Source organism: Strix aluco, chromosome 2, assembly GCF_031877795.1.
Source record: "Strix aluco isolate bStrAlu1 chromosome 2, bStrAlu1.hap1, whole genome shotgun sequence".
NCBI classification, from domain to species: Eukaryota; Metazoa; Chordata; class Aves; order Strigiformes; family Strigidae; genus Strix; species Strix aluco.
Window position 1 is genome coordinate 42,556,787 of NC_133932.1, and position 71,515 is coordinate 42,628,301.

General features: G+C 40.4%; 2 protein-coding genes across 3 annotated transcripts in view; one reads left to right on the forward strand and one right to left on the reverse strand.

Moving 5' to 3' along the window:
* Positions 1–1,876: 1,876 nt before the first annotated feature.
* MED14 (mediator complex subunit 14) lies at positions 1,877–39,906 on the forward strand. 2 transcript variants are annotated; one of them, XM_074814548.1, is made up of 31 exons: positions 1,877–2,261; positions 4,162–4,188; positions 9,867–9,972; positions 10,631–10,804; positions 11,577–11,706; positions 13,268–13,393; positions 13,766–13,873; positions 15,095–15,227; positions 15,775–15,925; positions 18,517–18,628; positions 19,271–19,396; positions 20,234–20,312; positions 21,872–22,031; positions 22,425–22,619; positions 23,207–23,341; positions 23,758–23,834; positions 25,730–25,890; positions 26,169–26,315; positions 26,407–26,498; positions 27,591–27,743; positions 27,964–28,233; positions 29,466–29,621; positions 30,207–30,318; positions 30,960–31,091; positions 32,137–32,319; positions 33,000–33,235; positions 33,938–34,117; positions 34,317–34,424; positions 34,848–34,973; positions 35,575–35,764; positions 39,307–39,906. In XM_074814548.1, the coding sequence occupies exons 1-31, from the start codon at positions 2,080–2,082 to the stop codon at positions 39,378–39,380; spliced, it is 4,341 nt and encodes a 1,446-aa protein (XP_074670649.1). In that variant the 5' UTR covers positions 1,877–2,079; the 3' UTR covers positions 39,381–39,906. The 2 variants fall into 2 exon arrangements, with proteins under 2 accessions (XP_074670649.1, XP_074670648.1); XM_074814547.1 differs by having other exon boundaries at positions 1,878–2,261; positions 13,268–13,396.
* Positions 39,907–59,327: 19,421 nt separating this feature from the next.
* Positions 59,328–71,515, reverse strand: part of ATP6AP2 (ATPase H+ transporting accessory protein 2) — a 13,318-nt gene continuing 1,130 nt past the window's right edge. Inside the window, exons 2-9 of the mRNA XM_074814549.1 lie at positions 69,633–69,763; positions 67,224–67,352; positions 64,692–64,787; positions 64,356–64,493; positions 63,981–64,034; positions 62,458–62,607; positions 61,277–61,393; positions 59,328–60,413 (exon numbers count right to left, since the gene is read on the reverse strand). Coding sequence (XP_074670650.1) covers positions 60,219–60,413; positions 61,277–61,393; positions 62,458–62,607; positions 63,981–64,034; positions 64,356–64,493; positions 64,692–64,787; positions 67,224–67,352; positions 69,633–69,763 — 1,010 coding nt within the window. The 3' untranslated portion in view covers positions 59,328–60,218. The remainder of the gene's footprint in view (positions 60,414–61,276; positions 61,394–62,457; positions 62,608–63,980; positions 64,035–64,355; positions 64,494–64,691; positions 64,788–67,223; positions 67,353–69,632; positions 69,764–71,515) is intronic.

Sequence of the window (71,515 nt, forward strand, 5' to 3'; positions counted from 1 at the left end):
AAAAATTTCATATGTCTGGGAAAACCCATCTTTGCAATGGGGAGGCAAGTACTTACAATACATTAAGTGGATAACTTATTTGTATCACAATTATGATCCAGACATTATTTGTCATTCTATCCGTTATAATTTTTATAAAGAGCACAAAGTAGGTATTTCTTTCACCTGCATTGGAAAAAACCCTCCATTAACCTAAAAAAAAAATAAAAATTCAAAACTTAGGTCTAAACGCATTTTAGTGAGTTTAGGAGTAACAAAATTCCCACCCACCCCCCGCCCTAAGGCTCACAGGTTCAGCTCGCTGTCGCTGAAGCAGCCTGGGCTGGGTGGCTCACAGTGCTGCAATCCTGTCCCTTCCCACCCAGGGGCTCAGGCCCTGCACTCCCACTGCAGGTGGTGGCTCTTCTCCCCTTGGAGCTGAGGCATCGCCTGGCAGCCCGGACAGCGGCGCGAGAGCTGGCCTGCCAGCGCGGAGCTAACACTCAGGCTTGCTTAATACACTGTTTCATGCTCTTTTATGCTCCACAGAGGCTGTGGGAGAGCTTGCCTGCCAGCAAAGCTGCTCCTTGTCAGTTGGCAACCATCTCGTAACCTGCAGCAAGAAACACGCTCCCTGTAGGAACATAACTGACTATTCTTGTCGCTGGCATAGGTACCTGTTATTATTATTATTAATCTGTTGATTACACACTTCCGAGGCTGAAAAATGTTTCCTTTTACTTTTTACTTTCCCCTCGGGAAAGACATGAGTTAAGAGGGTTTTAGAAGTCTACATTTAATACAAAACAAGTAGGACCCTTTCTTCTTTTTATTAAACTTTGGAGAAGTTTGGATATTGTCTACGATGTGCCTATTTCAGGGATTTCTTTGTAATCATAAGGCAAGAATTTATGATTTAACACTTGAGTGAATCATGACACAAACCACTCAGGATTTATACTGTTCCTTTCCTTAAGAGTCCACTTTGGTAACCAGCACACAAAAAATCCATCTTCAGTTGTTTACTGACCTTCCCTCTCCTCTCCCTTCAGAAGTGTCAGTTAATCTGGAAGACATAAATATGGAAGTTTCCGTGGTTTTGTGGTTATCACCAGATGCCACCGACCACTGTGCTGCTCACTGCTCCTTTTCCTAGCTGTAACAGTGACTTTAAAGGAGGGCGTGTAGCTACCTCTAGTCTCGATCGCCGCATCGCTCCGCACCCTTCCCAAACGCTTCGCATTTCCCAAGTCATTAGGAAGGGATTAGCCAACCCAGCGCCTAACGCTGGCCGTTCTTTCCTTGACTGCCTGAAGAACCGCATCAAGGGCTCTTTGAGACGCTAAATCTGTCCTCTGATTCTCCTTCACCCCTTGTTTCATTAACGCGGCCAGACACAATGGGAGAGGCACCCCTGTCCCGTCCCCGCCACCCCCCCGCCGTTATCTTCTACGGATGTGTCAATGGGGCGCTGCCGGGAAGCACTTCAGGGCAGGCAGCCGCCTCCGGCCCTTGTCCCCAGCGCTCCCTCCCGAGCACGCCGCCATTTCCCCTCCCGACGGCGCCTGCCCCACGACGAGGCAGCCAGGGTCGGCCCCTCCAGCCTCCCGCCCGCCGCCACCGCCGCTACCACAGCGGCGCAGGGCCCGCCGCCGCCGGCCGCCCTCCCCCGACACCCCCCAGCGGCCTCAGGCCCGGCGGCCCGGGCCACGCGCCATCCCGCCGCCCGGCCCTGCGCGCTGCCCCTCTGGCGGTGGCGACGCCCCGCCCCGACGGCTCTCGCGGCCGGCGCGCGCGCCCCCCGCCGGCCCCCCCGTTAGGTTTTCCCAGACAGGTTCTCTTTCCGGTCCGCCACAGCTGTTCGCTTCCGGTTCCGTGCCCCCAACATGGCGGCGGCCCCTGCGCCAAGCAGGCTCTGAGCGCTGCGGAGCCCTCTCGGTGCCGCCGCCCGCCCCAGCGCCGGGGCCCGCGCCCGCCCCCGGCCTCCCCGCTGCCTCCGTGCGGGGTGAGTCGGGCCGGGTGCCGGTGCCGCCGGGAGCGCCGGCCGCCCCGGGCCGCTGAGCGGTTCCTGCCCGGGGTTGAGGCGCTGCCGCCGCCGCCATGGCGCCGGTGCAGCTGGAGAGCAACCAGCTGGTGCCGGCCGGCGGGGGCCCCGCGTCAGCCCCGGCCCCGCCGGCCCCCGGAGCCGTGACAGCCGCCGCCAGCCCCGGCTACCGGCTCAGCACCCTCATCGACTTCCTCCTGCACCGGACCTACGCCGAGCTCACCGTGCTGGCCGACCTGTGAGTGCCCCAAATTCTCCCCGGCCCGCTGCGCTCCGCGCCCGCCCCTGCCCGGCCGCCTGGGCTCGCAGCGGTGCCGCCTCCCAGCAGCCCGGGAGGACGAGGAGGCCTGGCCGGGGATCTGTCTCGGAGCCCGGCCGGGGCTGGAGTGGGGGGAGGTGGTTGCTCCTTCTCCCACCCCAGGGAAATGCCCTGTTCGTGCAGGTTTGTCTCTGCATTGGGGTGTATTCAGAGGCCTAGCAAAAGCTGCTGAGTGGTGTGTCTTAAAGAGGGAAAATGATTGTGGGGAATGCAGGGCAGCTGAATGCGCGTGGTCTGGTGAAGTGTGAAGTTCGCTTCCAAGTTACTGTCAGAAAACCCAACTGTAGTGGTGTACTGTTAGCAAAATACATGAAGCTGAAATGTGAGAAACTGAGACATTTTCAGATGCTGCAACTCCTTGAGTTACCTGTGTACTTTTTAAAATACCATTTGATTATTTTGGGGAAATAAGTTATTTACATTTACTTTATGATCTGCTGAGCTGGTGGTGTTGTGTTTGAAGTGGCAAAACAAAGGAATGTTTTTGGGCCAAGAAACACTTTCCTGAAAGCATTTGGATTCTGAACAAACCAGTTTTCCTTTTTCTTTGTTTAACCTTAGAGGTTCTTGTGGGGAACCTGTATGTTTTAAGAAGTGACATACAGAACAAATGGAAAAAAATAGGTAGAGTTCTTATAAAATACCATATCTGTTAAAGATGCAAACAGACCTTTGCTTGACTTGGGGTTAAAAGTGTTCAAACTCTGGGAAGGATGAGGAGTTTTAGAATATTAGTTTGCTTTGGAAGAATTTACAAAATATCAGTCAAGAAGTCTTTCCTGTATGTTTGTGGTATGTGTAGACAGTACTTAATACTGTATGCGTTCTTGTAGGAGCATGTGCCTGTGACGTCTTTTATTCTTGTTTTAAGGTGTAGAACAGGTCCTTTTAGCTTAAGTACATAATTAAGGTACAAAATAAAATGGGTGGTGCGCACAACACATAGGAAATGCTTTGGGCACTTTGATTCACCAGGTAGCTTATAAGCTATGTGATGTCCCCTCCAAAAGCAGAGTGAGATAGATTTTTCCACTGTATTTCCCCATAAAGTATGGATCTGGCTAGTAGAAAGCCTGACTGGAAAGTATTCTCCACCTTCCCTCCAAGAACATGATTTCTCATTCTTTTACCAGGACCAGCCTAGTCCCAGAATAAAAAAAATAACTTTTTAATGACACGCCTGCGATACGTGTAGAACACTACAGAAATACAGTCCTCTCTCTGGAGTAGTATCTATCACACAGGTTGTTGATAAAGTTCTGAACTATGGCATTTCTCCACTTGTAGATTGATTAAAAAGGGAAGAGAAGCTTATTTCAGGCAAGTCAGGAAACAGTGAATTTTAACACCTGCTGCACATGTTCTAGGATTGCTATGGTGAATTCATTAACTCTAGTCATGGATGCTAGAGTTATCAATTACAAAGCACAGGCAGGTATACTATGTGGCTCACTAGATGAGCAGAAATCTTGGGATTTTGGCAACCTTCGTTAAGCTTTTAAATTAATTTGACCAGTTCCAGCTTACCTGGTACAGACCAGTGGCAGGTGCCCTGTGGTGCTATTAGACACCTGATTTTATCTTTTTTTACCCCCTTAACTAGGCTACTTTCTAGAGCTGTCAAGCTACTTCCTTTATCAAATAGATAATTTCATTGTATTTAGGAAACATTTACAATCATAGAAATTTTGAAATGCTCTTTATAGGTATGTAGAAGTTGTTCTTGTCCTCACTTGAAGGTGACTAACAAAATTTCTAGTAGTCTGAAATGTAATAGAAAAATATATAACACACTTTTCTTTTTTTTTTTTTAATATAGATTACCAAGAAAGACTGATATGGAAAGGTGAGTTACAATAAGACAATCTGTAAGTTATGTTAAAATATAGAACTTTGTTTAGGATGTTAAGGTTAATACAGAACTGATTAAATAAAACATTTTCCTCCTAAATTTAGATTTTATGCAAGAAGATAAGCCTTGTCTGTCTTGCTGTCACTATAGTTTCAAGATTTTTCTCAGCATCAATGGCAATAATAGTTTTGGTTTTGTTGTTGTTTGGGCTTTTTTCTTTTTTGAAAATACTGAAACAATATACTGTTGCTGTTATAATAGGTGGACTGTGTTAAGGGCATTTTTCTCTTCATAAGTCTTGAAGCAATGAAGTGACAGTAAAGCTGATGTGACAGGGAACTGGAGAACCTAAATAGATTCTAGTTAGTATGATAAAGAAACTTTTTGTTCAGAAGAAGCAGTTCAACAATGAAAACAATGTAAAAACCTCTTCTGCTTTTTTGCATGTTACCTGCTCTATCTTGTCATGAGAACTGTTTTCTGCTTCTGTTCTATGTGTTTTTGAAGTGCAAAGATTATTAGAGAACAAATGTAAGAGACCAGAACAGGTCTTCTCCCCCACTGCCAACTCCCACCCCACTCCCCGAGATGAAAGAACTTGATTTACTTTTTTGTTTCTTTGAATAAATTTTATGGAATCTGTCAGAAAATTGTTTCCTTTATTTGTGTTGACATGCTAATTAACCTAGTTTTCTTTGGAGACATATAGCAGCCATGATATTCCTAAAAATGTTAATAAAGAATTCTGTGTACCAGTTTGATCATTAATTCAGTTATCAAATCTTCTAAAATTCTCATAACAAGTTGTGGAATTAATCCCATTTTCAGGGAATTGTAACCTGGGATGATTTCTTGTGGCCCTTTCCCTTATGCATAATATTTTATGAAGAGAAACAATCTGGTTTTTGTTGGTATGGGGTGTTGTTGTTTTTTAATTATCACTCTATTTGCTGTGGAAATTACACTCAACTTTGGTCCACAGCTCCCTCATACTGGTGGGAGGCTTCTCCCACCTAGATGTCTAGCATTTCTTGGAATCTGCTTTGTGGGGCACACATGTCTGGAGCAACAATTTATGCCCTAAGAGTTTACAGATAAAAGAAAATAAGACAACCTTCAACAGTTACAAAGAATGTCCTGCAGTTGAAATGGTCTTGAAATTAAATGTTCACATCCTTGTTAACTTTGACTTACAACTCTTCTTGGTGAAATGGGTTGCCAGCTCTTGGAGGAAATGTGTGGGGAATGTAGTATTATTATCCAGATTATTCTATTTTTCCTAACTTTGAGAGCTGTAATGACAGCAGTAGTTGGGCTTCAAGCTCTGTTTCTTGAAGCTAGCCTGGTGACATGGCATACATCCTTTGGTGAAGATGTGAGGGTATTATCCTCTAAAAAAGTTCACATAAAATCTGAAGTTCATTACTACGGTGCCTAGCTAAAAAATGCTGTGATAAGAAAAACTGATAGGAAATTATGCTTCGCAGTATAAGATGGCTCTTCTTTGTAAAGGGTCATTTATTAGCTATCAATGATAGGAATAAATAACTTTTGCAACAAGAAAGAAATGGTTGGATAAAAAAAACCATTAGTACTGTGGTGTAAAATTAATAGTGCTAAGTTCTGGGAGAAATCCAGGGGCTTGCTTCTTAATAATGGAGACCTTTTTTTGCTCAGTATTCTTTATCTTTTCCTTTTTATCCTCCAATACAGCATAATATGTGGGAAACTTTTATCTAAATACAGTAATGGCTGTGTAAGATTTAACTGGAACTTGGATTATAATGACTTTACAAGGCCCTATCTTCTGTTGTGGGGAAATGGAAAGTAAAACCTTACACCCGCGTTCCTGAATAAACAGTTCCCGCTGAGAAGTATTTAAAAGAGAATTATTGTTAAAATACTTCCAAGAACTATATAAACATACTGTTTTCCTAAAAACAGGCAGTTTTCCTACTGGTTTTGCGGTAGTTGGTGAACAAGACTGTTACTTCTCAAACTTACAACAAAGACTCTATCATCTACACAAGATTAAAAAAAAAGGATTCAGGACTGTTGTAAAAACATGTTATTCATGACTTGAACAATAGTGCAATTACACACCTAATTTTTGTGAAACATTGAGTTCCATTCTTTTCTAATGACAAAATGGTTTTTTACTCCTTTCATAGACATGGATAATAATTTTGGTTAGAATGGTACTTTGGAGATACCTCATCCAACCCTCTGCTTGAAGTAAGAGACAGTTTGAAAGTTGGTTCAGGTTGCTTAGGATCATGTCCAGTTAAGTTTTAAATACCTTCAGGGATGGAAATCCTGCAACCTTTCTGGGCAATCTACTTCAGTCTTTGACCGCCTCACTGTGTGCTTCTTTGTTTTCCTAATGTCTAACTAGTTTTTCACTGTTTTAGTTTGTGGCTGTTGTCCCTCAGCCTTTTGCACTTTTGAGAAGAGCCTGGTTTCATCTTCTCTATACCACCCCTTTAGATATTTGAAGATGGCAGTAGGATCTCACCACAGCTTTCTCTTCTTAAACAGAAGCAAACACAGCTTCCTCAGCCCCTCCTTGTACGTCATGTGTTCCAGCCCCTAGCCCACTTTTGTACAGCAGTATCTTTCTTGGCGAGGGACCATAAAATTACATGTAGTGCTTCAGATGTAGTCTCACAAATGCTGACTCGAGGTGAATAAAGACATTCCTTGACCTAGGCTGCACTAGTGCTAATACACCTGTTGTTGTTGGAAGGGCACATTGCTGATACCTGTTCACCTGTCCACCAGGACCCCCAGGTCCACTTCTGCAGCGCTGCTCCCCAGCTGCTGCTTAGTACCCAGCCTGTGCTTTACATGAGATTGTTTGGTTCCAGTTGCAGGACTTTGCAGGTGGTTTTGCTGAACTTCTTGAGGTTCCTGTCAGCCAGTTCCTCCAGCCAGCTGAGGTCCCTCTGCTCTCACCAGCTTGGCATCACCTACAAACTTCCGAAGAGTTCATGCCTTCACATCATGGAGGTGTTAAATTGTACTGATCCTTAAGGAACACCACTAGTAATCAACATTAAAGAAATCCAGCTGGTGGCCAGTCACAGACTATTATTCCTGACAGTCCAGCCAGTTGTTCACCTACCTGTAGTCCACCCTCCCATGTCATATCTCACAGCTTGGCTACAAGGATACTGTGGGAGGTCTTGCCAAAAGCTGTGCAAAAGTCATTGTAAATGCATCTTCTGTTCTCCCCTTGATCACAGAGCTGTTCATCCTGTAGAAGGCAGTTGAGTTGATCAGGGATGGTTTGCCCTTGGCAAATCTGTGCTGACTGTTCCCAGGCTGTTTTCATGTTCATTATTTATCTGGATGTAGCTTTTAGAATGATTTGTTCCTTTATTTTTCTTCTTAACTGAGTTTAAGCCAACTGGCCTATAGGTCCCTAGATCTTTCTTGGCCTTCTTGAAGAAAGGCATGATGTTTCCCTTTTTCCAGTCAACAAGACCTTTGATCACTGTGGCCTTTTGAAAATTATAGCAACTTTACAGTGGCATGGGTCAGTTCACTCAGCATCTTTGGATGCATGTCAAGCTTGCTTAAGTGGTCTTTAACTTGATACTCTTCTACTGTAGCTAATTCTTTACTCCCCCAGCCTCAGCCACTAGTCTGAAGGATCTGAAATCCCTGAGATCGGAACTTACTAGGAAAGGCCAAGGTAAAGAAAGCACAGAGTACCAGGTCATTAGAAAGCTTTTTTATGTGCGTTGCTTTTATAGGCCTTGTAAATGTACTCTTTTCTTAAGTTTTGTCTTGCTTGAATAAAAATTTTTGTGCAGCCCAACATAAGGTCCTGTATCTATAATGAAGGACAAAGGGACCAGCAAAACTGAAAGACTTTGGGCTCTTAGTAGAGAAGTAGATGGATGTGAATTCCCAATGCAATTGTCATTCAGGGATGGTGGTGGTGGTTCTGAAAGCAGAATTCTGTCAAGCAGAAGTAACAAGTCTTCTGTAACTTCACACATGTGGTATTAATGGTACAGTTACTGGAACACTGTGTCTAGTTTTATCAATCACTTTATTAAATTGCTTTTATCTTTTTTGGGAGGCAGCGGGTGTCTACCTTTGACTTCTGGTCACAGAACATCAGTTTCAACTTTTCTTGCTATCGTGCTGTTTTCACCACAGAAGTTTGATTGACATAACTACTAGATTTTAGGATCTTCTATATGGAGTTTGTCTGAGAGATTACTGACTTTCTGAAATTTCACTGCAGACATCTTTCAAATCCCATAAAATTTTTCTGTATCTTTCAGAATTCTCAACACCTTGTTTTCATGGTGTGGTTACTATTAGAGCATTATGTATTTATATTGTCCACCATTTGAAATGTTAGCATCAGGCTGAATGCCATTCTAAAACATATGCTCTAGAATGCAGAGAAGTTATTGGCTTAATGCCCAAGCTCTTGGATGGGGTTTGTAGTATATAATGCAAGAAACTGGACCAGATGGTATTAGTTGTGCTTCTGGCCTAAATGTTCATCTGCCACAAGCAGATTATGCTTTACTTATTGCACAAAAGAGTTAACCTCATTACCCCAACACTTTCAGCAGAAACAAGCTTTATCTATATTATGTGTTTTACAGATTAGGATCAGAAGGAGGCGCAATTTCTGTTTAGTAGAGACCAGTATCTGTTGCACTGATTAATGTTCTTTTTGTCCACGTGCTTTTGTTACTTTAGAAAACCGTATCAGGAACACATCTTGGGTTTGTTTTTTTTTCAAAGTAACTAGAAAACCATGGTGAAATTAGTGAACTGAACGTGTAGAAAGGGAGGAAAACCTCTATAAACAGTAGGTGAAATGGTATTTCAGAGTGTATGGTATTACAGATCTACATTGTAGATCTGCGTGTGTTGTCTAATGCATCTACAATGTAGATGTGTAATGAAGGGGGAAAATCTGGGTATGCCCCTATTATGTTCTTTTACAAAAAATAACTTGTGAGACATGCAGACATACACTGCCTCATTTTGACTATTTCGTACAAAGCACAGTGGAAGGAATATTGACTATCAGTAATTTCTCCTTATCCCAGTTTCTTTGCAAGGCAGGAATGGAGAGGAAAGTAAAAGGGTGGGGGGCTTTTGTAGTCTTTCCCACCACCACCCTGTTTCCTGGCAAAATGGTAGCATATAACATACTGCGTAAAGACATCTTAAAATTACTAGAGTGATACTTTGTTTAGTGTCTGATTCATATTTTTTAGTGAATGTCAGTTTAATGTTACTGCCAGGTCCTGTAACCCTTAGGTATATTGCCTTGTCTATTTTAAAATTAATCATAAACCCTGGGGAAATCCCATAAAAGGTATAAAAATAATTCAGTTGAGTTCACTATGGAATCGTTTCTCTGAAAATCAGTGATTAATTCATGTGAGTACGCTTTTTTGTTTCTCCAGACAGTCTTGGTTGGTTAGAATCCATGTAAGTTGTTAGCATTTAGGTATTTAGAACAGGGAGCTCTTTTTTTCCCATGTTCTAATCAGACAAGCCATATATTTGTGATGCCTCTATTAACACAATTAGAAGTTATCATTACAGCTTTTTTTTTATTGGCACAGAGTTAAATTGCAGCTTTATTGTGTATCTGAGCACTAGCTTAACATACATCTGTTTTTTTCCAGAAAAATAGAAATAGTGCAGTTTGCAAGTCGCACTCGTCAACTGTTTGTTCGTTTGTTAGCCTTAGTCAAATGGGCTAATAATGCTGGAAAGGTGGAAAAATGTGCGGTAAGTTAGCAACAGAGTTTGGTATGAAATAATCTCTAAGTAATTTTCCCTTACTATAGAAATTGGAAAAAAAAAAGCCTAGTTCATAGGCAAATGAATATTAAGTTATAACAAATTTCTTCCTATTTAGAAATTGTATAATCTTGTCTTTTCACAGTTCATGTTCCTAAAAACTCATCAGTGGAAAAAACATGAAAGGCTTGTCTGCATATAGTTTCAGGAGTGCTTTGGGATTAGGTGATAGGACAGGGAAGATGGTGATCTCAGTGTGTTAGTTCTTATTATCACTTTCATCCTGCTCTTGGTTAAATAAGAATAAAGTCCAGAATGTTGCAAAAAACAAGCCCCGAGTGATTACAAACAAGTATGGTTGCATTCCAGTAGCAATCATCAGATAAAGGGCTGTGAGGCTTTACAGATCCTCCACAGCATCAGAAGTGTGGCATGCACATTTAAAGTGTACTTGCATATGAATGTAAGAAATGGCCAGAATGTTCATTCTTTCTTTGCTTTATAGATGTGATCACTTTAATTGGAGGTGACAGATAAAATCACCTCAGCCTTGTGCACTAGGTGAACTGAATAAAAAGGGGCATTGATTTGTGCAGGTTTTGGACACACCTTCTTTTTTTTTTTTTTTTTTTCTTGTCCGCTACAGATGATATCAAGTTTTTTAGATCAGCAAGCCATTCTGTTTGTGGACACTGCTGATCGTCTGGCATCGCTAGCTAGAGATGCTTTGGTTCATGCTCGTCTGCCGAGTTTTGCTATCCCGTATGCTATTGATGTTCTGACAACTGGATCATACCCACGGCTGCCTACCTGCATTAGGGTAAATAATGCTACCATGTGTCGAGCGTCGGGGGGAAATCCCCTGCACGGTATCAAATGCATGTTAATGAAACTGATAGTCTATGAGCAAATGGAACTGTAGTTTAATACACGCCTAGTGCCAAGTGTTTGTAGTGTCTCTTTCTCATGCAGAGCGCTTCCGATTTGAACAAGTTAAGCTTTCTCAGTAACACGTTCTCTCCATTTAGACTAGTTCTGCTCTAGGATGAGTATAGTAGCAACTGTTCTTCCTTGGTTCCTTAAGTATTTGCAGGTGATAAGCCGCCATCCTAGAAAAATGAAGTGTGAAAAGGAGATGCTGACATCTGTTGTTCTCAGAGGTTTTGCCTGTGTTTGAAAATGTACTGAAATACTTAACAGCTCTCCTTAAGGCTGCTGCCTTTTCTTGCTGTTAAAATATAGAATAACTGGATTTGGTGAAATAATATAAACAGTAGTACCTGTGACAGATCTATAGCTACAGATAAGGAATGGCTTTCAAATCTTAGTATTTAAAAACAAGTTTAGTCTGATGTAAGGCCCTGAATTTATTTAATTGATCCAAGTTGAGCAGTTCTGTTTGGTGGTTAGTCTCAGGTAAAATGTGATCAAGTAGAAAACAAATCTGAGTGTAAGATACAAAATTTCACTCTGTGTAATGGCCAGTAGCATTTATATTTTCAGACTTCTAGTCTGGTTTGTTTCACCGTTGCTACAGTCAATGTATTATACATGTCTGAGATATGTAGACTTGGTTGTGTTTATTTTAACAGGATAAAATAATCCCTCCTGACCCAATAACAAAGAGTGAGAAGCAAACCACACTTCATCAACTAAATCAGATTCTTCGACATCGACTAGTTACTACAGATCTCCCTCCACAGCTGGCAAATCTTACAGTTGGTAAGAATTACTTTTTGAAGAATACATTATTGCAGGCTGATTTTAAATTGTTGCTTTAGTGCTAAAGCAAAGCTAAAAGGTAGCTTAAGTGAGACCGTTAGGCATATATTAAGGCTGAGATCCTGTTTCTGTATAGTATCAAAATACATGTTTTCCCCTTTTGAAAAATGAGGGCACTGATAGTATTGCTGAAATATTATTTACTTTCAAGAAGAAATCCTGTGCAAGTAATGGCAAAAGGTTGTAGACGTTGTCTTGCTCTTTTTTGCAAATGTGTTATGAAAGAGCCTTAGGCGTAACAATGTAACTGCTTTATCTTAAGTTAATGTTAACATGCAATTTAATTAAGTGTTAGGTCTTTCTGTAGAAGCTCTTTGAACTTTATCTTAAGTCAATCTAATGTTGCTTTTTTAATCTGTTTTGATATTCATCTTCATGCATAAAATTTGTTCGTATTTATGCATGCCTTTTGTTCTGTGGCTCGCTGCAGTGCCAGATCTCTCAATCTGTTTTCAGATATCTGTTGTCATTTAGACATTAAGATGACTTTTCTTACAGGAACTGGACTAGCCATGTGTAAACCATACCCCCACAGACCTAGATCAAAGATGTTTCTGTAAAATCTTGGTAGTAGTTTTCACTGGTTCCTATTGCAAGTGTTCGCATATCAGTATTAGAGCCATTTTTGTCTAATGGAAATGTAAATGGATATATGTCTGAGCACTGCAGATTTTTCAGTTAACTAAATATTTCAATGACTGTCAGTTTCTGGTTTGGGTTTTGGTTTGTTTTAAGAACATGTTTGGCATACTTTTGAAAATGAAACTTTGTGAGTTAAAATGGTTAAAATTTCTGTAGGAATATTTCTCTGTATAAAATTGTAAAGGCATATGGCATATTTTGTTAAGTGATTAAGAAGGTTGACCTGCAGGTTTTAGTAAGTACTAAACTGATTGCTCTGCCACTCATTCTCTTTATGACCTTGCTTACATAATTTTGACAGTCTTTGTTCCCAGTTGTTGAAACTGATAGCAGTGTTCGCAAAGGTGTGAGGATATATATGTCAATTAGATAACTAGTGTACATAATCTTTGCTTGTGTGCATATTATAAATTATGCAAAATATTATCTTCCTTGCATGAAAACAGAGTTATAATACTTTAATGTTAAATAAATGGTTTGCAGTGAGATGTGTTTCCAGAGCTGGGCTGAGATCGTGTTCTGAACCTCTTTTGAATATTGCTTAAAGTATTCATTGTTGATACAGCAATGAATTGGAAAAACTAAGCCAGACCTTTTGTTTGTCTAATTTGTCAGGGTAGTAGTCAGCTTAGTGTTACTCTGTTATATAGTAGCACAAGTGTTAGCAAGTTACTGTGGCTAAAGTACTGCTGTTCAGGACAATTTGGTATGTCTGTCTGTGCTGCTTATTTACACTGGTTCTGATGCAGAAACCATAGGGAAGTAATCCATTGTGAGTGCCAGGAGCTAACTACTACACTGATATTTTGAGGCGTCTTAGGAGACTGAGTGGAAAAAAAACTTTTTTTTTTTTCCTTAGCCAATGGTCGTGTGAAGTTCCGAGTTGAGGGTGAGTTTGAGGCCACCTTGACAGTGATGGGTGATGACCCTGACATCCCCTGGCGCCTTCTCAAACTGGAAATTTTGGTTGAAGACAAGGAAACTGGTGGTAAAAAAAAAAAATCAAAGCTTTACACTTTCTTTTTTTTAACATGATATTCATCTCTGGTGTTGATAAGTTTTGTTTATACTGGGTCTCTTGCGTATCACAGCCTAAGATAATGAAGCTGTATATACTTGTCCTGTTTTCACCTTACTCTATATGCTTTTAATACCTTAACAATGGTAGACTGTGACAGTGTAGCAGACTGACTGAAATTTCCAGAGTAAACGAAGGATTTTGTTGTTTTGTTAGAAATTCTGGTATGGAAATTGCTCAGACAGTTGTATCCTAATTTTTCTTATTAATTATTTATTTATTTATTTCAAATTCCTAGTCTCCTGATGTCTAACGTAAGTTATTTTTAATTCATGAAAGATGGTCGAGCCTTGGTTCACAGCATGCAGATCAACTTCATCCATCAGTTGGTCCAGTCGCGGCTGTTTGCTGATGAAAAGCCACTTCAGGATATGTACAGCTGTCTGCGTATCCTTGTGAAAGTTGCTTCTGAATAAGCTGTTTAATGTGGCCTTGCTCTTCCTAGTAGCTGGAGGTCAAGAAAGATGGACTTCCTGTTGAGCTACGGGGAAATGTCTGTACGTGGAGTAAAAATTATGGCCTTGGAAACAGTTATTCTCAGGTGCCAGCATGTAAAATTTGATGGTACACATTTAATCAGCAAAGGTAGAAGTGAGGTACTGTCCTGGTTTTGGTTGAGATAGAGCTAATTTTTCTTCTTAGTAGCTAGAATAGTGCTGTGTTTTGTATTCAGTATGGGATTTGTTATAAGAATGTTGGTAAGACACTGATGTTTTTATTTTTTGCTAAGAAATCAAGGACTTTTCAGCTTCCCGTGTCCTGCTAATGTGCAGGTGCACAAGAAGTTGGGCTGGGAGAGAGCAGAGCCAGAGCAGCGGACCCAAACTGGCCAATGGAATATTCAATGTCATAGAACATCATGCTCGGTATATAAACTGGGGGGAGTTGACTGGGAGAGGTAGATCACTGCTTGGGCATCCATCGGGTGGTGAGCAATTGCACTGTGCATTACTTGTCTTTTCTTGGGTTTCATTTCTCTCTCTTTTTGTTATATTTTTTCGTTACTATTATTATATTTTATCACTACTATTGTTACTATTTTAGTTTAGTTATTAAACTGTTCTTATCTCAACCCCTGAGTTTTACTTTTTTTTGATTGTCCTCCCCATCCCACTGGGAAGGGGGAGAAGTGAGTGAGTAGAATATTAAAAGGAGATATAGCATGTGCAGGAAGTAGCGCAGTGATTTTCTATATGCTAAGGGCAAATTGCTTGACAGTGTGAAATGGTTTTCAGTGAAACAGTTTCTGCAGAAACAGACAGAATCATGTTATTTTAGGGTGACCATGGGGCATGGGGTTAGTGGTACCTATAGGGTGAATTGAATTTCTTTTTTAGTAACCTTCTCCCTAAAAGATGATCAGAGTTAATAATCTATAAAACAAAGCTATTGTGTCACTCTTGTCTAAGGCCCTGCTCTAAATAAGAGGTTTTTTTAAAAAAAAATAAAGAAAAGAGAAATATTTGATGCTGTTTGTATGTCTTTATCTCTGGATTAGTACATTAGTGTGTTTTCAGACAGCATTTTGTCTGATGTTTGTGACAAATGGATTTATGTAGTGTACGTACTTTTTGGAGGTCTTATAATTTTCTTAACTCAGTTCATTAGACTCCTTCTGCTTAGCACTTCAGTTGGAAGTCTTGCATTCACAAACACTAATGCTGATTCGAGAGCGCTGGGGTGACCTTGTGCAAGTGGAGCGATATCATGCAGGGAAATGTCTCTCGCTCTCTGTTTGGAAGTAAGTTAATTTTAAAAGGGTGGTTAACAAACAATAAATGAAATAATAGGAGGGTTTTCATTTACTAAGCTTGAGCCAGAATTTTCAGAATTGTACTTTCTTTTTGATGTGAGACTTCTAAATTCTTGTAAAGTACCTAAACATGTTGCTTAAATTGTAGACAAGTGAGGGAAGTACGTTAATGTACAGGGGAACAGTGGATACAGTTATAAATCAGCTTGTATTTGTGTGAGTATCTAAATAAATTAATTAGTTCCTTGTCAATCTTTTACTATATTTACTGCTTGACTTGCACTAGATATAATTCAAAAAAGCAATCCACATGCTCTTCTGGTTGTGTTGAATTTGCAGCTGTCTAAAACTTCTTTATGTAGTTACAGTTTACCGACAGTTCTGCATTAAAATGTAAACTAAAATAAATGCTTTTTTCAGTTCAGCTGACATAATCTTATTTTTAACCAGAGCTCTCAGAGTCAAGGATTAGCTACTGAAAATCATATTTTCTGCTATTCCAGTTACATGGTTTAATTATTCTCTTTATTTTAAGTCAACAGGTGCTTGGCAGGAAAACAGGGACTGCATCTGTTCATAAGGTCACTATTAAGATTGATGAGACTGATGTCTCAAAACCCTTACAAATATCTCATGAGCCTCCACTGCCAGCCTGTGATTCCAAACTGATGGAAAGAGCTATGAAGGTAAAGGTTTGCTTTGCAGTAGGCATCTGGTTTTATAAATCAAAAACTTAAAAATACTTTTCATTGTAAGCTTGTTTCACTTTTTTTTCTATTTAAAGAGCTGTTTCTAAGATTTCTAGTAAGCAGTTACTCCAGACTCTGTTGTGTTTATGTTGGGACCTAAAATTGTTGTTACAAATTACTGGCCTTGCCTTCAACTTAAAAATTACACCTACTTCACAGTGCGTTATATACCACTTACAAGAGAATGCTGAGGCTGAGGGGAAAAACAACAGCAAAGTTTCAGTTAGGGTTAGTGTTTGGCTTGAAATGGTTTAGAGAGAGCCAGTTCTTCACCTTCCTGTCTTGGAGATGCTGTGTAAACTTCCTCTGCTTCCCCATGTCGCTTGAATTGGCTACCCAGCAGTGCTATTCACCTTAGAAAATCTTACATTATGATTTGGAAATCTTGTCCAAAAGACCTAATGTGGTTTGCTTGTTACAAGTGTTAGGTAACACTTGGGTTTAGTTTATCACTAACCAGATTGTGTCATGTGGCGTATTTGAATGTGCCTTTCTATTCAAATTCCTATATATTAAAGGTGTGATTGTTCAAATGATCCAAAACGAGTAACTGCAGTCAACTTCCTACTTGGATAAGGCTTCACTGGTGATAATTCTAGATCTTGGTTAATGATATCTAAGAGAAACTGCATTCTAGGTTTTATAATAAGTCTTCTGTAAGTTCCTCAGCAAGTCTGGCTGTGATATATCAGGATGTAAGTTTGTCACTATTTCTTACAGTGTTTGGGTTTTTTAAGAGAGTTTATTAACTGGAGTGAATGGTATAGTTTTCAAACTTTCAGTACAGTTTTTCCACAGGGAAAAACTCACCAGCTCAGATTCTTCACCTGTCTTTACAGAACTTTCTACTGATGACAGCCTTCACCTACTGTACATACTTTGTATTTGAGCCTCTTGGCCCATCTTGTTTACCAAGTTTGACAGACAAGTCTCTGTATGTTGAATGTCAAGAACTTCATATGTTAGGGCTATAGAGGAATGTGGGAAACTTAGTGGAGCATAGTAGCCTTCCACTCTACTGCTAGAGTATAAATTCTACTATTAGTATAGTAAATATATACCAAATTTACTTACTTAATAGCCTGAATTAGCATATTTAGGCCACTAAATATACAGTTAATTTGGCGAAGATACTGTATTTATGCATAAATCCAGGAAAATATGCTTTATTTAGACCATATGCTGAAGTTCTACTGGAGCTGACACAATCCTAAACTCATTGAACCAGGTCTACAGACTGTAGATTAAGCTATGAGGCCACTGTAAATTTGAGATTTATCAAAGTCAGTGCTGAGTCCCTTTATAATTACTTGCTCTAAGCTTAAAAATTTTATCAGCTATGTATACGCTGCTGTTCTAGTGTTTGAATAATGATCTCAGCTGTAATGACGTAGACAGCACACTGTTTCTGTTTATTTAAGATACTATATAAAACAGTGGCACGAACAAATATGTTTGTCTAAGCAGGTTATTATACATTAACCTACTGAAAATTGGCTGTAGCTGTAGAACCTGTAACCACTTGTTTGTGAGGAAGATTTAACCCATAGCAGCTGTTGAGTTGAAATGCTCTTGTGGGTGGATAAACACTTGATTTTTAAGGCCTTGGCTTGGAAAGCTTGTCTCCGGGGGAAGGTCATTCTGGTATATATGAAGGCATGTACTGAAATTCTGTATAATTCTGTTCCAGTATAAACCTCTTCTGCATTTATCTCTTATGCTAGAATAAAATTTGAGTTTAATTCGCCTTGAACGGTTTTCAAACCAATGTGAGGTTAACTAGAAAAAAGTTCTGAAGTAATCTGTAGCTTTGCTTATGCAAAATATGTAAATAATATGACTGCATTGTGAATGGCTATAAATGCAAATTCTTTAATTTAGGTTGCACAAGTAAACTACAGTGAATATAAGTAGTGGCATAAGCTTCAGCACTGGCAGTGCACAGCCTCTAGATATTCTAGATGCAGGGCTCTAGATACTCCTGAGTTCAGTAAGGTTGCTCATATTCAGTGTCTGCCACTGCATTTTCACTGCATTGTTACCTCATCAGCAGGACTAAAACTAGTGTGTTGTATTTCAATGTACAGCTACATATGTGTCTGTGTAGAGGCAACTGTATTCTAATAGAGCGTTGGTTTGCAGGGTTTTGTGGGTCTTCTTTTCGTTAGCTTAAACTAGCTATGAACGGATGCATGCTAAGCTGCAAAATACCCCAGCCTTGATCCAGAATGAGTAGGTCTGCACAGAGAGTGGTAACAGCATAGTTTGTGAAACTTCTTTTCTTTTACATTTTCTTCTAGTCTTTTCTCAAAAACCCTCCCACTGCCTGCTGCACAGACCGAATCTGATGTTAGTTTGCTGTATTTTATAGTGATCCAAATACTCAAGTTAATAGTTCATTTGCTTCACCACAGTTCTAAGCAAATTCTTTCTGAAGTGATTGTTTCAAGTAGCTTTGTTCCAGCGTGCTAATGCATAAAGTCTACACAGAAAATTTGAATTTGCTCAAGTATGTTCCTTTTTTACAGATTGACCACCTATCAATAGAAAAACTCCTAATAGACAGCGTCCATGCAAGATCTCATCAAAAACTCCAGGAGCTAAAAGCCATTCTTAAGAGCTACAACGTTAATGACAATTGTATGTGTTTTCTACTGAAGTTTGTTTCAAGTTAATTTCCATTTGTGCCTAGGAATGGTTTCCTTTTTTCTTGGTGTTTCTTGTTTTCATTAATTTAAATAAAAAATATGAAAAAGTAAAGGGAGATGTGTTCAGAATTAAAAAGACTTAGCTTTAAATTATTCTTCATTGACAATTGTAAAATACTCATACCAGTAAATACAATATAATAGATGAAGCTGGTAGAGCATTGTAGTCTGGGCTGAAGGTTTAAAAATGGTCTACTGTAGAACTTGTACATGTTCAGAATTGAAAGCAAATCTTGCACTGTCTTGAGCTAGCTTTGGATCAGACTTTGCTTAAACTGTTGCTGAAACTACTAGAATTTGAATTGAGCTTATAATCGTGAAGCAGTGAATTAAAAGATGCTTAAGGATTAATAATTTTCTTCAAATTTGATCTCTTTTCTCAGTGGTTTGTTACTAGCACTGTTTTCACAGAGAAATTCTTATATTTGGTTCACTCTTTACGTTAACAGTGTAATAATGTGCAAGTGAAGATTGCTTCTATAAATACAAACAGGTTTTTTGATTATAATGGGCTAAGTTTTAATATGATGAATTTGAATTTTGTGTCAAATTATTAACATCAATTTTTGTTTAGCATTCATCGAGACGGCTCTTCCAACTCTTGTAATTCCAATTTTGGAACCATGTGGTCGATCAGAGTGCCTGCATGTGTTTGTTGATCTCCACTCTGGAATGTTTCAACTGATGCTGTATGGTGTTGGTAAGTAGGTGCAAAACCAGGTTCTATTTAATATCTTGCAAGAATCCTGCATTCTGAGGTAATTTTGTATGAACAGTTCTGTCAGATCTGTGAAATTCTGTAAGTAAATAAGGGTAATGCAAATGAATTTGGGTCATCACCTAGGTATCTGAGTTTGAGGAACAGAGAAGTATATCTTTGTGCTTAAGAGTCACAGTTCAGTTAGGCATGTTTTAAGGGGACAACAGACTAAATATTGTTAGGCCTCATTGCAGTGCATATTCTTTGACTGGGTTGTGCTATTAATGGATGCAGTCATTTTGTGTGGACCCGATTGACAATTGTGTTATGTGACCTTCTACAGCTTGAGTTACTGTCCAAGTCTTAACTTCAGGTTTCAGATTACCTAAGAAAAGAAGGAAAGTGATTTCTTTCAGTTTATTTGCCTAATAACATACTACTGTGGTTTTACAAGCATTATGAATCATTTGTTGTGTATCTTAATCTCTTCACAATGAACCAGTGTGGAGAAGACAAGGGACAGCAACTACAAGTTGCACCAGGAGAGGTTTCATCTCAATATAAGAAAGAAATTTTTTACAGTGAAAACAATCAATCACTGAAGCAGCCCCCTCAGGGATGGTTTTCAAGATGCGATTGGACAGTGTATTAGATAATCTTATCTAGTCTCCCTTTCCTGTGCAAGGTTAGACCAGTTGATCTTTCAAGGTCCCTTCCAACCTGGGCTGTTCTATGATTCTGTGATTGTTAAATTAGATGAGACACTTTCATTAAAAGGTCAAAATTTTCTTTGAAGAGGAGATCTTAAGACCATTCACTCACCTAATGTTCTTGCAGATCAACTGACACTCGATGACATAGAGAAGTCTGTTAATGATGATATGAAGCGTATCATTCCTTGGCTTCAGCAGCTCAAGTAAGTGACTTGAGTGATTCACTTAGTTTGCATAGAATGAATTACCATATTTGTATTTTGGTCAATCACACTTGCATGGCTTTCTGTTTTACCACAGTAGGAGATATACTTTCTCGCTGTTCTAAGCAACCTTGAGTATTTGCCATCTCCTCTAAATGGGTGGAGGAAATTCTGCTTTTGCTTGGAGTTGATTCCCTAGTCCTCCTTTAGTCTGTCCCCTTACACGGTAGCCTAATGCATTGCTATGCACACACTCTGCATGAAGTCTTTTCACTTTAATTCAGTAGCAGACCACTTGCTTCCTGAGGATCTCATTTTGTGTTCCTGTTCATTTTCTATCTCCTTTATTCCACTCTGTTTCTACAGCTGAACTGTGCTTGTTTCTCAGCAACAGCAATCTCCCTTCTCACAATACAGAGGAAAAACCAGGAAGTGGCCTAGGATGATTTAAATAATATCTATTCTAACACTTCAGCCCTTGCTGATTTAAACTTCTAATCTTTCTTCCATAAAACCCTGAGATTTAAGCACAAGATATATTTGACTCCCATAAGAGGTTGTAGGAAATAATACAAATACAGTTTGCATCTGCATGAAAACTAAGTTCCACCTGCTCTGTCATTTTGGAAATTCCCAGTACTCCAAGCTGATTGCAGGGTGAAACCTCTATTTGAGGCATTTTGCTTCTAAAAGAAGCATGATGACGCATGAAGCTCTGGCACCCTGGAGAAAACTAATCAACCTCCCTTTGTTATAAATAATGTACTCGAGATAATGGCTTGGGTAGTGCTGCAGTTTTTGAGGAAGCTAGGCAGTCCCACGAAATGTCTTTTAGGACAGCTATATGTAACATGCATCTACGAGAATAAATGTGTGTCGTGATGGAGAGATGCTGAGCACCCACACTTTTCCATTGCTGTTTTCAGTAGAAGTTTGACTGAAAAAACCAAGCCACACATTTCTGAGCTCCTTTCAAGCCTAGCTAGGCTTTCTGGCCTTGCCACTATAGCCAGAATCCACTGGAGTAGGACAAAGATTAATTCCAAACAATAGAATAAATTTGGTGTCTTGCATGTGGTTCTCCATGTCCAAACTTACTTGGGTGGTTGAGTTGTTTATAACATAACTCGGAGTGGTGCCCAGCTTTGGTGACTTTTTTTACTGTATTGCTTACCAGCATATGGGAGCAAAGATTTTCTTTTCTATAGCAAAAAATAATCAAAGATTCCAAATCGTAAAATAACTGTAATCTGCATGGGTTTTAATTTATCCCTTCTTTTTTATACTGTAATTTCATATTGTGGTGTATAAAAATTTATTTATTTATTCCTTTAGGGAATAATTTCAGGGCTTTTCTTCTTAAATTAACAGCTGTCTGTTACTCAAGCTGAAGACAATATGTAAAGATAGTAATAAGAATAGAAAAACTCATGAAATTTTCTGTGTGATTTTCTGTATATAACTTGTGGAGCAGTGATAGATGTTGAATTAGAATGTGACTGGCTTAATTTGACACTAACAGCAGTCTCAGGGTACTAATACCTTTGTTTCAATGTAAGGTTCTGGCTTGGACAGCAACGTTGCAAACAGTCTATAAAGCATCTGCCTACAGTGAGCAGTGAAACTCTTCAACTAGCTAATTATACTAGCCATCCAGTGGGAAACCTTTCCAAACACAAATTGTTTATCAAACTCACTCGCCTTCCACAGTACTACATTGTAAGTAACTGAAAAATGCTTCTGTCTTTTGCTCCCAGTCATGGATGTCCCAGACAGTTTGTTGTGCTGTTAACTCTAGCATTAGGAACCAAGTAATTGATGTAATCCTTGACTCTCCCCTCTCCCTCCCTTCTTTCATTCAGCAGGTTTGTTAAGCAGTCAGGCTTATAGAGAGGAGGGGACATATAGGTTTATTATTCAGCAACCTTCCCATTCTCTTTATGTTTCCTGAAAGTTTAGTCTTCCTTCTCTTCTTGAATCCCTTTCCTAGCCACAGTATTAGTATCTTGAAAAAGACTAATGTCTTTTCTTTGAGGGGGAGAGGATAGGAACTGGTATAGACGTATTCTTAGCTTGAGGGTCTTCTCAATTTGTTGTTTTGTCTAAATATAGGTTGTAGAGATGTTTGATGTTCCTGGCAACCCTACAGAACTAGAGTACAAGTACCATTTTCTCTCTGTGAGCTATGCTGAAGGGGATGACAGCCCTGCTACTGCACTTTTACTACAGCAGTTCAAACCAAACATTGAAGAGTTGGTACTAGACACAAAAAGTGGGAAACAAATGAAAAGTGGTGTCAAGCGCAAGGTATGTGCTTCAAGAGCCATTGGGCTAACTATAAAGCGTGAAAGCTAAACACATGTTCTGAGCATCAATACCAGCTTCAGTAGTGTTGTTTGGAAGTTTGTATGGCTGACATCTTGTATTGTGGCTTGGTTCTCTGGACTGCTTCCCTAAGGAGATGTTGGGAAACTATTTTACAACAGTTGTCTTTTCATTCATGTCAGGCCTTCTCAGCTGCTCTGAAGAGCCATGGCAGAGCACTGTGCTGAGGTGGCTAGAGTAGCTTGTATATGGAGCACTGGTATCTGCAGTGATATGCTTTGTGCCATGTAGGTGTAGTCTTTGAAAGACTTGCAGGGGCTGGTAAGAGTTGCTTCTTGGGGTCAGGCTGACACGGCTTAGTGATACTTAAATAATATTTTAAGGAAGGATGTAATTATAAAATTAATTTAACTGAATTGCTTCAGTCCTTAAGTGGACCAGACCGTTTTGGGAGTTTGTGCTCAGGGTGTGATTCATTTGAAACTTGGATGAATGAGATTATTCTCTGACATGTTTTCAAAACATTTACTCCAAATGTGCAAGTACATTTGTCTTTATTTTAATTCTAGTTATCTGGTGATCCATGTTCCATAGAACCTAAGAAACCAAAACGGTCGGGAGAAATGTGTGCCTTCAATAAAGTGCTAGCTCATATTGTAGCCATGTGTGATACAAACATGCCATTTATAGGGCTTCGTATGGAGGTATGTATTTAAAAATATTTTGTTTCCTTCTTCCCTTCTACTACTCCTGATTCTCTTGTCTAGATGCAGCTATTTGGCAAACTTGTGGTCGTGTGTTTGCTTTGGAGTTCCGCCACCAGATGAGCCTGGGTGACTTGATGCCCTACACTGGGTTGCTCTAGTCTTGTTAGAGCTCGGTCTATAATACCAGGCACTGCAAAAAGCTTAGGGAAAAGGGAAAATGAGAGTATGAAAGACACGCTTATGGGAGCGGGTGGGAGACTGCTTTATACCAGATTGGACAGACTGGTTTTTGGCTTTCCAGTGCTTGAGTATGTGAAACATCTGTCACCCTTCAAGAAAAAAAAATCCTTGAAAAAGTTAGTTATTTTGCTTGACTTTTTGCTTGGGATAACATTTTTCTTCTTCATCCCTAGTTATCTAATATGGACATTCCTCACCAAGGAGTACAAGTAGAAGGAGATGGCTTCAGCCATGCAATACGTTTATTGAAGTAAGAGGATATGGTCCTGTATTTCATTTATTACTGTACTTACATTTGAGAGAAAAAAAGGATTGTCTGGAGATTAACACAAAAAATATTGGGATGGGGGGAGATTTTTAGTTTGGGGTTTTTTGGTTGTTTTTTTTAAATTATTGTGTGTCTTGCACTCTCATGTGAAGCAGTGCTGGTGAAAGAGGAAAATAAGAGTAGACATAGAGCCAGCTATAACTTGTTTTCTTCATTAGCCTACACTGGGGAGCTCTGAAAGCAGTCTGACAGTACTCAATCCTAAAATCCAGGCAACTGCAATTTTAGATCAGATCAGAGGCCTGCATATACTCCATATGTTATTTGACAAATACCAGTATGTGATACTGCAGAGGAAAACACAAAGAATCCCAGAAAAGATGATTGCATGGTAAAAAAACTTGTAGAGGAAACATCTGAGAATGTACAGTAATTTAAGAGTGAAAGGGACCTGTGGAGGTCATCTGGTCCAACCTTTTGCTCAGAGCAGGGCTGATCAGCGGCATTTTCCAATCTCTAAGAACTTTTGTGCCCTCCCTGGCCAGAGCAATCTCAAATTCTGGCTAGAGGGGAGTAGTCACTTGATTGCCTGGCTAATACAGCCTGGGATGCAATGTTCTGTCATTGCTGCAAGGGCACACTGCTGACTCCTGTTCAGTCTGTCTCCCAGGCCCCCAAGTTATTTTTCTGCAGAGCTGCTGCCCAGCCAGTCAGTCCCCACTGTGTGCTGTTGCTTGAGGTTATTCAGGCCTAAGTGCAGGAGTTTGCATTTGTTTTCACTGAAGTTTGTGAGGTTCCTGTTAACTCATTCCTCCAGCCATTTGTGGTCTCTCTGAACGGCAACCCCGTCCTCCAGCAAGTTACGTGCTCCCTTCGGTTTGGTGTCATCTGCAAACTTGCTATTCCTTTGCATTGTGTAGGTTATTGAAATTGTTAAATAGTATTGGCCTCTCTGTTAACCCTGAGGAATGTTGGCCACAACCAGCCACTAATTGGACCTGCAACTATTGACCATGGTGCTTTCTACTTGGCAGTCCACTTCACACTTCTTGGAGCCTACTTCAAGCCTCACCTGTTAAACTTCAGATTGTGTTATGAAGCAGAACAGATTATATCAGTTTCAAATGTAAAAAAGCCAAACCCCAAAGACACCTTCTAGAGTAAAACATTCTTAACCTCTTGTATGGTGCAGAAATATATAGTGATACAAAGGCATCAGTCTCTAAATGCATCAGGCCCTACCTTTTTAACTTTGCATATGAGCAGAGTAGTACTGAGAACTTGTGAGCTGAAGTTCAGGGTGGTACATGAAATTTTTGGGTAGGTTCTCAAAGGATTTGGAAAAAAGTTTGGCATGTTTTTACTTAAGCTTCATTTAGTCTGTCCCCTGAGCTCAATTCTCACATTGGGATATGAATAAATTAGTGCGTACTAAGGTAACTGCCAGGTTGTTCATTGCATTTAGAGTGAGATTGTTCTAGGAGACGAACTGATTCGTGAGTTCGGGTTGCCACAGAACTTATTATTTTAATCTTTTTTGGCTTGTTTCTCTGTACAAAAGCTTTAATTTGGAGTGCTCTCACTTCACCAGGAGATCTGGGCAATTCAACAGATCCCTTAACAGTCTGTAATTTGCAGGTGTTGAATCCATATAAAAATTGGTCTTAACTCAGAGTGCTTTTCTAACACACTTATTACAGTCCTTAAAGAGGAATAGGATATCTTGCTGTGCAGTCCAGATGTCTTTGCTGTTGATTTGTTCATTCTTTCATGTCCAGACTTGGAAGTCCTTCAGGAAATCTTAGAAGGTAGTATTTTTAGTTTTGGAACTCTACTGTGTGCAATTGAGATTTTTTTTTTTTTTTTATCATGAATAGAATTCCTCCCTGTAAAGGTGTAAACGAGGAAACGCAGAAGGCTCTGGACCGATCTCTTCTTGATTGCACTTTCCGGTTACAAGGTAGAAATAATCGCACGTGGGTGGCTGAGCTGGTGTTTGCGAACTGTCCGCTTAATAGCACTTCATCCAGGGAGCAAGGTAAATTTTATTTAGGAAGACTGGTACATTTTGTTTCTTTGTGGTTTAGATTGTCTGGTACAGTAGTTCTAATGTTTTGGTGTTCCTGGACAGCTGTCTGCTCTTAAGACTTGTAGTAAACCCCAGTGTACCTGAATCAAAATTTTGACTGCTGAGTTGATGCACTGTTATTATTTAAATATGCTTCCTGGTCACTTACTGCAGTTCACTCATAGTCTGTAAACCACAGTTTAGGAACCACTAGTTTAATCAGTATTTGCCATCTGCTAACACTGCAGGACCAACCCGTCATGTTTACCTGACATATGAAAACCAGCTATCTGAACCAGTTGGAGGTCGCAAAGTTGTTGAGATGTTCCTTAATGACTGGAACAGTATCGCTCGGCTGTATGAATGTGTCCTGGAGTTTGCACGATCATTACCAGGTGCAGAAATCACCTCCTTTTCATTAAAATTATGTGTTCACAGATTACTATGGTTTTCTCACTTTAACGCTTTTCCCTCCTCTCTTCAAAGACATACCCAACCACTTAAACATTTTTTCAGAAGTTCGTATCTACAATTACCGAAAACTTATCCTTTGTTATGGAACTACCAAGGGGAGCTCAGTAAGTAACTCCTAAGTGCACTTAAAATGTGTGTTTGAAAACAGAATGGGTAGGCTTAGAGTTCTCAGAATTGTGCTACAAAGTATTTTGTTATATTACATTATTGAAAAGAGGGTGTCAGATTGCTAATTTGCCAGGTTACTAGATGTTCAGGATTTTTGAGAATTTGTTTAAGATGCTTTGAGTTGTGGGAAGGACAGTTGTGTGCTCCTCACTGATGAAAGCTGATGTGGCAACCTTTTTCTGACAAACCAGTTGCTACTCATCATTGCTGTACTGGGATATATGGATGTATGTAAGCTGAATCCTAATTCTGCCTCAGAAGAAAGGACTCTGAAGTTTTAAATGTAATACTGTGCTTTCAAATGAGGTGGTCCTTAATTATTTTGTAGCAGTGCTGTTCACTTGTTCAGAACTCTAGCTTACTCTGTAGCATTTGAATTTACACCTTATTAATTACTTTGATAACTGGCTGAGTACTTGCTCACAACCTTGCCTTAAATGCGAGGTAGAAGAGGAAGTAAGTGCATGTTTATTACCGATGTGTTTTTTGTGTGTAGCTGATGCACTTGAAATTTGCTTCCTGGAAGGTTTTTGTATTCTTGTTCCAAGCTGAATTTTCAAGAGTATTTCTATGAGTATTTCTATTGGGACAGTTAATAAGTAGCAAGAGTAGCAGTGTGGGTTCTGCATGTCGGTTCCTTACATATGAGCATATCCAATTCTCATTTTTGTGTGATATGACTGAGAAAACCAGTCCACTTCCCGCAACTCATTAATCAGTTCTCTGCAGCATGAATCTCTCTAGTTTAATCTCACCTTTGTCAGAAAAGGCTTTTTTTTCTTTTTGATTGACTTGCTAAAAATAATTCCTTAGTTTTGTGGTTGCCCACAATCCAGATAGCTAAATGGATGTTAGAGCTAACCGCTTTTTTTTTTTTCCCACAACCTTAGCAACTTTTGAGGAAGGTGAGTTAGGAATCTGTTGAGGTTTGATGAAAAATGGGGAAAAAAATAAAGCAGACCAGTTTTCTTGTTATAACCTCGTAGTTGTTCTAGTTTCAAGACCATTTTATGCTCTTGACATTGCAGATCAGCATTCAGTGGAACTCCATACTCCAGAAGTTCCACATTTCACTGGGAACTGTCGGCCCAAACTCAGGTTGCAGTAACTGTCACAACACAATTCTGCACCAGCTCCAGGAGATGTTTAATAAAACACCAAATGTGGTGCAGTTGTTACAGGTAATGTTTTTAAAACTACTCTCAAGAAAAGCACAAGATAATAAGAGCCGAATTCTGATTAAACTGTTCTCTTCAAAATTACATATGTGTGTTATGATTGTTTATGGATGTCATTGGCAGAAGGTGGCTTGGGAAAGATTGTATCCCCTCTGTGCCCCATTCTCCCTGAACTTTACTTAAAGGTAGGCTACCTGATCTCTCAATATTTGTTCTCTCTTAGGTTTTGTTTGACACTCAGGCTCCATTAAATGCCATCAACAAACTTCCAACTGTGCCCATGCTGGGTCTGACTCAACGCACCAACACTGCCTATCAGTGTTTCTCAATTCTGCCACAGTCGCCCACGCATATCAGGCTGGCTTTTAGGAATATGTACTGCATCGACATCTACTGCCGGAGTCGTGGTGTTGTAGCGATACGTGATGGGGCGTACAGTCTCTTTGACAACAGCAAAATAGTTGAAGGTTTTTACCCTGCACCTGGATTAAAGGTGACCGTTCCTATGTTTTCTGACACATTGTAAATAAATGAACTTCTAACTTGAGGTGTGGAAAGAGCTTTTGTGATGAGCTGCAATCCTTCCAAAATTCTGAGCACAGAAGGAATTCTCTGATTTATCAGTAGATTTGTTAATTATTTTGAATTAAAACATTTCCTTTAAGAAAGCTAGCATCAAATGTCAGGGGTTGGTTTTTCTTATCTGTGTAATAAAATAATGTAGAGGCTACTTCAGGCATCCTTTTGTTAAAACTTGCTGAAGCTTTGTGGCTAGGCTAGATGTATTCTCCAGGATTAACAACTGCTCCTCACAAACTATGTTGTGTGGCAAGACAGTGCTCATACATTGTACATGAGGAAATGCTCCATGTCAGATGATTCTAGACAGAAACTTCTCTTTTAAAATAGTTTCCATCAGCAGGAGCCTGTGGCTTTGCTTCTGAATACAGTGCTCATTCACTCTTCTTGAAAAATTAATCTCTGCACACTGACAGAAAACCTTAGCCAAGGGCAGCTTGTACCAGTACTAGTTATACTGAAATATTGGAAAGTGGCACCCATTGTGAAACAGGATAGTTTGCTAATTTTTCCTTCTGACAGTTGCAACTGAACACTGATTCTCTGATACTGCATTTAGCTGATCCTAAACATCTACCTCTTTCACAAATTCCAAGCGGAAGGCAAGTGGGAAGAGGAAGGGGACTGTAGATGCCAGTGGAAAATACAAGAGAATGAAATTGGGAAGGTAGAGGAGGAAGTACTTCAGGAGGGTTGGCAGATTCCTCTGGATACAAGAGAATGCTATGGAGGAGGTGACCTGGGCATTCTTACCCAAACAGGGCAGTTGTAAGTGTGATACAACCCAGTAGGTTCTGGGTACTGATGAGTTGTTCTAGAACAGCTATTTCCAGGTGTAGGCTTTTCCATGATATTAAGAAAGAAAAAAGAAAAATGTGCTTATTTCAATGAACTAGAGATATTTTGTGTTAATGAGCAAGGTTTTTTTGTTTGGTGGTGATGCAAGACCCCTTTTCTAAAAGAAAAAGGGAATTAAGTTTAAATATCCCTTGAGAAGCTCTGTTTATGACTTGCTGTCATAATCTAGAAATCTGCCTGTTTCTTATGCGTGATAAAGATAGTATCAAAGCTCAGCAGATACTGTGCTTATTTATTTATGTAATAAAATTTAAATGAGGAAATTGTTAACAACTGATTTTTCCACAGACATTCCTGAACATGTTTGTTGACAGCAATCAGGATGCACGAAGACGATCTGTAAATGAAGATGATAACCCACCTTCTCCTATTGGAGGAGATATGATGGATTCTTTGATATCGCAGCTTCAACCCCAGCAGCCACCACAGCAACCACAACAACAGGTACCCTCCAGGCAAATTAAGAAATGTTTATTGTCTTCCACAACTGTAGGTTTCTAAGAACTTGTGTTCTAAAAGGACTAGCATTAGGAAATGGAAAGGGAGACTATAAAACTGCTCTGCTGTGGAATTCCCCTTGGGGCAAAACGTATTAGTTTATTTTGCCATTTCTCATTCCAGTGTAAACAGCCCATAGCATATGAACAGTAGCTTTGGAAGGTCACATGAGACTTATTGCCTTAGAAGCAAAGGACTGAAGGAGGCTAAATGACTGTTTAAGATAAAAGATGGGAGGGGGAGTCCAGAGGCTTTGCTGTTACAAGGTGGCAGATAAAAAGGAATGAGATACAGAGGTATTATATCTTGAGGGGAAACTGCAAAAAGTCACTGAAAAAAATAGTGAGCACTGCACAAGGTGAAACAGAGAATCAGACTTCTATGTTGATGAACCTGTAAGATTTCATAGCTGGGGACCAAACTCTCCCCTGCACATACAGTTATAGTGTGTGTGTGTGTGTATATATATATAGTTTTAGTTCTAGTACAAAATAATGAAAAATTTTTGTTGTCCTGTGTTGACAATTTCAGCCATTTGCAAAACAGGCAGGAGCATCAGGAGCATATCCTCTTACTTCACCACCCACCTCCTATCACAACACAGTGACGCCATCTCCATCTATGATGCACACACAGTCACCAGGTAAGATGGCTGAGAGTCTGTGTGCTAATCATGTGCTGAAGGTATACACGCAGCTCTTTGTGCATGCATGCTTTTTGTATTATTTGAGCTGTGTTTAGCTCCAAGTTAGCCAAGAGAATGCACCTTATATTGTGGGAAAATAGCAAAGTCAAGTCCTGCCGTGCATGTTTTGGAAAGTACATTTTGAAGCTAAAAAAAAAATTTCATGAAACTGTCATCTTTAGCTGGGTAATATTTGGGACTGTTTCATTCTTACAGCTCACAACTTGCTCAGGTCAAAATCTGTTAATTTTAAATATCTGCTTCTTCAGAAAAGCTTTTCATCACCAAAGCTCTGCTTTTCACTCCCAGTTGTTATAGCGCAACAGCTGAAAATATTTAAATTTGGGGAAGGGCTGGCCAGGGGGGAAATGCCATTCTTCAAGCCAAATATCTTGGAAAGTTTCCTTTGTGTGGTGAATCAATCTGGAAAATATAACACTCATGCAGTGTACTAAATGAAGCCTTTGAGTGCAAAAACAAAGTCTCATGAATCTTGTTTGTTGTCTCCCTAAAAAGGAGATAGCTGTAGCAGTTGATAGAAAAAAATTATAAGAGAAGTGTGAAATGTGTATGTTGAGTGATGTGGTGTCTTTGATTAGGAAATTTGCATGCCGCAAGCTCACCTAGTGGAGCTTTAAGAGCACCATCACCAGCATCCTTTGGTCCAACTCCTTCACCTTCCTCTCTTGGAATCACAATGGGACAAACAGCTAACTTTGCCAGCCCACATGGTGAGTTCTTTACTGGCAGGTGTATATATAGTGACAGGGAGGGCACATTTGCTTCTTGAAATTGAGTCTTCTGGAGCAGACCTAAGTTAATTGAGAAAAATTCGTGTTCTGTAATTGGCTCAAGTAGCTGTTTTCATACATGTGGGTGTAACTCTTAACAGTAGTCAAAAGTAGCTGCATGGCATGTTGAGGTGTTCCTAACAATTTAAAAATTGACTATCAGTCACTTTCCAGCCTACTAATGTGGGGAAATTCCATGTGGTCTTGTAGCAGAACAATGGTTGCAGCTTTTAATGACCATTGTCTGTTGTTAGATAATGTATTTTCACCGCTTACATTTCCTGGGAAAATAACTGGAACAGGTTAGAAATTCAAATACTTGCAATTTGGAAACATTGTCAAAGTCTTGCTGGTTTGACATACCTATATGTGAGCAACATGCCTTTTGGTTGTTTCCTTTATTAAGTTTTTTTTGAAAGCTGCCAAAACAATTGTTTATTGTAATCACAGTGCATTGGAAACCATTCCATAGGTCACAGTAAATGAACAGTTCAGATTATAATTTTAGCACACTATTTTAACTGTCAAGATGAACAATGTGAGATAGATATACAACAGACTGTTTAAGAAGCTTGTTCTGATCAGTGGAGTGCAAAACCAAAGATACCTTTGTGGAGATAACCGCAAGATACTGAATAGATAAGGAACAGTCTAGCTAAGGCTTTCCTTTGCTAAGAAGCAGTAGAAGTCCAAGTCTATAGGCAAGAGCTCTTTTTAGTTTAGACCTTGCTACGTGTTGAACATGCCAATTTGCCTTAACATTCAATTTCATTTTACTTTTTAAAAAATACAACCAGAAGACCCTTGAATCTTTATCTTGCTTTCCCCCCCGCCCCTTTATGTGTTTTATATGGTTGTAAAATGTAGTCTAAAGGCTTGCAGACGCTTTCATGCTTTACAGATTTTGGTAGGCCTTTTTCAGATCTCTAGATTAGAAAACCTCATACTTTTTTAAAAAATAATAACAGTCTTGTAACATCTGTAGGTACCATAGACCCAAGCTCACCATACACCATGATGTCACCCAGTCAGCGTGCAGGAAACTGGCCAGGATCTCCCCAGGTCTCTGGTCCATCACCAGCAGCACGGATGCCTGGAATGTCACCAGTCAACCCCTCCCTTCATTCACCTGTCCCAGATGCCTCACATTCCCCACGAGCTGGAACAAGTAGGCTTCTTTATCAGTGTTATGACTGTGAAACACTCATGTTTAACATTTCTAGTTCTGTTCTTTTTAGTAGTTTTGTATGTAAGCCTAACAGTCCACTGCCCTTGTGCAGTAAAGTATCGAAGGAAATGAAGCCTTTGTTCTGTCCAGGTTCAAATCTTCTATAACAAATTGGTAAACGAGTTAAATCATACAGCATAAACTTCAGCAGCATTGATACCTCCTGGCGCACTGCAGAAATTAGTCTTAAACTATTGAGCTCCGTGACTGAGAGAAAATTCTTCGGAATGAAAGCAATGATAAGCATATTTGCCTACCCAAATACTAACTTTTCACATCATAGAGTTGTAATGCAGCTCTTGCACAACTGATTTAGCCATCTTTTACATTTCATTGAGTTTGTTGTGCAAACCTGCTGTCTGCTGGCATGCTGCAGGAAAAGGAAAAGGGAGTAGGATTTTAATGTTACTGAGACTCTTTGCATGGGTGGAGGGTTGAAACTCTAGTTCTTTGACTTTGTCTATCTGTTGCATATCACTAGGCAGCCAAATTCTAAAGTAAGAAGGACTAAGCTTTGGCCCAGAGAACTCATTGTATACCGACAACAAATAAAGCAAACATGTATCTTATGTTTCAGCTTAAATCCTTCCTTACTGCACGTACTTTTCCCATATCAATAGGTTCCCAAGCAATGCCAACGAGCATGCCTCCACCTCGTAAACTACCTCAGCGCTCTTGGGCTGCATCCATACCTACAATCCTCACCCACAGTGCCTTGAATATTCTGCTGTTGCCCTCTCCTACCCCTGGGCTTGTGCCGGGGCTAGCTGGCAGCTATCTTTGCTCCCCTCTTGAGCGATTCCTTGGATCAGTTATTATGAGAAGGCATCTTCAGAGGATCATACAACAGGAAACGGTATGGTTTTGGTTGTTTTAGTATTGACTTGCGAGTATGACTTCACAACAGTTCTGTTCCATGCTTCTGTACTCCATGTCTTTCAAATCAGGCACAAACTGAAATGCTTCAAATATATAAGTATTTGCAGTTGGACTTGTGCTATACTTCTGAATCTTGCCGTCTAAAGTGTCAAAATTTAGAAAAAACATTTAGTTCCGCTTCTTTTCCACAAGTTAGGAGTGGAAAGCTCCTAACTTGATGAAATTTGTGCAATCAAATTGTAACATTTGATAAATGATATGATAGCAAGGCTATGGCCAGATTTTCAGATGCCATGGCTTCTGTGAGTTTAGCACATCCACTGGGAGTTAATTAGTACAGCTATAGGGTTGCTATGGATGCCACTACTTGGCAGGAGTGCCCAATAAAGTAGTTACTAGTTGACAATAACTGAACTACTTAGTCATGAATGTTTAGGGTTTGGGAGAGACAGTGTGTGCCTCTTCACTTCTTTGGCATTGATTCAGTGACAGAGAAAGAAGCCAAATCTTGCATAAGCTTCATTCTCAAGTCAGTTTTACCTGTATACAAATACTGTGTTTCTTCCTGGAAAGAGGGCAGATTGATCACTACAGTCTTGGGAGTGAATGTGTGTGTGTGTGTGCGCGTTCATGCTATTTAACAAATGACTGATTGAATGTGATGCTTCTTCTTATGCAGCTACAGTTAATAAACTCCAATGAACCAGGTGTAATTATGTTTAAGACGGAGGCACTGAAGTGCAGGGTTGCTCTCAATCCCAAAACCAACCAGACCTTGCAACTGAAAGTAACACCTGAGAATACAGGACAATGGAAATCGGAGGAGTTACAAGTTCTGGAGAAATTCTTTGAAACGAGGGTATGTACTCAAATCATTAATGTTCAGCTTTTTGTGCATTGTTTTTAATTTCTGGTGGTGTTTTGAGTGGTACTGGTGACTTTCGTTGGCATGTGTAAGGGCTGCAAAATATAAAATTAACAGCTGTGCATGCTGGTTACTATATTAAAAGATACAGCTATTATCTAAATAGGCGGTACTAAATAGTGTCTTTCTTCAGGTTGCAGGACCACCCTTTAAAGCAAACACCCTGATAGCCTTCACAAAATTACTAGGGGCTCCAACGCATATCCTCAGGGACTGCGTACACATCATGAAACTTGAGCTGGTAAGATCTGTTTAGTTCACCCAACTTTGGTTATTATATTTTTATAAAAGGTGCTGTATCTTTATAAACTCATAAATTACCCTATATATATGTTACTTAGTGTTAATAAAGAGGTTCTTTACTTCTAGTTCCCCTGGAAACTCTCAAAATTTCTCCTTTAAACTGATGATTTTGAGAAACTGCAGGCATGTTACTGCACAATAGGCACATGCATAGGCTGACTGCAATCTTTCTGATTGTATTCTTGTTTACCCTGTGGTCAATTCTTTCAGAGTTTTTCTGACTTATGCTAAACCTGGCAACATCTGCAAGTTTAGCTAGAGAGGCACATTCTACTTTCTAACACTTCCCTAGTTCATAGCTGTGTATGTCACTGACGTGAGGCCTTTGCTCTTCTTTCTCTGTGCTGCTCTTTCGAAACAGTTCCCTGATCAGGCAAGTCAGCTGAAATGGAATGTGCAGTTTTGTTTAACAATTCCTCCCAGTGCACCGCCAATTGCGCCTCCAGGAACACCTGCTGTTGTGCTGAAATCCAAAATGTTGTTTTTTGTAAGTAGAGCTATCTGTTTTAAAATTTTGTGGGCTGCGTGTCAGGGGTTAGTAGCAAAACATAAGCATGCTATATCTGACAACTGTAATAGCTAAAAATGTTCTGCAGTTTGGAAGCCTAGATTTGCGTGCATCTTTGTTGTAATGAGTTCAGTTAGTGTTCCTATTCTCCCTCCTATAAAAGCACAGCAACTCTTTCCATTTGGTGTTCTTGAAGAGATGTTGACAACATATAAAGCTCAGTTCCCTCTGGTCTGTGGGTATCTTCGAATGCTCAACTTCTGGGTGTTTTGTTCTTCTTTGAAGCACTAACCACCTAGATCAGATGATACACACATCAGTAGTGCTGGGAAAGGATAGCAGGAATGAGATGTTTAGAACAAATCTATATTAGTGTAATCTCTGAGGCAATGCTCACTGTAGGGTGCTTTTGAAAAGAATATAGTCCACACCTGGCTGATAACTTCTCTGTTACAGAATTGATGTGTGAAAACTGAGGGGGTGGAAGTGCATGCTGTCTGTAGGCCTAGAGTGTTTAACTGTATCAGAAGTTGGGCTGAAATACGTGGTCATTCAATTTAACACACTTTTTTCCCCGCAGCTCCAGCTAACACAGAAAACAACAGTCCCCCAGGAAGCTGTTAGTATTATTGTTCCAATTATTTATGATATGGCTTCGGGTACAACGCAACAGGCTGACATTCCCAGGCAGCAGAACTCTTCTGTTGCTGCTCCAATGATGGTTAGCAATATTCTAAAGAGGTTTGCTGAACTGAATTCACCACGACCAGGTACTGTACATGTCCAGTAGATATATTCTCTTCACCCAGACATCTGTGACAAATCTCCAGTGTAAAACTAAACCTCTCTTAAGTCTGAATTCTTCTTGGTTTCTATCATACTTCTTTAGTGATTATAAACTCCTGATGTGACAGGCAATACATAACTTAATAGCAAGTACTGCCAACACAGCAGAAGGTTACACTGATGATTCAGGCTGGATTTTGCTGTTCTGCCCAAGTCATAGAATGCTCCTCTTGTTGGCCCAACTCTTGCTGCACAGTAGGAGTCATATTTTTTAACAAATGGGCCCAGAATGAGTCACAAGAAATATGCTATGGTCAAGTGTCAGTTTTCATGGTTAATTATGAAGTTATTGAGCTTAACAGTAGAATATAAAGGGATGTTAAAATAGTTATCAGAACTTGTCCACGTGCTGTGAATGATTAAAAAGTAATTGGAGTGATTGTATACTCCTTTGTCAGTGTGTACGCTAACAGAGGTGCATACAGTTCTGTCCACCAAACGTGCTGTGAAGTGTTTGAGCTAAATAGGTTGTTCTGAATGTTCATCGGCCCGTAGGTAGTGCACTGTGAGCAACGTTGTGCTTTGCTTTCCCTCTTGTCTGTCATGCTTTTGTTTGTTTGGTTTTTTTAAATATCTGAAACATTGAACAACAGTAGCAGGTTCTTTGGGCAGCATGTTGTCTGTAAGCAGTGGTTTGGGCTCCTAATACACAGATGGCTCATAAGAACAATAACTTTAGTTCTACTGTAGTTACATACTGAAGAACAAAGTCTTTTTCCAATAACCCAGTGGATAGATTGAAGTTGTGAATCCAGAGGTTGAATTCTACTTCTATTCTGTATAATTATTCATCTTGTTGTTATGCGGTAATTTTGACTATGCTTGATGGTTTATTTCGATTGCTAGAACATGAGCAATGTTTATCTTAAATTGGTGTGGATATGCATACATTTCTGAAAATTGTGATGAGATTTAAATTAACATACATTTTCTGTTTAACATATAGTAATAGTATAGGTAAACAGGAGAGAGAATAGCCTTGAGGGTGTGTGGGGATTACCTGTAAGAGTTCTGTATGTGGTACAGAACTGTTGTTTGTATAGCACGTTTATTTCAAGATACGTTAGGTAAACTTCAGGTGTTTCTTCTGGAAGGTGCTTCCCCCCTGAGTTCCCCTAGTGTGGGGAAGGGTAGATAATCGTTTTCCTGTTTATTATTGCACTAAGTTGTGTTTTAAGGTAAACCCTCCACAAAATACCGCAGCATAGGGAGCTGCTCTGGAGTATCCCAGGTGAGATGTTGTCCTATGATCATTAGGTAGATCAGGATAGACAATTTTTTTTTGGCACACAAGTTTTGAAGTATTTTAGGAATGCGGTACAGGGAGCAGAGTATAGCCAGGGGAAAAACTGCATATAAAAAGAGCTTGTGGCCCCAAGTGGAACCTTATCCAGGCAAAGAAGAATGTAGCTAGCTGAGCAGAAGACATTTCTAGTAGTCTTTCCTCTGACTTCTGAAAGAAAGAATGAGTCTGTATGGATTGATTTATTTATTACCACCACCCAGCCAAATTAGGATCTTTCCTGAAGACACTTGAAATGCAATTTCCTGTGTTCTCACTGTCAAAACTTACATTATTATATCTGATAAAAGAGAATAAGATACCTTCTTTTCTTTGCCAATGAAAGGTGAGAGATAGGAAAGCCAACAGATGAAAGTAGATAGTTGTGAGACTTCTTTTACAACAGCAGTACATGGGAGATCCCAGATGTGTATCCTTCCTCTTCTGATGCTACTGTGCTGTACCCGGGATTTTCCTACCTGTGTTAGCTCTTCTGCTGCACTAATTGCAATTTGCTTGGTTAAGTGAATTTTTCATTGTTTCAGTCAGAAAGGACCAGGGCTTCCCATCATGCACGTATGATATTACTGGCACTTTCATTGTAACCCGTAATCAGTGTTGCCTCGTTTTGGCTGTATCTTTTTTACCTTTCTCTCTTTGTGAGGAAGTATTTTGTATTCAGCTTAATTTTCCTCTTAATAAAATGGTAGTGCCTGAAAAGTAAGTTTTTTTGGAAGAGTTTTCTTTTCAGATCTGTGGGCAAACACATTCTGCTGTGTTTAACAGTAAAATGTTGACTCATTGTGAGTATGCTGTCTTTCTGAGATCACTTTACCTATGCCTCCATGGGAAAAAAATATTTTATTTTGGGGAAGTAATCATATGAACTGAGATGGAATCAGTGCCCTGGAATAATAGCATTAAACTTGAGCTGTAAGTCTACAACCTGTGTTATGTAGTGGAAATCAGTCTGGTAAGGAAATGAAGGTCCCTACAGATGCTGGAGGTGACCCTTAGAGAGGAGATCAAGGGACTTGTGATATTTCTGAAGGCACTTCGTGACTAAGCATTTTTCAGTGTCTGAATTTCAGTGATGCAGTGGATGGTATTTAGCCCAGATTTGTAGCTTTGATATGATAATGACTTGCCCAGAATAATCTTGGGAATCCCTAGTTGGGCAGTTAGGATTAAGGCATCCCAACAGGCTCTGCTCTTATCTCTTTGCTCACACTGTTGCTCCTTCAGCAACAGAATTCAATGTCTTCCAATTGATGTTTTTTGAAATATGCAGGAAAAGTTCATCCCACAGTGACCAGGGTACAATAGTGGCTATTAATTGTGTTCTCTTACCAGGAAACAGTAGATGAAAGTCACAGCTGCTTCACCTTTTGTTGTTCTCATTAAACCCTTTTATTCTATTGGTTTTAACTTTTTTAAGCTATTTCAGAATGGGGGGGGGGGGGGGTTGTTGTCCAAAAAATGCTGGTATTCAAAACAGCTGTTGCTGGTTTTTTCTCTCTGTATTAGATCTCAGCTGTCTGAAACAAAAGTCCATTTGCTCTGTGTTTTATTTTGCAGTTTAGATGTCAAGGGTAGAGCCAGAGCAATTTGGTTGAAAGGAGCAGATTTCTGACTTTTGCCCAGTCTTGGAATTGGAAATGTTTCCAAAACTAGGCTTAGACCAGAAAACATCTTCCAGCTGTTTCAGACTTGAGTCTTGAAATGTTTAGTTTCTGCTCTTAATCAATACAAATAGAAGTTGAAAAAGTGGTTTTTTTTCTTTATAAGATGTAGTGCTTCTAATTAATAACATACAGAAAAATTCAGATTGCAGTGCCATGTAAGATAAATTCTAGTATCAAGTCAATCTGACGTTCAAAAGCAATTAAAAGTTGGGAGCTTCTTGCAATTCCACGACCAACAAGCAAGAGCGGTGTTGCTGGGAAAGCCGGAGCTGCTTCACTTAAAATCATGCCAAATCCTGACGTCCCTGGAGGTCGCTGGGATTGGCGAGTCGCAGTCACCGTGTACCGTCACCCCCTGCCCGTACAGGGTACGGGCTAGTGGCCGGGCTAGTGCCGTGCCGGCGGGGTCGGAGTCGGCATAGGGCGCTGCCTCGGGAGCTTGTTAGAGTGAAGGCCTGTCTGTGGCGTGATGCTAACCTGTCTCTTTTCCCTGTTCCAGGTGAATGCACAATATTTGCAGCCGTTCGTGATTTGATGGTTAATCTTACGCTGCCCCCTGGTGGGCGTCCCTAGACACTTTTAAAAGAAGGCTGAAAGTGAGACAAAACAGCAAAAAAAAAAAAAAAAAAAAAAAAAAAATAAAGCCTTCGGTTAAAAGAGGACGTTTTAATTTTACCTTTTTTTTTAAGAGCTAACTATAATAAACTGGCAAACTTTCAGGGATGCACTTTCATCAAATGAGTATCACCACGACTTTTGTATAGTGCTGTTGTATAGTGTGTTTTAATGGGAGACACTTCAGACTAGGTAATAGATTGAAGTATCAGCTTGCTGGTAATAGATTTAATATTCTGTTTTATACTATAAAGATTATGAAAATGCCAAACTTGTTTGTTTTTCTGTTTTTCTTATGTTTTGGTGTAATAGTCTTTTTTTAAGGCAGGTCTGTCATTTTTGAATACTGTAAAACTGTGACAAACTTTATATTGAAGCTGTATTTTAATATGACTGCTTTGAATCCTTAAACAATTTATTTGGGCTTGTTGTAAACATGTCCCCACAAAGCAATATTTAATAAACTGGATTAAAAAATCTTAAACTGGATGTTGTATAATCTTAAACTTTATTCCTCTCCACTGTAGCCTCTGGCCACTTCTCTTGTATTCACACTTACTTGGCTGTCTCTGTATGTGGTCTTGTTTCTGCACACACACATGGGCTGCTAACTTAAAAAAAAAAAAACAAAAACCCACAAGGTTTGGGGTGTGGTGGGTTTTTTTATTTATTTATTCTGTGGGTTGGTTTGATTTGTTCCAAGTCATAGGAGGACAGAGTTTGTACATTTTCCTGATTATATAAATAACCAGTAATTACTTAGAACAATGCTTCATTTCTTACGGTCATAAGGAACTACATCTGTTCTGTCCCAAAAGCAAAGTTAGGTGGAAGAAAGCACCTTTTTACGTCTGACCTGGAGTTTGTAGTTACAGGCACCTCTGTAATAATAGACTCTTACTTGTCTTATTGTAAAGGCAGGTAGAGTAGAAGCTTGAGCTGTGTACCATGAAATTGGAGAGACTGACCCAAAAAAGAAACAACCTGACATTCAACTTTTTGAATTGGATGTATGTAGATAACTTTCTCACTGATGACTGAAGGCTCCTGTAATTGAATAAAATTTCCATCCTTAGGAATTACTCTGTCATTTAACTATTTGTCCTCATGGATCAGTATTCTCAAATATTTTTTTCCTGACTTCCTGCAAGAGTAGCTTTCTACGATGCTGCCTCACTCCCTTTGCCAAGTTCTGTCAGCTCCCTGCTCAGCTGAAGGATGTTTTAAACTAATTTCAGAAATCTTTTGCTGGATGTATTCTAGCCTGCCTTGCTGGCTTTAAGGCTGCGTGTTGCCCCAACTGTCACAATGCTTCTTTCCCTATGAATGAATAAGTCTACTTCTAATGGCAAGAGCTTTGAAATAATCTTTTGGTTGGTGTCCACTTCAGCTTTCAGCCTTGAACCTGTGTCTTTGGGTATTGGTACTGTATCGGTACTTCTCTAACCTGTGTCTGTCTTAACAGATGGTTATACAGTTTCTGCCTCTGAAATACAAAACACATCCACTGGAGTGAAAACCCTGGCAATCTTTAAATGCTGCTGCTGCTCAATTGGAAAGATTTTGCATTTCTATCCCCAACTAAACCGATGTTTTAAAATTGAGAGGTGATACAAGTATGCCTGAAAAAGACTGGCTATTATTCTGGCTACTCATCTGGATTCAAGGTCTGAGCATTCCCACACCTAAAAGCAGCTTTCTGATACACAGAGAAGTGTCTGCTGTTCTTTGTGCTAAGGGGCAGGTGAGTGTGATGGTGGGCAAAGGTGCCCTCCCCACCCCTCGAGAGCTTCAGCACTTGAAAGTAAAAGCAGGGGGAGTTCTCCCCACAGGGCAGAGAAAACAAAATACATAGACTAGTGACAGGTAGTTATGAACTGACATTCCCAATCTGAGATTATGGGAAGACTGAATTTTGTTTTATATTATACACACCACTTCTCAATATACACCACATTTTAAGCCTTTCTCCTAAATAATTACATTCTTTAGGAAAACACTACTAGTAAAAGGAAGCATTTCACACTGATCAGTGACACTTGTTCTTTTCAAAGAAAAGACTATGTGTATTTACAAGTGCAGTTTTAAGTTTAGTTTTTTATGTGTTCAGTCTAGTTTTCTGGTAGCCAGATGTTATATCCACCTGCTGCACTGGGACTATTTATAGATTTTCATTCTTACAGGAGATTTGGTTGTCCCATTTATTTCATTAAAAGTGCTGCAGTGACCACATCCTGCAGTACCTTGTTTCTGATAAATCTGCCTGTGGGACAAGTGTGAGAGAAATGGAATTATACAGAGAAAAATAACAGGTCTGAACTGATCCACAGATCTGGCATAGCAATGTTAGCCAGCATCAAATGGGAACACAACATTTTAATTACCCAAAAAATAGACTTCGGGGCTTTCTGGACGACAAATAATCATGTTAATACTGATCACGTTAAAGGTTTTCTTAATATAGAAAAGAGGGGAGAGGCTTTCCTGAGCCCTGCAAAGACTCAGACAAGGAGTTGAATCAAGGTGAGTTTTGGATGGTTTTTTTTTTGCTTGAAACTAGGTTTAAATTACTTCCTATCCTTTCACATTTGAGTGTCCTGCAGGTTGCCTTTGAGACTGCAAATGTTTTAACTCCATTTACAAAGACTGTAGGAAACAAGTTCTGATAATAAGTACCTGAGACAAAACAAAACTCCATAAAACTAGAAGCTGTTTTTCTTTCAAGAGATATAGTATGTCTCTACTAAGCATGTGCTCAGTTTCATCTATTAGTTCGAACTTACTTTAGTTAGCGGGCATTTTAAAGCAAAATCTTCTGTATGAAAAGTAGCAGATAGACTACTAGGAGAATATTTGGGTCATTTTAATCAGATTTATGATTAAAATGTCAAAGGTGTCACTTCAGAACTTGTGCTATACTAGTTATTTTAGCTCAAGTGGTTATAGTTGTTCCCCTGGCCCAAATTTTCCATGTACCACAGAATTTCAAATGTTTTTAAGGTAAGAATGCATTTCAATAAATGAATGTTTAATTGAAATGTACTAAGCATACATAGCATCTAGACTGTAGTTACAAAGCTGCAACCCCTGTGTAATCCCATAACAGCAATATAATTGAGTTTCGTGTTTAAATTAAATCACATTGACTTAAAATATGCTAGGCTTTTCCTGAGACGCTCCAACAGCCAGTGGTGGTTTGGCATTCAGTGGGTAGATCATAAATTTTTTGCGAATGTTTTTAAGACTTAACTTTGCCTCCAGGAGCATCACAAGCCTGGGAAGCAGTGCTGTGCTGCCCCTTTCCTGCATGACGCTCTCCCTGTGTACTCCCAGCCCCTCACGTTCTTCCACAGCAGTAATTAACTTCTTTGGGAAATGACTCTGCGTAATAAGTTTTACAGGAAATGTCCGGCTGCTGCTCCAAAAGATAAGAGATGCTGAGTGAGGAGGGGTTGTACTTGTGTTGGTTGGAGGCTGTGCAGAGCAGCATGGATGCAGAACGCTACAGCAGCTTAAGCACGGACAGCTTGAATTCCTGCCCCTAGAAATGGAGTTTGGAGGAGCCTCAGGAGGCGGTGGAGGCAGAGCCCCCCCGCCCCCCCGAGCAGGACCCTTCCCTCACACTTGGCTGGAGAGCTGCTGCACGCAGCCAGGAGTGACTGGCATAAGTGACTGCTGTGGGGAAAACCGGTCTCTGCTATGTGAAATAGGGCTCTCACGGGGGTGAAAACGCATGTTTCAGCTTATCATTGACTGGTTTTACTCCTCCCGTGATTCCCCACCACCACACATGTTTTTAAAAGGCCATTTTCAAGGCTGCAAAGGCCAGAGCAGGGGACTTTCAGATGCACTTGAGGCTTTCTTTCAGAGAACAGAGGCTAAAAGGGGAATTTGTCAGAAACTACAAAAAAATGATGTGCTAATAGGCCAGTCTGAGGTGGAGAAGGGTTTTGCTGACATCCATGCTATGTGTTAGAGCAGACAGCTCCCAGGGCAGAGCGGGTCCAGGTGAGAAGGGGTCCCCTCCCTCTTCTCTGCCATGCCTGGGGATGTGTCTGCCCCCCTGCTGTCTAACCCCTCTCAGGGTCGCTGCAGCTAATCAAAAATAAATGAGGAGTCCTGCCCTACCCCGAGGAAACCTGCACTGTGGCCTTGAAGCACTCACATCTCCGCATTGCCCCAACTGGGTGTGTATGGGCAGGGAAGTCCAGTGCCAAGCCCCAGCTCTCGCCTGCAGCCCCCCACCTGGCTGGTGCCCTACTGGCAGGGGCCCTGTAGGCCATGACTGGCCTCCCAGCAGTCTGCTCCTTTCTGCAACTTTATTTTTGAGGCTTCCTCCATGATGAATACAGTCTTGAAAGCAGCTGGCAGCTTGCAAAGCAGTAGGCAAACTCTAAGTGCTGCATTTAAGAGAGACAGAGAAAAGTGCTCCCATCCTTTGAAGCTGATTTTGCAGCAGAGGGAGGGAGGGGGTGGCCAGGGGACTGCAGGCCAGCCGGGGGCCTGCTGTGCTTTCAGCACAGATCTGTGCAAAGCGAGGATGGAACCAGCCTGGCACAGGGCTGGGAGCTGCTGCTGGTGTCTCTGGTGCAGCTCTGTACAGGAGCTTCTGCCTTGCTCCTTGAGGTTACATAGAATAGACTAGACTATTTCAGCTGGAAGGGAGCTGCAACGATCATCTAGCCGAACTGCCTGACCACTTCAGTGATGACCAAGTTAAAGCATGTTATTAAGGGCATTTTCTCCAACTGTCTCTTAAACATCAACAGGCTTGGGGCATCAACCACCTCTCTAGGAAGCCGGTTCCAGTGTTTGACCTCCCTCTTGGTAAAGAAATACTTCCTAATGTCCAGTCTAAACCTCCCCAGTGCAGCTTTGAACCATTCCCACACATCCTGTCACTAGGATACCAGGGAGAAGAAATCAACACCTCCCTCCCCACTTCCCCTCCTGGGGAAGCTGTAGAGAGCAATGAGATTGTCACAGCCTCCTTTTCTCTGAACTAGACAAGCCAAAGTCCTTAGCTGCTCCTCACAGGACATGCATTCCAGCCCTTCCACCAGCTTTATTGCCCTCCTCTGGACACATTCAAGGACCTTCACATCCTCCTTAAATGGTGGGACCCAGAACGGCACACAGTATTCCAACTGAGGCTACACCAATGCTGAATACAGCGGGATAATCACCTCCTTTGACCAGCTGGTTATGCTGCATTTGATGCACCCCAGAATGCAGTTTGCCCTCTTGGCTGCCAGGGCACGCTGCTGTCTCATACTGAGCCTCCTGCCAACCAGCACCCCCAGATCCCTTGATGCAGGGCTGCTCTCCAGCCACTTCTCTCCCATTTTATACTTGTTATCAGGCCTCTGCTCGTGAAGTGCTGTAATGTTGTAGGAACACAGCATGATTTTCATGCACAGCTGAGAAGCCGCGTTGTTCACTGTGTACCTCCACAGAAGCAATTTCACAATACTGAACGATATTGCTGTTACCACACACTGGTACTATTAAATAAAAGCTAACTCTTTGACTTGCCGATCTGTTAAAACATCATCTAGCAGGACAGACTAGATCTTGTTTAATTACATCTGTCTTCTGTCCTCCCATTAAAAGCTGCAAGGAAAAGAAGTGTTTGTATACATGTGCCGTCAACGAACTATGCCTTAACTATTTGGACAGCCTGCAAAGCTGGCTGTTTCCTAGGGATTTAGCTATGTTAAAATAGCTATTTTAATAACATTACTGTGTGAAAACTGAAGTGTAACTCCAAATACTACTGAGACAGCCTGCCCCCACCACTGGAGCAGGCTGGTTGAGCCCATCTTAGCTACAAGTCCTGCTTAGCTGTCACCTCGGTGCCCAGAGGAGAGTTGCCAGCTACCAGCTGAGACCTAACCTGCGTTTGAACCTAGCTCTACCCTTTCCACCTACTCTGCACTCTTGGGTTCAAGTTTTCCAGTTCAGCTCTCAGTTAACATGTCAGGACACCATATGAGAAGCCATTTGCTGAGCGGCTCTCCCAACAGCACCCTCCTGGCAGCTGCTGCCATGGAAAAACACCTCCTGTGTTCTCCACTCTGTTGCGCTGCACCAGCAGGGATGCAGGAGTTGGCTGCAGAAATCAAACTGCAGACCTCGGCTTTTGCCAGGCAGCTCTTGGGGACCCACAGCAGTCACGCTATTGCATTTTCCACTTAGCAGGAGTCTCCAAAGAGTGCGCTCCATTTGAGCATGTTTTCCCCTGCTAAATAAGTTCCCCAGGTAGTGAACTCGTGCTCGGTCTGCAAGAACCTGCAGGCTAGCCAGCTTCCCAGCTCTGTGTGGGACTGCTCCGCCTAGCTCTCTGCAAGCTGAATTTGCTCAGGGCAGGTATGGACGCCTGTGGGTGTGAGTCAGTCAGGGCCATTTGTTCGAAGGGCCCAGGCTGGGTCCTGTCCCTCTCATATAGCAGTGTAGGTGCAGTCCCTCACCTTCACGGAGGTCCATGCTGAATGCACAGGCATATCATGTGTGTTCGGGGTAGCTCTGGTTGCTTGGAAATGATAATTCCTTTTGATTTCTGTGGGCTGGAATTTGCCTTGGGAGCAACTGTTGTGCTTGATAATGCCTTTTCTTTCATGGTTTCTCACAAATGGGGACCAGAGCAAGCTTTAGAAATAAATTTATTCTTTTCTATGCTCCAGGTGCCAAGGTCTATACATAGTTGATCACAGTCAACTTGAACTCATCTTAGATTTGAAAGCACACTCGTTGGTCCTGAAATCAGGTTTTCGAGTCTGTTTCCTCTACAAACTTCTGCATTTGTTTTTCTGCATTTGTTTTGTTGCAGATGGGTACTTTGAAAAATAAAAAGTTTGCCTACACACCCCCCACTTCTTGCTTGCTGCACAGTTTGGTGCAGTATGGTACCATCCACATTCAACTCTTACTGGAGAGTCAGCTGCTCAGACAAGGAAAGATTAAAGTTTGAAGGAATCAACCTTTTATTCAAACATGGTGTTGACTAGCAAACAGCACATTCTGGGCTTGCTGGAAGAGGATTATTCCAGTTTGTTTCATTTACTTCAGATGATACAACCTTGAAACGTCAGTGGCATTCACAGTCTGGTAGTGATGCTGGACAGAATATGCAGCTGAAGCCCGAGGTGACCCATCAGTGTGTGGGTTTTGTTGTGCAGGTTTACCTAGCTTGTGGGCAGATTAAAATTTTTGGACCAGTTTAATGGGGCATAACAGCACTCCTCCATCTTTTTATCTTTTACAACTGCCTCAGAGACAGACATCAGCAGAAAGACACAGAGGTCATCCTGACCAGAGTATTTCCAAAGAGTCCGCTTTTATTTCATAATCTGTAGTACTGTACAGCCCTACACTGTGCAGGTATTTGTGGACAGTGATACCAGTGCTGGGCACAGCACAGTCACGGCCCTGCAGCGGCACAGCTGCTGCTCTTCTCCTGGGGGGACTGGACATCTCAATGAACTGACGCGTTCTGCAGAAATCAGAGTTTATTCCTGGCTGAAGGGGTTTGGGAGGGGGACCCAAGATTCACTGTGCATGTTGCAGAAGGTACCAGAGGTCTGACTGCTCATACAGCTCTAAAAAGAAGGTAGAAAAAGGGGTTCTGCTTTGCATTTCATGAGAAATATAGGGCTGGCAGTGGCCTCCTGAGTCTCCAAAATCAGATCCATTGCAAGCAATCACACTGTTTATAAACTTGGCAGGCTCCATCTTAAAGTTACATGCTTTTGCCTAAACTCACAAGTCCTCTCAGCATCCCTTGAGAGTGAGGCTTTTGGAGATCCTCACTGCTCTGAGCCTTGGTGCACTACAGAGATTATGTCAGCCACAGAAAGCTATGAGAATGAGGCGATATTTGTAAGCGTCCAAGGAAAAAAATTGCCCTTTTTCTATCCTGTTTCTGTGCTCCAGTCCCTTTGGGCAGAGTTAGGACCACAATCAGGCAGCAGCTGTTAAATCATGATTTTAGAAGCATCTTGATTCGTTCTCCTGCGAGAACAACAACAACAACAAAATTTACCCAGCCACATTTCTCTTTCAAAGACCTATCTTAAAGTCAGGGAGGAGTGGAGGGAGCTGAAGGGAGGAGTGCAGCACAGACTGGCCCAGAGGTGCTCAGCAGCCTGCAGAGGACCCACCACCAACTGGGTAGAGGGACTGTCCCTGGCTGCTTCCCTCCTTCCCCATGGCCGCTCTCCCAGCCCAGGTGCTGGGACACCATTCCTGCAACTGGGAAGGAGCGGGAATGTCTCTCTTGGGCTGGCATTGCCTGTTCTGTTCTGCTCTTTGTTGCCTCGGACAGCTTCAGTCATCGGGTTGTGTTGTCCATGCGCAGGAGGAAGAAGATCCATGAGGCGAGTTGGAAGAAGAGTTGGGAGGGTGCTTGATCTCCGTGCAAGTAAATGAAAGAGAGCAGGAATTAATAAAGGAGAGACGTCAAGAGGTCTAGAAGAGCAGGAGAGGCTGTCTGAAAAGGTACTTCAACTCTTTCCATTGAAGTCAGTTTATAATTTTAGAGAGGTTAGTTTAAGGAAAGCAACGGGCAGATAGCTCTGTAGGATTCGTTGTTTGACCTTAAAGAAAATATTTGCTGATGAAGGCCTGAACAAGCAAAGGCAGATTTTTAGGTTGCCATGTGACAAATTTGAAGTCCCTCCAAAAGGGATCAGAAATGTTCTCCATCTTTTCACAACTCTCTTGTTTGAGTCCAGCTTGGCAATTTTTCAGAGAACGCCTCACACATTTTCCTTTGACTCCATTGTTGGCATTTGTGAGCTGCTCTCTCGCTCCTCGGTGCAGTTATGCAGCGCTCTCAGACACTTCTTACCTGCCTCAGCAGCAGGGCTCCTCAGTTAACCAAACTAACCAATTAAATTCCAAAAAAGGAATTTTAAAAAGAATTTATTTTTCTCAGCTTTTTTTCCCCATCCCACAGTTTCTTGGAGCTTTTTGTGCTACAGTCAAGATTTTGCATGCACCACGCTATGACTCCGGAGGGCTTAAGTTATCAAAGCTTATACAAGGAAATGGTTTAAAAAAATAATAAAGCCAACTTGTCATTATCAGGTTTTGGAACAAATGTAATTGTGTGAAAGCCTGTTTATGTCTAAATAGGTTGATCTAACGCTATGAGGAAATTTTAAGACTTTTACATTTTTAAACAGTTAAAAAGTTTAAAATTGAATTATTACAAAATTAATCTTTTATGTAAATTCTAATTCCAGTGATGATAGCTGAGACGGGGGTACTGGGTTTTGGGGTTGGATTTTGTAGTTTGGGGGTTTTTTTTCAATGTGAACGTCATTGTGCTTTTGCAAATCTGAATATAGCAACATTGTACTAATCAACAACAACGAACAGAAAGTGAGACTGACCAGTCTGTTATCGTTGTTTTACTTCAGTGCTTATCATACCTTAGTTTTTAAGGAAAGACATCAAAATCTTACTCTGATTCTGTTTGATTTTCCAAATTTTCCTTCCCATTTGAGTTGCACAGGCATTTAAATAAATAAATAAATGAAGGTAACGTCCTCCATTCCATCCCATCCCAAACCTTTGTCGGGATGCCCCAGCTTTTAAAACATGCAGGATTAGCCTGGTTCAGGAACTGGCAGAGCGCATGTTAAAGCTGACGAAATTAAGATCATGCAAGCCATGCAGGAACAGACCAGCCCTGGAGAATTAATTCACATGGTCCTCTTGAGCGAGGGCTGTCCTGAGGAGCCTGCTTCTGGCTGGCACTCGTGGGAGTGCGCCGGAGGAGACCTTCCTCAGCAGGAACAGTCCTTCCTCTGGACCCGAGACAGCACAGGGCCTTTTTGAACAACATAAACATTTTGACTGTGGGAAAGACTTTTTTCTTTTCTTTTTTTTCCTAATAAAAACGTGGCTCTGGACCTAGGTTGAAAGGAAGATGTGGTTAACCCTTTAGTTTCCAGCTGTGGAAGAATGCTTAACACCTTCTTTTTAACACTATTTTTATGTGAACCCACCTGCTGGACCTCGCAACGTTGTCCCATATTTGGCTGTGTTTGACTGCTTTGATAATGTTTTGCCCAGAGAAACTGGGTCATTAGTTTCTTTCCTCTGCATTAGTTTTTTTCCTCTATTTCATTCTTGCACCTTGAAGTCTTTGGGCAGAAGCTGACGTGGGAGCCTTAGGGAAAAAAAAAAGCAAATAATAGCTGTGGTTCAGCTGTGAACTGCTGCCCACGTCGGTAATTTCTGACCTTTAATTTTGGATATGCACTGACAAAAACTGTGCTGTCAGAACTCCGTTTTCCTGCTCTACATAAGACTGGTTTTGACAGTCTCTGCTATTGTCTGGCTAACATCTTCCTCCAGCCCTTCTCCCTGCACAGCTCTGGGTTGTTTTCCTCCATAGATCAGGAGTTAAAATAAAGCTTTTAGCAAATGCAGCATTTCCTCCTCCTCCACTCTTCTATTGTCATAGATGATTTGATAGAACAAATCTAATTTTACCTTTAGCAAGCAGGATATTTTTGATTGGGTTTTTTTCTTGTTATTTCAAACAGCAATTCTTATAATGACAGTGGAAGTGTTCTTTTAAATGAAGTGTTGGTTTTTCTGAGGAAAAACATCCTCCAGCCTGGCTTTCTCTGGTTCCACGTGTTTTTTCTTAAAATTTGTAGTGGGTTTTCAGTTTATAGAAATACTTTTAACCTCATGGTTACTTGGGACATACATGGATCCATATGAAAATTAATATTTTTCCCTTTAATACAGTTACTTGCTCTCTGGCTCTGCTGTATACTCAGTAAGGACACAGAATGGAATGGAATATTTTCAGCATTTCAAAACCAAGATTTTTGTATTGGAGGGGTTTTCCGCTTTTGTTCTCCTTGTCCACTTTGAGGAAGAGTGCCCACCCTGTGCATGCTCCCCTCCATCCATCCTTCCCTGTCCTGACCATCGGTTGCCAAAATCTGGCATTTCATAGACTTTAATCTGAGAACTTATGTTTCACTTCACAGAGTATCTTTGTAAATTTGTTTCTGACATGGAAACTTAAGTTATTTTCCCCATACTCTCAGCATCAAAAAAATCCTTCCAGTCTTTCAGTGTTGGACACAGCAGAAATTTTATTGTCTCTGTTCAAACTCTCATGGAGCATGGAGATGCAGTCCAGCGCTGCCCCCAGCACATATGCATTGCATAGGCTTATTGCTGCTCCCAGGAATTGCCCTGGTAGCGGGAGTTTCTCAGGCCCGGAGTAGGTTTGCCAGGTCCAAGCAGGTGTTCCTCAGAGCCGGTGTCCCCAGCAGCCTCACTGCTTTCAAGGGCAACTTGATTACAAGGCTGCAAACTGATTTTCTTTTTCAGCGCTGTAGCATAAAAGAAAACTTTGCAATCCCGGGCAGTTAGTTTCTCTTGACCATGAACATCAGATGGCAGCTAATTAAATGTTAGTTTTTTGATGAGCGCAGCAGCAGCAGCAAGTTCAGGCGACCTCAGCAGCCTTGTGCCCACCTTCCCCAGTTGTGCAGGCAGGTGGGGGAGCTGCTGGGGAGGGCTCAGGCCGTCCTGGGGCAGGTGCTGGGGGACACAGCTGAAAATGGGGCAAGGGCAGCTGAGATTGCCTTCCTGCTCTGGTCGGGGGGGCTCCACCTGACACGGTACATTTGATTATGGGTGTAAATGACAAAGTGAGAGGACAAATGAGCTGTGCCATGGGCGGCGGGGTCAGCGCTGCAGCAAAGCGGTGTCGTCTGCGGTTGGTCTGACTTTGGTGGGCTGACGAACAACTGCGTCTTTCACACCATGTCCTGAATCTTACCTAGCCTCCACTTTCACAATAGCATGTGTGAAAATGCCGGCTTTTCAGATGGAAAAGTCCCAGAAGCTGACCCATCACCACCTGAGTGGTTTTTAACACTGGGAGGTGTTAAACAACCTGTCATCACTGTAACCTGTTTGTTTCAGGTGTTTCCTGTATCTTTTTCTTTTCTAGATCCCCACTCTGATTCGTAGCTTTTAAAATAATTTAACCACCGTTATTTTTTGCAGTTCATGGGAGAGTCCAAGATCAGAAATATTTACCTCTGGCTAGAGGATACAGAGTTTCACATTAGACATATCAGGAAAATGAGGGACTTTATGTGGTAATACTTCATTCCATCAGGATATTTTTGTCCATTTGTTCTACTCCAACGCTCACAAGAGATGCAGATTAAAAAGAACTATTTGAAGGACAGGAATGCAGAGGCTACAATGCTTTGAAAAATAGAAGCATGAGCAAAACCAAATTTTAACAGAGACTGGAGAGGAAGAGTTTAAGGAGAAAAAAAATGAAGGTAAGAATATAAATTTTTTTTATTTTCTAGCTAAAGTTATGTTGCATGTTACAGAGAAGTTCACAAAAGAATTTGGCAGGCAATAGGATTTAAAGACTTAAGCTTTTTAGATATTTTTTTTCCCCCTCTGCCAAATAGTTAATTTAGGCCACAACAACCAATGACTCCTACACAGTGCTGGAAATGATAGCAACCAGGACTTGTTTTACCACTGTCAAAAACCTGAATATTTTAGCAGCTGTGGAATTTGTTAGTCAGGTCAGGGGCATCAAAATGGCCAAATATGGGGTGGAAAGAAGTTAAAGTGATTTCTGTGTAGATGAACTCCTGGGAACCTCTGGGATAACGGGGGGGGGGGGGAGGGAAGAAAAAAGAAAAGTGAGCAAAATGAGCAGAGGAGGAACTAAAATGCAGAATGGTTGGTTGTGATGTTTAAATCTAGACTGTCTGCTCAAGATGAGGAAGCCGGGCTCGTGACGATGATCATGACTCCTATTGCGACATGTCAGAGGCTGCTTTCCCAAGCGAGTTCCTGGGATGGAGCAGCTTGTCCAGCAGTGAGCTCCTCTTTGGGCACACAGGAGACTCCAGCTCTGCCCTGAGGTGGCAGAGAAGACAGACTTTGAGGGAGCACTGCCCTGAAACGACTTTCTAAAGTTTCAGGCTTTCCACTGCCGTTTGGGCAAGTTGTTTCTCAGCAGGACCATGGGGAAGCGTGGGGAGGCAGAAGTGGGCTGGGGGCTGCCTGCACCCAGCAGCGCGGGCACCCTGAGGGGCTGCTGGCAGCTTGTGCCCATGGGATCCCTAAAAGTCAGAGAAGAGGACGGAGGGGGCTGGAGACCACAGGCTTGGCACATGTCCTGCGGCATCAGCAGCTGCCTGCAGGCGATATCATTTCTTTCAGTTTTGTGCCTGGCCCCTGTGACTTCCTCTGTATTCCCTTTAGTACTGACTCTTCCATTCCCTTGTATAAAAAACAGTAGTTGGGGGACAAAGGCAAGATTGAAGTGACCACTGTGCTGCAGGTTAACACTGAGGCCATACGCTTTGACAGTGCTATTTGTGTCCTGGCATGCTTGTTTTCCTGATTTGCTTGGGCTTATTTTTGGTACACTTATTTTGCTTTTCTCTAAAAGTAACACACATCAAAGCCAGGTTCTGGTAGTCAGCATCACTTTTGGGATGACAGTGGTACGGGCACAGTTTTCCTGCAGATGTTTTTACTGGATATCTTTTTAGGTGGATGTATTCCTATTAGCCTTATGAGTTTATAAATCCTCATTTTTACAAAATATTGACCATACTTTTTTAAAAAAACATGGAAAGTATGTAAAAATATTTTCACTTTTTGATAAAAGTAATGTTTTAAATGTTTTAATAGGGGGAGGAAACCTCTTCCAATGTTTTGCTTCTAAAGACCAATGTAACTGTGTGTGCATGTGCACAGAAGAGATCAAGACCAATTCATATAGAGAGAGTGCTTATCTTAGGTTTTGCATTTTTCAGTTATGCCTTCTCACCCCATCCACTTCTCTGCATGACAGACAGTTGACTGTACTTCGTTTTTCTAGCACATTTTCCTTTCAGGTTACCCAGAGCTACTCTGACCATTTGGGTGCCACCAGGCTTCCCTTGGAAATAAGACCACATTCAGCCATGAAACAGAGCTCTCTGCTCCCAAGGATATATATAATAACCTGAAAATTTCCAGAGGGCAGAGCTGCACGTTCACCAGCTAACCATGCTAACTCACCTGTCTGCAAAGCTGATGACTTTCTCAGGGTTGGCTGCCCTGGTTAGAGGTGCTCCAGCAGCTCTGGAGGTGGCAGCTCAGCTATGGGAAGCACTGTCAGGGGAGTCTGGCTGCCTCCTCTTGGCTCTGTCAACTAGCTGAAACATTTGAGATAGACAGGTCGATTGAAAATAATTGGTACAGCTTTTTTTATGTATTTTTTCCTCCTTTTTTTGCTGCAGCAGAGACTAAGAGTGACAGAAATAGGAGTTGAGAGCTGTCTGATCACTTAAAGGTTTTTTTCTTTCCAAGCTGATGCTGTACATTAGTCAAGATTTTGATTGATGACCTACTGTAGGATGTAGTTAAGAGCTCCCATTTAGCTCCACTGTGTTCCAAATGCTGTAATTGATTACACAGGTATTGCGACAGACTTTTTTTTATCAATTCCTCGGGTACTTTGACCATGGCATTTTAAGGAAGTACTTAAAATAAGGGGTTGATCAGGTAAGTAGGTAGGCAGCACTGAAGTCTTTCAAGTCAGTGACCTTACAGTGTTGGCTAGAAGCTACCAGCTAAATTACTATGAATTTATCTTAGCCATACTGCTTCTATCCCCGTTGCCTAATGGAAAGCATATGCTCACTAGATTAAGGGCATGTAAATTTGTCATCATGAATTCATGCACTGGAGCATAATTACAGTGGAATTTGACTGCCTTTATAAAAACATTTGGTGCAACCATGAATTTTATTTCCCTTATGAAGCATTCTACATATTTTATGATGCGTATTCATGCCAAGAACTTATGTACTTTTTGTGATGTTGGGTGACATTGATGGCATTACTAAATTTGATTGCCAGAGTTTGTTAGTGTGAAGCTGTTCTTCAGCAATGGAAGAATCTCTTCAAACTCTGAAAGCACACTGGCAAGGTAAGTCCCTATTTAAGGATGGGGTTTATATTCTAAAAGCTGTCTTCAACCACTCTTGAGTATACATGCAGTTTAGCATGCCTTTTTGACATATTCTAGAAAAGAATTCCTGATAATTTTGTTATAGATGTCTATCAGACTCTCAACAGTTTCAGAGCACTGCTTATCCTGTTCCTGGTTTTAGACAGCCCTTCAGCAGACCCACCTCCTGCCTGTCATAGACAGACACCATCTGTAGCAGTTGATTTTCCAGCAGGTCAGGTAGGAGAGTGCACTGGAGCAGGCTATTTGTATGTGTGGCTTGATGTCATCAGTCAGTTTCTGCTGTTTATTTGAGAGGAATGTGGTCACTTGGGCTTTCTGTACCCTGTACCTCATCATTGGTCAGGCAGGACACACGTTGCCCAAGTCTGAGTAGAAAGAAGAGCGCAGTGATTTCACAGCAGTCGCATTGTGCCAGAGCACGAGTCTCTGAGAAGTGTGGGAAGTGTAATATCTGCTAGTGCTCCACTGACTACCTGAGATGTTTAAAAAAAAAAAAAAAAAAAAAAAAAGGAACAGAAGCTGAGGGACCCAAATTTGTCACTGGACCCGGAGATTGCAGTCATTTACAGCAAGACCAAAGACTTTCCCAGGAGTGGTCCCAGTTCAGAGACCTGCTGTGGTTTGTGGTTGCAAGCAGGGCCTGGAGAGGGTTTGGCACCAGCAGTGCCAGCGTCTGTGCTAGCTCTGCACAAAGGTGCTTGTGGGAGTCTTTGGTCTCTGTTCCAGTGACACACCACATGCCAGCCCTGCTCCTGCAGGGACACAGCTTCTGTGTACACTGGCTAGCTTTCACTCACTTTTCCATCCTTCACACCGTGAGCTGCAGAAGCCTTTTATAGTTTAGTGCCTTGCAAGTAACTGTAGTTCCTCTATAGCAACACCTTGTAGTAGTGGCAGAACAGGACAGGAAATAAACTTCTAAGTTCCCCATTCATTCCAGCAGAACAAAAGAAACTGGATTTGAAATCCTATACTTCCATCTTCTTTGATCTACCTCCTTTTCTGTCCTGCAATACTTGTGTGGATCCCCTCTCCCACCTCTACAAAGATGAAAATTCTTAAGAATATGGTTCAGGAATATTAATAATATGGTTCAGGCCTGCAGAGGAGAAAATAAATAATACAGGACAGTCCCCAACCCTTACTTGAGCATGAGATTTAATTTTTTCTACAGAATACTTGTGAATTTTAGCTCAAAGCACCCACTTCACCACAGCCAAAAAAGTGCATCAATACAGGATTCAAGATTTCATTGGTCCTGTGGGCTTTTTTTGTTTTGAGACAGATGCTTATCTCCTTACTAGACTCTGGCAGAGTCCTTATTACCTGCATTAATCCCAGCAATCACTTGCAACATTGCTCAGCATTTGCATTTCAACATGGTTTCTTCATTTTCACTTCCTTCCGCCCCTCCCCCCCCCCCCCCCCCCCCCCAAAACCTGAACACAACATTTACACATTTCAGATCTGCTTTAGGCTTTCCTTGCCTGTGTGTTGCAACAGCAGTGCATTGGCTGGAAGAACTCTGAAAGCTGCTACGCCTGCCACAGAGAAGTCTGGAAAGTTGAGGCATACGCAAAACCTAGATTACACCTCCCTTCTGCCAAGTTTAGACTTTGGGGTATTATCCAGAAAAAGCAGCACACTGACTCTTGAAAGAACCCTTTATTTTATGGCTTATTTTCTTTTTTCGGTCTAAATATCAAAAGCAATGCTCAGGCTTCAATTCTGACTTGGAATTCTCTCCTTTTTCAGAAATGTCAGAGCTTCATGAGAACAGCCACCTGGCCTCTAGGTACTCCCCAGTCCAAGTACTGGACAATATATGACTAAGGTCTGAAGCAGACCCGATCAAATACATCTCACTCTTTTTGCCAGAGGGTAAGCTCCCCAAGTAAAATCTCTCTTTGATGACCAGATCACCACTCCCTGCAGCAGTTACATCCTAAATCCTACAGACAGCACTGTATCGAGCCTTTCCTGGCCTGGCTGAAAGTTGCTTGCTGATGAATATTGCATGACTCTCCTGCTCTTCTCACTTCGAGCTGTATTTTCCTTGCATTCCTCTCCCTCCTTGGCCTCCCAGGAGTGCCTTAAAAGAACAGCGATAACTTCCTTTGGAAAACAAAACTGTGGGCTTCTGCTCTCACTGCTGTCTTCCTTCACAGAGCTTCACATGACAGTTTCATTGTTTTCCTGGTAGCACTGTACACAAAACCTATGATTTCTGCCGTATCACATAAATCTTTTTACAATTTATAGTCTTGGGATGATTAAATTTAAAGGGAATGATCAATAGCATGTCTAATGGTGTTGACAGCACTTTCATTCTAATTAACTGAATTTTAAGCACAAAAAGGCTATTCCTGGCTCAGGGATCAGTACTGTAATTGCCTGTTTGATTAGCAGTTAAAGACCAGTACTGTAGTACAATATAATGTGTCTTGCTTACCTAGTTCAAACTAAAACACAGCAGCTTTAGAGTGGTTCAAAAAGCAGCTTGTGCTGTCAAAGCAACTGGTATTTAAAAAATAGCACACATTAGAGTGCTCAAAAGCACCTTCAGTGACAGCTGGGAGTCTACAGCCATGACAATGAACAAACGTGGTACTAACAAGAGAAGTGGGAATTCAAATGTGTCCTTCAAAGTAGTCCAAGACTAGCTTTAAAAAGTAAAATTAGAGCCTACAGCAGCAGCAAGCAGCTGGAATAGAGCTGACAGGACAACCATCTCAACAGCAGGTCATGCATTTAAGAATAAACTCTATACTGCCAACTTCAGACTGATTACAGTATAGCTATGCAGGTATACCTGGCACACAGACGTTAAAGACTTACTTACAACTAATTATACAGTCACTTTAAACAACTAGCTCCTGTAAAACTCTGCACCAGTATCTGAAGTGGACTACTAATCTACTTAATTCAGAGGTTAAATCAAACTATGAATGCATTAATTCAATATAGACGAAGCAAATCCTCACTAAAAAGTCTACAGCATGACTAATTTTCACTTTGTTTAAAATGAAGAACCCACAGCCGAGACAGCCTAATCCTGCAAAAGCACTGGGAGTCCTAGTACTAGGTAGTAGATGTGCAACATGTTTTATCCCTTTTCTTTTTTTTCTTCCTCCTTAAAAGGCCTTGCTGAAACACTCTCTACAAAGCTGCAATCTGAGCTACTTTTTGCTGATAAAAGCAGGTGAGCTCTCTCAAACTTTCCAATTCTACAGTGCTTAGCCTGTCAGAATCACAATGTAGTATATTTTTACCCCAGAGATACTGTTCTTCCGTATGACAGAACTTCTCTGAGAGGTTCTTCAGAAAAAGTCTGTCACAATAATGCTTCCTGTTTACTTTAAATGAATTACAGCAGCTTTACTCTTGTGGCAGAGCTGAGCTTCTCATTGCTAATACATATGGTCACTTTAGCACATTCTGTGATCTCTCTACATTGTAGCAAAGATGGTGCAATTGACCAGAAAGTTTGGGCAACAAGTCTCAGAAATGGAGCTTAAGCATCTCCTTAAGGAATACGGGAATTAATTTTAAAAGACTTAATAACTGTAAATCGGTAATTAGAAATTCCAAAGGGTGATTTGAAATATCAGGGAACCTATTGCGGCATTGTTTTTTAAAGAGAATCTTAAAATTTTAAATCGCTTTGTAGTGTTTAGGACAAGCAGAATCCCATAAAGTCGCTTATTCTATTTCAACTATTTTATGTCCAAGACAGCTGCAAACAACGCAAGCTTCTAAATATTCCCAGAGCATTTACCTTTCTTTGCCTTACTTTGTTTGTTAACCTTTCACTGCAAACTGGTCCCTGCAATCTGACAGTAACCTGACAGTGGTCATTCTTCCTCCTGCCACATACATAATTTTTTTTCAGGTATAGTTTAGTTGGAAAGATTCTACTATTAATGTACAACCGCCTTTCTGACCATAGATCATGCTTCCTGCTGGAATTCTGGGATACTGTCTTCCATATTAACTGATCTCAAAACAGTCAAAAAAATTTAAAATAACATATAGACAATCATGTAATAGTTTACTTAAAACATTAGGGTTCATACCTAACAGGATGAGAATGCTATATTTTAATTGTTTTCATAATAAAGTTGTACAGCTTCATCAAATGGATTTGATTCTCATGGAAACACTGCAAGTGTGTTACAGAATGTTCAATAATCAGACTACACATTCTTGTCAGAGAAACTGGCAGTGCAACTTCCTATCTATTGATCTTAATCACCCAGATTAAGTGCCATTAAAAGAAATTTCAGATTATTGTAGCATACACCGGATTTCCTGGACTTGGGCAGAGCTGCAGCATGTTACTCAATTCAACATGAAACACTGTCCAGGATCTCCAAGACATGAACAACTTCAACCCCTCCAAGTCTGACATTCCCAGTAAATGAGACAAATCAGTAAGCAGAACTTTTCTAGAAGTGGAACAAATATCTCCTAACAGGAGGGGAAGTTAAGCACATTAGAGGACAACAAGATGAAAAAGTCGTTCCCATTCACGTTGCTGTAGTCTGGTCGAATTCCTTTTACCACAAGAGCAAATGGGTATCTAAAAAGTAGATAGTTCTAAAAAAGATTCAAGCCAGAGATTAATCACTTGTTTTAACCACACACACTATTAGAGTGAGTGTAGTTAAACTATTAGGTTTAGATAAATTAATCCATACAAGATGATCTTCCAACATTTGCTTTTGAAAGACAGTTAAAATTAAACTGTTATAGACTTAGGCCCACTGTCACATATAGGAGGCTGCTGGCACCTACTCTGTTCAGCTGAGCAAATACTAAATGGAAGGAGCCACACCTATGAAGCCACAGAGAATAAATGCATTCAAGAACAACTGTTCTTTGTTTTATTGAATGGTTGAAGCAGGACTATAATTCAAGTATATTTAAATCAAGTGTTGGTCCACTCTTATCATCAAAAAGAATTTTTTTTTAGAATAACATCAACACAAATGGAAGGAATATGAAGCATCATAATAGGAACTTTCAACTGTATGTGATGTTAGACCATGATCAGACTGGTGCTACTTCAATATTTATAGACTCTCCACTGTATAGACCAGTCACACCAGTGTTATTTACCTCCAAATCATTGAAGTTCTGTGTAAAGGTTCCTTCTGTCTACAGCTCACGTCTGAGCCATCAACATGAGATCAAAATGCCACTTGTGCCACTAGAATCGTAGTCGTGTAGAAATATTTTTATATTTAGTATTTTACTAAAGAATAATTACTATCCTCTCTGAAGTTACATATAGCCATTATAAATTTTTACATCAAACATTTACAACTGGTTCATAATATACAACACAACAATTTAGCTATAATTTCTAATCTTCCAGTGTAAAAGTTTCAAACAACATGTTGCTAAGATAATTTCAATTTATCTGTTTTGCACACAGTCACAGGCAGTACAGGGCATTTCAAAAACTCATGTTACATAATTAAAAAAATGGAATGATGTTACTTCAATAACAATTACTTTGGGGATTGTTGGTGGTGTCTTTTTTTTTTTAAACAAGCAGATTTCAATTTCTAAATCCCATCCGGTGCTACTACTAACATTTAAAATAGGCTTGAGAGGGAAAAAAATACTTAGAAATAAATACACCTTTAAAAAAATTCCACAGTTAACCATGTCAGAATGTTTTCCACACAGTTTAAAGGAGACCTTACTCTTCATCATTTTCTTGCGCTGAAATACAGCGGAGCTCAATCCATTCTTATCTTCTGATTTGTCATCCTATAAATAATGCTGTCATACCCAGGATCCATGTTCCAGAGGTTGTAGGAGATAACTATCACAGCTAAAGCAAGACCTATCATCATCCACAGAATAATGTTGAAGATTACAGAGTAGTTGTAGTTATATGGATAGGCAAGGTTATATGGATTTTCTGTTTCGCTCTGTAATAAAGAAAATGTGTATTACTTTAAAGTTCGCTTGCATACAAAACACATTCTGACTACATCGAAAATCTGAGCAATCTAAATAGGAGAGATGGGTTTTTGCTAGACAATTCTGATGCTGGGGCACAAAATGCAGAAGTGACTATGTGACTGACATTAATGGAATCCGAAGGAATGGGCTGACAGGAGCCTCATGAAATCCAGTTAGGATGAACACAAAGTCCTGCACTTGGGACAGAATAACCCTGTGTGACAGGACTGACCAGCTGGGCAGCAGCTCTGCAGAGAGGGACCTGGAGGTCCTGGTGGACAAGGTGAACAGGAGTCAGCAGTGCACCTCTGCAATGATGCAAAGCAAATGCATCCTAGACTACATCTGGAGTGTAGACAGCAAGTCAAGGAAATCAATTTTTTCCCCACCCAGAAGGCAGGACTTGCATGCGCTACTGTACTGGGGAGAAAACAGCAGAAATGCAAATTCTAACAAGACATAAGGCAAAAAATTTTCACGGTGAAAGTGGCTAAAACTTTGGAACAAGCTGTCCAGACAGGCTGTGGGACTTCTAGCCGTCAACTTCACAGGAACTTGGCTGGACAAGGACCTGAGCAGCCTGATCCAACTCCTAAATTAATTCTGCTTTGAGCAGTAGGCTGGACTAGGTGACCTCTAGAGGCCCTCTTCAACCTGAATTACAATATGATTAAGTGAAGATCAAGACAGGTAAGCTGACCTCTTTGCACCCATGAGTAAACCATAGTCAGTATTCTGGTCCTTAAAAAAGAATTATGCTCAAATGAAGAAGTGTTGCAGTTTGGATTACTTTTAATAAATGAGATATAGAAAAATGTGCATCTACTACCTGTGAAGACTGGAGAATGGAGCGAGTCTTCCTTGTGAGGGGAGAATTAAATGCCTTCACAGCTACCACTTCTACTACTGCATTCCCACTATACAGATTAAACATCTCATCTGCAAACTGAAAAAGCAAAAGTGATTTATTTTAAAACCTACACTGTAGCCAGGAATTAAGTAGAGTTTTGTTAGCAAGATGTACTAAACCATAAGATTTCAGCTTCAGGAATAATTATGGAAAGTTGTAAAAATTTACACTGTTTTAGAATTCCATTAAGAAACTGCCAACTTTCACCTGGTTTACAGTATCTCTTTAAAACCCCTCAACCACTGTTCAGCAGACTGCACCTTATAACTGCTCTCTGGGCTGAACCTCATTCTTTCATCCCTTTTACAAAAGGCCAATCACCATATAGTTTCCCAATTGTACGTCCGTCAGTTTCAACAAAATATTTAGGTTCTCAACCTTCCACTAGAAAATTATGAACATGAATATTTTAATCTGGTCCAGAGACTAATATGTCTAGTATTTAAATATATTTGCTTAACTGCAAAGAGGCCGAAGAGTAATGTTTAGAGAAAATAGTTATTTCGTTTAGCAAATTCATGCTTTTACACTTTTCCATCATGCTTTTGAAACTCTCAAAAGTGACTGGGCTTAATAAAGATTTTATCTAATGATTACATAAGACCTGCTAAAGAATTACTATCTTGAGCACACTGAGAGATGAACAGTATTATTTTAGAGGCTTGGAAATTTAGATTTATACAGCTTTGTGGGCAAGGGGAAACTAACCACTGTACCCTGGGGTAAAGATATTTCCACATTTCTTAGAGCCAGTTTTTGAGGCATACTGGTGGTTTTAAATGCAAGATATTTATTTAGAAAAAAACAACTTATCAAGTCATGTTGATACATGGTTTCAATATATTCCTACTCCTTTATGTGAAATATCTAAACACATTGTAGAATCATGTCAACACTTTCCAGAGTGATGAATTGTACCATTCAATAACTGAACTACATTTTAAAAACCAAACAGCAAAAACAAGCATCAGGCAAGTCATCACTAATGAAGTGACAAATCAAAGCATAAGACAGTCGATAAACTAACTCCCTTGTAGTTAACACAAAAAATTTTTTCCTTAGTATTCCTGTGAGTTTTGTTCACTAGGTAGTAAGTATACCTTTTGCAAAGAGTCTGCAAGAATTTGAGAAGCATCCTTGAACTGCTGAGAGTCTTCCCCATACCGTTTTCCAACCTCTTCCAAACCAGCCAGTTCCAGAGAGTACAGGTCCGGAGAGTGATCTTTGGCTAAGTGCTTGTGTCGAGACAGCTTTGGCACATCATTGAGGGCAGAAAGAAATTAATTCATAAACAGGTTACTTTAAAGACACATTTCACAAAATCTGTTTGCTGGAATTAATCCAGCCTCACTTTCCACAGTCATATTCCATATTGATTAAAAAGTGGAATTTCTTGCCAACTTAACTAGATGTCCAGAATTGTTTCTACAGAAGAAAGTGGATGATCATCATGTAGCATCTATTCCTAACATGAGGTTATATACGTGTAGTATAGAGCTCTACTAAAAAGAAACATTATACTTACTCACATCAGAATCCTCGTTCTGTACTTGTCATAAAAACAAAACTTGGAGAAAAAAAAATACATAACTACAGTACTTAGATATTACTGTTCCCTTCGCCAAAGCTGGCCCTTGCAAAACTTGAGTGTAGGTTGCAACTTCTACCTTGCTCTTGCCCATGTACAAAAGTAGTTTACTTAAGGAGTATCATCCCATTGTCATAAAATCCAACCAATATAATCCAAATTATCTCAAAGGAGAGTAGTGATGTTCTTGCACTTCTACAGGTGTGAAGCTGCAGTACTGACATCTGCCTGCACAAGACAGCAGTCTCTGAAAGCAAGAAATTGAATCTGTTCCTATCTTCCCACCTACTTTAACTACAGCATTTCTAGTCTGCAAGACAAAACCAAGTTGTTCTACCTCATTTTCTCAAGAGCCCCATTTCTCTCCACCAGCCCTTCACCAAATGTGAACTTCAGAGTTTTTCATGACTGTTTCTTTCACTTTAAGTAGATGAGGACTGCAGCTTAAAGGACACATTCCCACCCCCCCAAAAAAAACAACCCCCAAAACAAACCCTAAACCACAGCAACAAGACAGTAGTTTCTTAGTAAAAAGATCATAAGAATTAAAAGCTCACCCCTCCATTGGAATATTTCTATCACCATCACTATTCACGCTACAGAAGTCACTCCAGTCTTTTCAGATAAAATGTTACGGTGATATTTTGAAGTAAAATGGTAGACAGGGCAAAGAACATCATCTTCTTAACTACCGTTATACTCAAATAAGAAAATAAGGAAAGCCCTGGCAAATTCTTCACTGAGTACTTCCTGTGTCTTTGGGTATGGAGAAATAGCAGCTCAGAATTCCCCGTTCTCACTGAACACAATACAGAAGAAACTACAGATGATTAAGGTTTTCATTTTCTTCTGCCCATGACAGGGCTCATACCAGTAGCTTGAGAATGCATTATTTAAACTGATGCAACCCGCTGATGACACGCTTGAATATATATCACTAGTTGCCAAGTACCCTGGCCACGGCTCCTCTGCCTTTAAAGATCTCTGAAGTTTGTGACACAAGATGGAGAGAGTGTTTCAAAAAAAAAAACTTACCAGGCTTGCAATATCATGTAGGACTTGTAGTTCTGACAGAAAAAGCAAGTCAACCTGGGGGAAGTGGCAGAAAGAAAGATGAAATAAAAGTTAGGGAAGTCTCATTTTGTTGCAAGTCTCAGTATTTTATAACAGGTTATGTCTGTTACAGCATCAGAACATGCTAGAATGAAATTACTCTTTCAATAAAGTTACTTACAAAAAAACCTTGAAACTTAGTTCCTAGAATTCAGTTAAAAAAAATTAGAGTGGGCTCTCCTAGGCAAAGCAAGGGTTAAAAAAAAAAGGAGAAAAAAAAAAGAAAATAAAAGCACAAGCTAACTAAGAATATTGGAAAAAAAAACATAAATGTTCCCACTGATTAAAGTTTTTTACCTCATTGTTTCTGCTGAGGGAGTTGAGAGGAAGGGAGCTGAGAATGGAGTTGTCCTGGAATAAACGGTTTCGCAGTTGGCGCAGTGTGACAGAAAGATCTTCAAATACAGAGTTTGCCTTGCCCACCATGTACACTCTCTGCAGGAATAGCCATTGTTTAATAACAACAGAGGTTAGTTTTTAGCTCTTCCAGTCACACATTAATAATCAATCATACTTGCAATCTGTCTCCAATGCAAAATATTTCATATAACCAATTGGTTTTGCTCCAGCCACACAAGTGGAAAGAGGTTTACTATTTAGAACATCTGGAATCAGAAGTGAAGCAACACTCACTTCCTCACTGGGGGCCAGCTGCAAGACCACGGGAGTTTCCTCAGAGAACAAAGTATGAATAGCATTCGCAACACTGTCGAGACTGAAAGGAACAGCCTGGAAGACAAAGTCCAGTTAGATTTTTGGGTAAAACAGGGCCTAATCATATAAAAGGAGATAATTTGCTTAACTACAGAAGTCTGGAAAAATAGGACAACCTCTTTTTCAGCAAAGAGTATATTTTCAAAGTGATAATAGCAAATAATAGGAGCCAATGTGCAAAACATCAACTGTGTATCTATGAGCAGACAATTTATTTGTATATATCGCAGACACGATCCATTTTTAAGAACTCCAAGGGGCCACGATTGTGTAATTAAGAGGCTTACTTAAGAGTATAGCCCTGTTTATCAGTAAAGCAAGACCAACAAATACAGAGGCAATACAAAACGGGAAACCAATCTTAGAGCAAATGGGAAGTTATGAACCACAAAAAACTGATGAATGAAAATATACCAGAAGAAAGACCAACTGCTGAAACACCATGGGAAAGAGCCATATAAAAAATTACTAAGAATAAAAGAAATCCTAGCACTGTATAGTGCCATTACTGGCAAGCTAATAAACCTGTTAGTTTTTCTAAACTTTTATTTCTGGGTTTCATCTAAAAAGAAGCAGAATGGTACATTGCCATTCACTAGTTAAAGAGCATAAAAATATTTTTTCTAATAATTTTAGTAAATCTGTAAGCTAAGATAATTTATACCCAAAGGTCCTGAACATGGACTCAGTGGTGATCATTTGAAACTGTTCTTGAGTATCAGAGAATCAGTACTTTGCCACCATAAATGTGGGACAGCCCTTTGAAGCCATGGCAGCAGTTAACTGAACCAATTAAAGTTTAGGAATACGAATTCCTATTAACACAAAATAAAGAAAATATGCATTATGTACATGTCAGAACTTTACCAAAGTTACAAATGCAAATACAGCTAAAGACTACTTCAAGTACATTTAAGGTTTCCTCAAGTTAGCAATGACTACACAGTCAGGTGCAGACAATCCTAAATCAGTTTTGGTCCAGATACCATTTCAGCAATGCCAACACATAACTGTGCCTGAACTAGTGAGCTGTGCCTGAAAGCTGACATGAAAGCAGATCTGTGTTCAGCTGAATTTGACCCGAGTTCAGTATAAAGCCACATAACATTCCAACTAAACGCTGATATTCTAGAATAGATCAAAAGACTACCTGATAGCTGTAAAAGTAATTTCATAGGGAAATCATCACCTCCTCTTGGGGTGTGCAACAGGGTGTCAATATTAAACAAAACACTATTCAACACTGTCATTGATGATTCCATGGTTTATTCCACCAAAATAATAAAATGATAAATAATAATTCTTAACAGGAGCACAGCAGTCTCACAGAGACAAAACGCATGGTAAACTGGTGCAAAACAAAGTTTTCCAAGATAGGCAGAAGAAGAATTAACTAACTAGAAATAACCTGAAAAACAACTTATTTGAAAAGGGTTTGTGGGTTCATGCTGGACAAAGAACAGCTCAACATGAAGAACTGGTCAAACATCGCAGTAAAATAGATTAAAGCAGACAATGTATTTATAAAGGAGAAGTGAGTAGACACTGGTCAGTTACCAATATTTTGTAAGTTACTGTGTTCCTGTTAAGATGTGTATGGACAAAATCGTATGACAACAAAAGAGGCAACGATCATAAATTTAAAACCAGAAAATTCTATCTCAACGCAAGAAAAGTGGTTTTTTTACTGAAAGGGTGGTCAAATACTGGCACAGACTGCCCAGAGAAGTTGTGGAGTAAAGTACTCAAAACCCAACTGGACACAGTTCTGGTCAGCCTGCTCTAGCTGACCCTGCTTGTTCAGAGGGTTTAACTAGATGATTTCAAGAGGTCCCTCCCAACTGAAATGATTCTGTGATGCTGTGACAAGTGTGAGAAAAGAGCCTCAACAAAGACAGAGAGTGACAGGTAAATGTAATGTTGTTTGCTGTTATTCTTTTTGATACACTATAATCAAATTGTGTCTCAAAGTGCTGCATTTCACAGTCAAGTACTTGAGGAAAACTCAAAGACTGCTTAGAGGGTGATACAGTACATCAAAGAATCAACATCATATAAAATGCTATCACACACGCTCAGCTGAAGAAAAAAAAAGTAGGAGTTAGTGATTCAGACTATGAATCAATAAGTTAACATGGGAAGCAGCAGACTGTCTGCCTCTTGGTACAAACATATTAAAACTAGACGCCTTTCAAGGAGAAGATGCTTTGGTCAAACAAGTTACTGAACTCAACACAGGAGGCCCCAGGCGATCTTAAGGGCCTCTCACCTTGTACAGCAGTCTGACTGGATTATTTATCTATACAGCCTGACCCATCGTTCTAGAGGGGTATGTGAACCTCAAGTGAAGTAAGAAATAAGTGAATGTCAAGGACTACACTAGAGTCATGTACTTCTCATTAGATCATAAGTCACAGAAATTGCACAACAGTTCCAAACGTGGATACTCACATTCTCAATAGGATAAGAAATCCCTTTGACAGGCAATGTCAACTTGTCTACTCCCTTCACTGTCACCAGCACAGTAGCTCGTGGTCTGTGAAACAGATCACCCACTGCAAGCCCAGGCCAGGAAAGCTCCTATGACAAAATAGTAAAAAAAACACCTTGTTTCACAGGGAGAAAGAGATGAGCCCTCCCCCACCATTACAGCAAAATAACTTACTATCTTAATATCTCTGTGCAGAACAGCCTACTGGAAATTTCATGGCAAAATAAGTTAACACCAGAATGCTTTTATCTTGAATAATGCTGTTTCAAGTTAACCGTGAAAAAACTGTTTAAAACCTGCCAGTAACTTCATAGCAAAGGCTACACTGAGAGAAGTTTATACATATTGGATATACCAACAGTTATTACCCACAATTAAATTAGAAATATCATAGTCTATATTTAATAAGTGAAGGCTAAATTTAAAAAACAAAACCAAAACCAAACCCTTTCAAAAACACCATTGAAACAGGTTTAGGCACACTAAAACACTAGTATCTTGATATTTTCAATACCAGAAAGAAACAGGGGGAAAAAAGGAAGGGGGGGTGTCACTCATACCAACAACCTACTAATCTAAAACTTACAAATTCATACAGAAACATAAAAAGATTCCTTAGTAGCTTACTACAGTTCTGTATCGGCAACAGCACAGTGAAGGCTACCTGGCTGGTTTACTCAGGCACAAAACACAAATTCATCTATTTGGAATGAACTCAAACAGATTTCTCCATTTGTGTAAAAGTCCTAACTGCTTAAGTTTCATAAAACCAACTTATTTGGACTTTAGAATTAAATGTCATTGACATTATGATCTCTATCACCTCCAAGAAACAAAATTAAAACCTTTTAAAGCATCATCAGGGTCAAAAAAGGGGATTAGTTTTATCCTGCCTTAACAGGGGAGGAATGTTTTTGAGAATCCCCAATGTAATGCAGTAAGAACTCTAAATTCTCTACAGTGCCCCTACTGCACTGACAGTTTATGTTCCTAGACTACAGCCTTGAGGTAAACTGCTGTGGCATTTCCCACAAACTGCAAAATGAGTGTTTGGACCCTGCAGTATTCCCCATACCAGGGCTGGAAGCTGCCTACACTGCAATTTCTGCCTTAGTGACAACTTTCAGTTTCAGGGCTTAACTGAATAATTTACACACTTCCTTCCCTGCCTACTTCTAGGATTTGAAATAATACTAACAGAGAACTATTTCTAAAGGATGGTACAGACCCATCACAGCAAATGAATTCCAAGCTTTGGCACAGGCACAGAGCGAGTACTGAAACACTCACTCCATGATAATCATGTCGTACCTCCAGATGACCAACATGCCAAGTCAAGTGTTCAAAATGGGCCAAACTCCACTGTTTTGCTGGGTGTCTTTACATGCAATGCACACACTACCATCTGATGTATTGTTTTTTCTTGATAAAATAATCAAAATATACTTCTTAGGAATACCACTCAAGAGTTTCTTACTTGATTAATGACAAAAAAGAATTATTAATTGACAGCAAGATATTTTCAGACAAATTCTAAAACACAGGCTAAACAGACCTGCATTCAAATGAGACTCTTGCCTAGCTGAAACACGGAAGAAATGGGAAACAGCCTCCCTCACCAGCACTGTGAAAATATCCCAGCTTGTAGCTTTGAGTATCCGGCTGCACAGACACTGCTAGAGATGCCTGGCTATTACGCTTTCACGTACTGCTTCAACAGCTGCTCATCCCTGCTGAAGCCCAGCAAAATTTCAGTAGGCAAGATGGAATCAATCCAAGGGCTCCTACACATGTGCCCCACTTTAAACATCACTAAAGCTATATTCAAAAACCTGATTTGGGAAAACACTACTGCAAATTAGGTTTTCAAGTCTTTGGATTACTTCCTAAGTATTTAGTCTACTTGTTCTTATTAACTATGCTCAGCAGACAAGCTTGCTGACCTGACAAAATGCCAGCCTAGCCAAGCCATTGCTCACAGTCTTCAGAGTACCCAAGAGCAGAGCCCTACGGATAGCTCCTAGGTAAGAAATGACAGGGTTTCCACCGATTCTCAGTATGTGACCACAGATGGGGGGATACAGCATGTAGTTAGGTCTCAGAGGAACTGAAGAACAGCACTACAAAGACTCCACGGGTTTGCTTCCTTCTATAGCTGATGATTCAAATTAGCCAGCTAGCACAGCCTTTTGCTGCTCATATGACTGACATAGCTCTATGCTTGGAAACCAGACTCTGACAAGTCATACATTCCTCAAGACAAACACGATGATATTTTATATATTCGAGCCCATGACAGGAAGATTTGCATGTTAAGTGAGCAGGTCTGTAGTTTTAGAGGCATTTCAAAATCAAGACCTGAAACATACATCTTCAACAGAAAAGCCCATGGATAATGCAGCTACATCTGGGATCCGCTCGCCAGGAATGGGCCAACTTCCATCTCGAAACACAACTGACTGAGGTGATCGTAAGACACTAAACTCATCACCGCATACACCTAAAAAACAAACATAAAAAGCTGTCAGAGTTCTTGCAATCTTTCTCTTACATAACACAGAAAAAGAGCATATGAGAGCTTTCATTCCTTCTTCCTCCCTCTCGTGCCTGTCAGTTTACGTAACACAAGCAGTGAGAACCGATCGTTTTAATGCTGTGGAATACAAAATAAGGCTTCTATATGGCAATGACTAAGGATGGACAAATCCACATTATCAAAAGCAGGACAATTATTCAAGCAGCAGCACAGTACACTTCTGCATACGCACTAGCACGTTGTGAGTAGTGCTACAGTTCAGAACTGGTAAAGCTAACTCTCAGCAGAGCCAGGTGGACTCCAAAACCCCATTAGCTCACAAGCAGCTATGCACCAACACAGCTCTGTGTGCTTCCAGGACTGCCTGGCATAACACCTCTTCTCATGCAGACAACAGCCTGAGACACTGAACCCAGAGCCAGGAGGATCAGCAGAGTTTCTCAGTGCTGGCTTAAACAGAACACTGTCAGGAACAATCTGGCTTCTGCAGAACAGCTCCAGTGCCTCTGCTCTGCCTTCTCAGCCACATGACGTTGTAAATCCTTCTTCTTCCTTGGATGTGGTACCGGACCCAAGCTGATTGTGTGAAGCCACAACCTGCAATACTTCTCGTGTCAGGTTTTCATTCATTCGGGATCCCCCTTCACTCTCTTCCCCATTACCTTGAATAGCAAAGCTGACTAACAGCATATTTCTAAACTGTATTATGATGACAGTAATTTACTGTGTAATAAAGTCAGAAAGGACTCCACAGAAATAAGGGATGAGCTTATCTCAAGCTAGCTTCCTATTTTTAAGTCACTTAAGCATAACTGCAATACTGTGTACACATTTATCTAAATAAATTTTAAAACGTGTTTGGAGTATATAAGCAGTAACATGCACAATGCAAAATTTCAGGCATATTTCCCCCTTCAGCAATCTGTGTAGGTTTCTAACAGAACTAATCTGACACAGGACACGAGAAAATCAAGAGAGCACTAAATATTTGCAGGCCATCTAAGCTGAAGTTCTAATTATACAATCAGTCTGACTGCATACTTCAAAATTACATGAACAAGATAACCATCTAAAGAAAATAAAAGTATTTATTTATATGATCACAGAAGATTAGTTACCAGTCCAAGCAGCTACATACAACAGTTTTCCAGGGCATCTGCAAATCTAAAGGCTATTTACAAAATTAATGCAATAGTAAACTGATGTGTTCTGCAGTTATAATCTTCCCTAACATTACTTTAGCCAATGTGACCTTGAAGATGCTGTTTTAAAGCCTGGGTTATGATCATGCATACAAATGTTGACAGTAAATCAGAGCTATGTTATGATAAACATAATAAAGGAACAAAGCACTGCGATGCAGGTCAGGGAAGGGTGGCAAAAGGAAGGAAACAGGCCAAACCAACAGATGCATATGGAGCAGATTCAAGCATTTTTTGTTTTAAACTGATATGCGTTCATTGGATGGCCTGCTGTCAATTTTTAACGGTGCAACAACCCGCATTTTCAAGGACAGAAATGTTTCTGGATCAATTTGTTTAAAAAGGAATTTACAAAATTGCTACAAATATTTTTGCTCAGTCTGTAGGATTTCACATGTTGCTCTCCACAAGGCTGTAAGACAGTCACACACGTGATTTAGGACAAGTTGGTTTACTTAGGACAAGATTGCTTAGACTGATAAAATCAGAGCATTACCCTTTTCAATTAAATTTG

Coding starts and splice junctions, on each gene's coding strand:
- MED14 (XM_074814547.1), top strand. CDS start 2,080: ATGGCGCCGGTGCAGCTGGAGAGCAACCAGCTGGTGCCGGCCGGCGGG. Junction 13,397..13,765: donor TGAAGACAAGGAAACTGGTG/GTAAAAAAAAAA, acceptor AATTCATGAAAG/ATGGTCGAGCCTTGGTTCAC. Junction 35,765..39,306: donor ACTGAATTCACCACGACCAG/GTACTGTACATG, acceptor TCCCTGTTCCAG/GTGAATGCACAATATTTGCA.